Source organism: Amblyomma maculatum, chromosome 11 (assembly GCF_055883805.1).
Source record: "Amblyomma maculatum isolate TAMU_Amacu chromosome 11, ASM5588380v1, whole genome shotgun sequence".
NCBI classification, from domain to species: domain Eukaryota; kingdom Metazoa; phylum Arthropoda; class Arachnida; order Ixodida; family Ixodidae; genus Amblyomma; species Amblyomma maculatum.
In genome coordinates, this window is record NC_139354.1 from 110,276,668 (window position 1) to 110,337,615 (window position 60,948).

Sequence of the window (60,948 nt, forward strand, 5' to 3'; positions counted from 1 at the left end):
CCTGTCCGACAGGCTGTTCGTTTGCCCGATGCACTTCGTGGCCGGGCATCATTCTGCGAGAAACGGCGCCGTGTATTCGTACGTGTTCGTGCAGAGGCCGCCCACGGATCTGCCCTCGTGGATAGGTGCAGGCCACAGCATGGAGCTTCCATACTTCTTTGGGCGTCCCCTCATCGACAGGACGGACTTCGGAGAAAGGGACGTGGAGGTCACCGAGGCAGTCGTGAAAATGCTCTCCACATTCGCAGAAAAAGGGTGAGTCTTTTGACAGTCTATGTAAGCGGAACCAATATTGTCCTTAAGGCAAAGCTGTTATACGTGTTGAAGGCAGTGAAGTGGCGCTCATGGCATTTTACTAGAAATTGTATTTTAGATGCTAGTGCAAACATAGGTGTTTTTATTTGTGCAGCTAAAAGTTATCATGTCGCCCGCCGGATGGTGCAGTGGCTAGGGTGCCTGACTGCTGCGCCCAAAGATGCGGGATTGAATCCTGGCCGTGGCGACAGCTTTTCAACGGAAGCGAAAAGCTAGATGCCCGTGTGCTGTGTGGGATGTCAGTGCACGTTAAGGAAACCCAGATGGTCGAAAAGTTTGGAACCTTCCACTACGATGTCTCTCATAGTCTCAGTTGCTTTGCAACGTTCAACCCATAAACCAAACCACACTTTATCTTCTGAGCTATGACTCTGCTTTGGCAGCAATAATTTTTAAAGTGGTTTCATAAATACATCATTGGTATTCTCTTTCATCCATCAGTCGAGCGTCTTAAAATCTGAATCCTCAATGCCCTCCCTATATAGTAGAAGTTCATCTCAATTCAGAGCATGACCTTACTACTGCTGATTGGAATACACTCCAGTTCCTACCCACAAACTTCACCTCGGTAAGCCAACTCAAGCACACTACCCCCTACCATACTCAATAAGTACACATCCCCCCTTTGCTCAAGAACACGCACCCAGTTCACCACCAACAGGAATATCAAAAATGGTTGGAAGCCCCTTAAAAAGTGCTCTCCAATGCCACGGAAGTGCTCTATGTCGATGCGGCGGAATATTGCTCGGGCCTTTCGTATGCCCTTTCAACCGTTGACTCTAGCGGCCGCTTTAAAACAGGCCGCCTCCTCTTTAGGGGAGGCGGCCCTCACTCTTGTTTTGGCTATTTTCTAGTCTGTGAGGTCATTGTGTGGTCCACTGACTACAGAAAGCGATAGATGACAGAGAACGTGCCCTTTTCGCATGTTTTAAGAGCAGCAAGTAATATAGGCGGCGTCTAGGGCGGCGTCCGACGATGAGTTAACAGAGCCTTCGAGTACCCCTTCACGGTGCAGCAACAGCGTATACTGCGACCCCGTCCAAGGGAGCCTTCGGTACACCGTTTGCGCGGCACGTTTGATGTAGGAAGAGGGACGAAGATGCTTTGATGTTTAATGTAAGACATCAAAACGGGTCCGGCCTGAACCGTCTGATAAAAGTAGAGAAGTTCTTAAAGGGACACTAAAGAGAGAAAGGAAGTGGGTTTGCATCGATAGAATGCCAGTTCCTGATTACAAAAAGACCACTCTTACTGAAAACAGAGCTGTTATAAGGTAGTAAAGAAGAATAACAGAAATACAGGTATCGCCACCACAGCCAAACGGCCGAGGCTCGCAACTACAAATCACGTGACGCGCTAGGGATCCCGGAGGCTGACAAATGCGAATTACGTTGTATGTTTGAATGCGGTAGTACGTTTTTTCTCAAACATGATAACAGGCTTTTATCATACGTAAACGACGGCGAAAAGACAACGTAAACGTTGCAAGGCAAATACAAAAATATACTTGGAGGCGCCACAGGCGCCCACTTCAGTTTTGGTTATGTTTCGGCTCAGGCATTTCGTGCGCACTCTGATAGTTTTTTTGAACCTGCAGCGCCTGAATTACGAGCTCGGAGCAGCAGATGCGCCTTGATGGTTCCCATTTGAGCATTCGGAGGCACGAGCGAGCGAAATCCGCTACCGCCGACACACTCCTTCGTTCACACTTCTGCGCCAACATATCGCCGCCGTTGCCGCTTCGACTGCGACCTGACCGCTTGACTGCAACTACGTACGCCACGAAAAGCATACATATGCTAACTACCGAAGGAAAAGCGCATTATCATTCAATTGTTCACTAAATCATGGCACATCTGACCAACATATACTGCGTCAACAAGACCTTCAACGTGCTATTTGCAGGCGTCGTAAACAAAAGGGGCATACTTGCCGCTCATACCAAGGAGAGCGTCGATATATTGCGCTCGTCGCTCGGCGAAAAAAAGGGCCTCGGGTAAAAAGTAAAAACTAAAAATAACGAAGCACCAGAAATACATTACAAAAGGTAAAAAAAATCGATTTGTAAAAGAAAAAAAAAATACCAGAAGCGGTAAAACTCGAACTCGCTCCTGCTTGCTCTGTAACGTTCGGCGCTAACCGCTCGGCTACGCCGCGCCACAAGGGCCTTGGAAATATTTCTAGTTTTTATGTCATGGCCCCATTTACAATAAGTGTTTCTGCTGCCGGTCTAAAAATTACAACTTCTTGATCATCGGCGCATGCTGCCTGCTCTCACGTCTTGCAACTAATGTTCTGGATGCCTATGCGCACTATATTGTGCACTGGATCCATTTTAAAATGTGGAATTTCACAGCGCTGGCAAATGTAGTGGCGCCGGCACTTCGGTCATGTTCTGCTACCGTGGACGTAATTTTCGCTGAACACGGAGCTGTAGCACAAACCTTGAAGGAAGAAAGTGCGACGAAGCTTCAAAACTGACAAGCGCAGCAGCGAGGACACTATTTTGCTGTTAACTAAATCTTATTTGTATGTAAACATGTCAGGAAGCGTTGCGATGACCGAGGGCTCTGTTTGTTTATACACATTGCAAGAAGGAGCGCAAAAGCTTGAGAAACATGTAAAGTATTGTGCATTACAAGCACTCTATGTTTTTTTTTTCTTCCTTTATGGGCCCATCGCCCGGTAAATTACTCTCTTCATCGTTTTATTTATTTCGGCTGAGGCCGTCATTGCGAGTGCGCTGTTGCCAAGTTGGCCCTTGAGGGATGCGACGCCGCGGGCCGCGCCGGCTCGCTAGCTATCACGGAGTCTCCGCTTACGTCATAGTGTGCGTCACTCAACTCCAACTACGTAGTTGGAGGCCACAGTTTGAATTCGTCCGGCGGGAACAAGAAAAAACCTGAACTTCTTATCGCAATATCTCAGCAATTATTCGATTTTTTGCTGCCGGATATGCGGCGACAGTGTCACCAAATGTAGTTTATTAGATTTTCATACCATCTTTGGCTGTCTTTAGTGTCCCTTTAAATAAAATTTTGCTACACCGGATGCTCTAGCTTGTCGTCACGAGCGCGGCCTGGCCACGCTTCGTTGTCGTCGCTAGGCCTATATTATTTGGCACCGAAGCCACAGCGGACGGTGCTTTGGAATTGACCAGCACTATAGCAAGTCGTCTAATTATTGTAAAAATATTACATCCGATTTGCATAGTTAATCAAATGCGAAGAAAATTCGTGAGCTCGGCTTACCCTTGCTACACCTTTCTTGACAATGTCACATACCGAACAGCGGAAGAAGCTCCCCACGACGAAAACTGGTATTTGAAGAGCCAGGAATTGCGCTTGAAGGCTAGCACCCGTTAAGGCGCAGAAATGAATACGAGCTGCTTCACGATGCGGCGAGTGGCGCAGAGCCTAGTTCTACAGCGTGCACCACGTGTACACGTCTGCTGTCCGTAAATGCTGAGGAGTGGCTTACTCGAGGGGAGAGAGGTCGCAGTGTAGGGCGCGCGAGCGACACATGACGGCCTGAGTAACAAGCGCGTGTACAGCAATAACCGGCGACAGCTGCAACTGTGATATGCGCCACTCTCTCAGGCTGCAGCAGTGCGGCTGCTCTGCCCCTCATTTTCTAAGCCTCGTGACCTTCTCTTACGTGCTTCAAGCTTAGAGAGAGAGAGTGCGAAATACGTGATTGCGGCTAACAGGGGTATACATCCGAAGTCCGCTATCTAGTAATGAGAGGCAGATATCATAACTTTAGCGACGACTCATTGGAGCGGGAGTACAATACAATTAGAGCATAAGAAAAAACAAATGAGCAGGCTCTACGATGTCAGCAGCTGCGATGCGGCTGTGAGAAGGAATTGCATATGTAGCAGTTATCACACCTACCAGCCACTCGGTACGAGTCAGCCATTTTCAAGGAGTCAGTTAAGATACGCATATATACCAAGGCTTATTATTTAGAGAAAAAAAAAAAACTGCTGCGGCTTAGCTCGGTTTTATTATGCTTGGCGGTACTGCGTTGTTAGCCGGTTATGCTCATATAAACAAACAATAAATTGTTTACATTGTTTGGCATCGTTAACTCGTAGATTGGTTTTATGGCTGCGAACTGTTGAACCTGGTGCTCTCATCGCACGGTGCTCGAGTCGGAAGTCACTCCCGGCACGATGCTATGAAAAAGTATGTTTAAACCCAGTTTCCTTTCGCCGATTACACAGGATCAATGGTTGCTAGCTGGGTGAACAGCGATCAATGGTGAACAGCGATTCGCGTTAACGACGGTAATGTTCAGGAACCTCGGTTAAGCGCAACAATGGTTAAGCTGTGTGTAACTATTCATTATCACATTCTTCTAATTGCGCGAATCTGTGCCTGGGAACAAATAAATTAAGTGTAGCGCTGCCAACTTGGGTACGTTGCCAGCGTTGAAAATAATCCAGGTGTGCACATGTATATGTCGACCCTATATTTGTCTAACTAAATGGAGTCACTAATCTCGCCCGATTGCGTGACCATCTGGGCATTGCAAAATGGTGTTCACAAACAAGATTGGAGACAACTCGCTACTAGCGTACCACTCAGCTATGAGACAAATAGTGTATTCCCTGGCCCGGACCTGTTGGACGGTTGCTAGTGCAGCCCCACCTGCGGATTCTGCGTGTGGTCGTCGACACCACGCAACGGGTTAGCGGCCAAGCCCGTGGTCCGTCCTCTGGATACGCCTTTAGGAATTGCGTTGGACAGACTGTCGGGCTAGTTGGTATCGAATCGGTGCTTTCGGCAGCGCGCGGATACACAGGAGTATAACACGGATAAACATGCGTATAAGGATCGTGTTGTACGCAGGGTTCCAGAACTCCAGTCGGGTCGCCCCTGGCCCCGGTACACTGCGAGCAGCCGGACTTCGATGCAGATCACCCAGGGCAACATGACCCCCGTGGACGGGTTCCGCAGGGAGCTGTGCGAGCCGTGGCTGGAACACTTGGAGAGCGCTGTCACCGCACGCCACTGCTGCGTCTGACTAATGGAGACCCTGGTTTTTTATTAGGAATGTAGCACCAATAACCCAACGCTATAAGGTTCTTATTTCGCCGCCCCGAATTAACCGGCCCTTATCAATCCTCTTCCTGAGTTCTCGTTTGCAGACCCCTTCGTGAGTTCTGAGTTGTAACAATAGCGTCACCCCGATCTGTGGAGGTCTTAATAGAGATTGGAGACCGAACTAAAGTTGCCTATAGTGGCGACAGATTGTCGCTTTCAGATGACACAGACGCTGCCTGTGATGAAAAGTCAGCCTTGATAGGCTAGAAGTAAAATAAGTATAGATGCGGTGCTGCACTGACCAATTTTGCAAGTAAATTTACTGCATACATCGACTCTGTAGACATTTTCACAGAGGGCAACTTATGTCGCCATTCAGTTCAAAGCGAGAATCCCAAAACCCTTCTCAGTAATAAAAACACTGCCAGGTTTAATCCTTGGAGTGTATTAAAACAGTTTTCCAAGTGTATGAATTCGCTCCTATGTTGCTGTCAGAAGCAACAAAACGTATTCAGAAGGTGTCCTAAAACAAAAGTTTCACTGAGTGAACATGTAGGCCTGAGGTAAAGCTATATCGAGGTTCATTCAAGTTTTATTACCGAAAACTTGTTCCGTATTTTTTGTTATGCAGATGATGATGGGTGGGACCAAAAGGAGCTAGCTGCTTATGCCTGATATTGCTCTATATAAAAGCGGAACATTTTTTTTTCTTGTCCTAATTGTTTCAAACTCGTGGCGTTATATGACTTATGAGTACAGCGGAGTAGTTTGAAAGTGAGAAGTGGAACGGCCTAGCCTCAGCCTTCACGTCATCAGATTCTCATGGTACAAAGCTCGGTTTAACTAAGCCACCAACGTGGTATTAGGCGTTGGCGGTTGGAGAAAATAATTGGGATTGGGGGAATGGGTCGTGATATCATATAGAATTTGTTTGGTTTGGTTTGGTTTGGTTTGTGGGGTTTAACGTTCCAATGCGGACCAGGCTATGAGGGAAGCCGTAGTGGAGGGCTCTGGAACCCATCGAGGTTCTATGATGTCATTAACATCGCACAGCACACGGCCGCCTTGCTTTTAGCCTCCATCAAAAAGCGGTAGCCGCGGTCGGGATTCGATCCCATATGTTTGAGCAAAGTAGTCCACTTCATCGTCCCGGAGGGGCGTCAAATCGAATGAAAAATATTTGATAAGTTTTATAAACTGCTGGTATATGGTCACAAAATGGCTCAGAATTCATCATGACGTGTGAAAATGTTATTTAAAACACTCGCAGTGAAATGAAAACCGGAATAATTACGACGAGTACTCAAAGTTCGTAGTATCGGTACTCTAATTTTAAAAAAGCAGCACACGAAAGGCCTCAAAATGAACGTACATCTTTTTTTTTCTCTTTTTTTTTTTAGCGGAATATGAAAAGTGTATTCTATACAGCACCACAGAGTACCGCGAGGGCATAAAACTAAATATGGCAGCAATCATCGGGAAATTGGAAGCACTTTCAGCGATTCGCTTTCTGTCTTTGAAGGGCCGCCACTCAAATAAGATTCACGCCAGTTTAATGGCGATATATAGCGAAAATGTTCAAGTTTTTAAGAATGTCGGTAAATGACGCAGATTTTAGGTAAAGTAAACAAGCCTGGAAGACCAAGAACAGAGATGAGGACCGTCTCTGAATGGTGTACCAGAAATTGCGACTGGAGAGGGGGATCTAATGCCCGCTGATCTGTGGATAACTATAAAAAATTTGTGGAACACGGTAATGTGAGTGCACGCTCAGTGCTATTTTCTACAGAAGCCTGAATCTGATAAATGTTGCTGTGCGCTTCCGAAAATCTTGTTGCCTACTCCATGAATGCACCGGTTCACTCAGCACAGGTGGTGGTGAGAAAAGCGCCCGAGTTAGGCTACGAAATATTTCACCATTCTCCCTATTCACCCGACCTCACCCAAAGTAACCAATTCCTCTTCTTTTCCATGAATAATACTCAAATCGAGAATACTTCGAGGACGACAAGGAAGAAATTTTTCAAGTGAATGTTCTTTCAGAACACCAATAATGAAGAAGTCTAGAGGTCTGCGCCAGCTCGTCAATCAGTAGCAGAAGTGCATGGTTTTGGGCAGAGAATATGCATATAACCATGTAACTTCCACTTATGTCCCATTTTTGTATCTGCATTTTCTCATGCCAATAATATGAACTTTATGAACGCTCCTCGTAGATGGGAATTAAACTTCAGCCGGTCGTCATTGCCCCATGACGGTACGCGGCCAGACTTAGGCTCACGGCTCATCTTGGTTATGATGACATGTTTATACACCGCAACGATTTCAATAATCTATTACAATATATGCATTTCTCAAGAGGGCCCAACCGTGACCAAGGCTTAAAGTCTGGTTCTATAGAAGGTGACTCTGCAGTCATCCGAGCACAATTACAGAGGGTACACAGAGAGAGAGAGTATGGTGGCTGGCGGCCTGTTTTAGGCATAGTTTTATAGAGAGGGCAGAAAGCCTTTTCAAAGGTGCTTTTTTTGCTGAGGTTACGACACAGCCCTTAGATAAGACACACCCACGCTCTACATGTTTGCTCCTCCCCCCCTCCCCCCCCCCCCTAAATGGTATCTGAAAAAAAAAAAAAATATTTCACAGTGCAATGAAGTGCATTATGAAACCACTATATTATAGCATTTTTGAAACAGTGGAGAAAGTGGCACTCATGAACTGTCTGGACAGGGTGTCGAGACGCAGATATTGTGAAATTAAAATGGCAATAAACAATTCGCAAACAAAACTGTGCTTTGTTTACACTTCATCCAAAAAGCGCGATTTTTAATTTCAGTATAAACAGTCAGCAAAGCGGCGGACAATAAGAAATAAAATAATGGCTCCTTATGTGAACAAACCAGAATAACAAAATTATTACAGAAGCTACAAGTATGGGCTCCCTGACAAGTGACCAGGACAACTTCCTAACTTTTTCACATTGTTCGAGCGTCGACATTTCACTATGTTGGCCCCTTAACCGACGCGATCCTGTGGAATCGGCTATAATTGATGAGAGTACAATTAAAATAGCTATGAAGGTCGTCTGCTACTAGGAGTTACTTCCTACTCGTCACGCTTTTTGAAAACAGTAATTATTGACCTCGCCGGTTCGACCTTGACAATGCGCTGAGAATGGACGATGCACGAGCGCTCATTTTAAATGTTCGGAAGTTTAACGTGTGCCAAGTTTGAAACGTAAATAAGCTCGGCGACGAGAGAGATCACTTACAAACTAAAACATAAAATGATTTTATAAATAGAGGTAAAATGCTAATTATAAGGGTATAACAATCTTGAATGGGTCTTATAACAATCTTAAAGAACAAGATTAAAATTTCTAATATCACAAATATCTTGACAGCCGTTCACGTGAAGTACCTGAAGAATAAACGTACAAATTAGAAACAGTACAAGCTTACATTTGACACAATTTTAGAACGAGTTCAAACACAGTGCACTAAAAGAGTATGTCGTCGGTTGACAACGGTATCCCGTATTTAGTTCCTAGCGCACGTACCCTGCTTTTCCTACGCGTACGCAAACGGGAGTAGGCAAGACACTGTTGCACTCGATGTACCCGGCGTTCGCCTCCTGGAGTCCAGGAGCGCATCTCGAAACTAATCTTAGCCACTGTCTCTCTGGCCTCGAAGGAGAACCACCCGACGTCTCCCTGCACTGCATAGCTGAGAGGTGAACGATGGGCACTCGGGACCTGTCGTCCTATTGCTCTCAATCTTTATTTCCTGAACTCTTGTCCCGGACGAGGTGCATATCATTGCACTTGCGTTTATCTGTCCAGACATCATCACCGCCTTCCATACAGAGATTAGTAACGACATCCTATTAAATGACCACAGCGCCTTCGCACGGAGACCATTTTCGTAATCGAGCAAGTAGGTATGACGTATTTTAAGATCTGCTCCAAAGTTTTAGTAGGTTGATGCCCACGAAATGTAACGCCCTTGTAGCGAAGTAACTTCGATTTGTTCACGGTGGTGTTGACGTGGGACCAGCACAGTACCGCGCTCTTCCTCGTGCTAAAACGTACGCCAGAGTACTCTGAATGCACGGCACAAACATCGAATCGCTTCTAAGGATCTGCCTCGGAGCCAGCGAGATGCACTGTCATCGGCGTAGTGCAGGCCTGGTAGTACTTGTGGCATTACCCAACCACCGCTCACACGTCAGGTAAAACCTTTTGCCACACCTCTCTAATTCACCGTCCTGATCGCTCAACGGCCGTATGATCAACCCCGGGGAGAGGGAACATCCCTGTCGGAGATCTGACTGCACCTTAACCGGACAAGACCAGAGGCCTTGCCACTCCACGAATAACTTGATCGTTGTGTAGAGAGCGCGGAGCCGGGCGACTACATCTTCAGGGAGACCATTGAGGCACAACCTATTACACAGGTCATCGCGTTCTACGCTGTCACATGGCTTCTCCACAGCAAAAAAAGCAACCCACAGTTATCTGCCCTGTCCCATCGTGAATGTATTCTACTGCGTGACTATGAATGAATTGGTCTCCAATCATTTGGCCTGGAGAAAGCCCTGCACACCACCTACCACCCCGATACGCTTTCGGATTCGGAGTTGCCACCTTCAAGCGCTCGGTCCCGCTCTCCGCGCTCTCCGCTTTCGGACTGGGAGGATGGGGGAAATGATGTAGTAGCAATAACAATAATGGTGGATTTAGTTGATAATCATCATGATGATTCAGTGAACGAAAACAGTCCTGTAAAATGGTTTTCACCGTATTCGCTTTATTCCTGCGCGTGCTAGCTATGGTCTCGCTGACTCCCGGCTTCCTTTATTTCTATGTCGTAGCCAGCCTCCAATTTTCCTCCCATTGCCAGCTCACACAGATCAGTGCTGTAAATGTCTACAAACGTCATCAGATATAATGAACTTTCATACAGATGTCACGGAATTGAATGAATACATGTATCTGTCTGTATGGCACTCTTATGCGAAACCTGAATGAGGTTTTGCATTAAATGCCTTTTACAAAAGCATGAGCACAAATTGAAGCTGGCTTTTGTGGCTGGATGAAGGACATTTTAGCAAAAAAGTATGCTAATCGAACATTGAATTTTGGAATGCAAGAAGAAAAAAGGAAGGTGAAATTACCTTCTGCTTCGGCCATTAGCGGTCAATTTCACAGGTAAACTGCAACAGTAAACACCGGATTTCCCCACAGATCCTGGAGGCTATGCTACAACGCCACTCATTTCTTAGTGGTGGCCTTGCAGTCATACTCTGCCGGGTCATAACACGTTTGAGTCGAGTACAAGGAAATCTTTTAAATTGAAAATGTCTCGGTTATAAAAATGTTTTCCTCAGCTACACAAAACACAGCGCAGAGTTACGTTTGGTGCGAGCAATATATGTGTGGAATTGCCCACTGAAGCAGATTGCCAAATGGCGATCATGAAAGAGCCTAGCGAGTTGCATGTTTCCTCTTTTTGCTACTTCTATCGATTGTGCTTTTTTCGCAGGCAGAGTAGGCGCATTGCGGTTCGCCTAGCGCGTCCCCGTGACAGCATCATACACATTTCATTCGCGACCACGTATGTTTAAAATCGCAAAGCATGAGCACGAATGTCCAAGGGTGTTTTTTGGCCACTTTCATGTCCGAATCAAAAATTAACATTATGATCCCCATTTCTTCAATTTAAAACCGCTAGATTCTCCCAAAACATTGTGAACATGGTTAAAATGTTCTAAATTTAAGTGGATGTGCGGCTATGACAAAGGTAAAAAAAAATTGTGAGTTACGTCGGAGAGTCTTGTAGCGGAAGCTTTCTTCTACGGGCTGCAACTTCGGACTTCGCCAGTTGTCGGGGGTGACATTGCACTCTTCACGAGGTGCCATTTCGTCTCGTCGCCTTGTCCTTCAGCCTTTGAGCGGGGCTAAATATATGTCTTCACGAGTTCACGTAGTGGCCCAGATTTACGTCCCGAAAGCCATGAACTCGAAACCATATAGCATAGTGCCCCATAGGGCTAAATGCGGACTCTCCAATCCAATCTAATTCTTCACGAGGCCCCAACTTGTCGTCTTCTTCATAACTCCGGAGCTTGCCGGGTGTCACGGATCACCTTGAGTTCTTCATCATGCCTCACCTCGCCTTCTCCTAAGGTCTCTGAGTGGGGATAAGGATATATTTATTACAATGGGCCAGCTCGCCTTAGTCTCTAACTCCAGAGTTCAGGGGTGTCGATGAATCACCTTCAATGCCTCGCAAGGTCAAACGAGGACATAGTCGCTTTGGTGGTTATTTAGCTAGTTGGCGAGTACAGCTTTCGCACTAAAACACGTCAGAGCGGAGTGCATTCAAACCGTTCGGGTTCGTGACCGGGTGTTCGAGTTCAGTAGCCGAGCTTCGGCCGCTGAGCCTCCACGGCGGGTGCTTTTCTCGTTACAGGTTTAAGTACGATAAACCTACGCCATTTTTTGGACAGATTGTTTTGTCAACAATTTTAATTGAGTCACTAATCTAACTCCATTATATGAATTTGTGAACAAAGATCTGAGACATTGCGGCGGCTCAGTGGGTTTGGCATTCAGCTGCTCATCACAAGATGGACAGCTAGATACCGAAAGTGGCAGCCAGAGATATCTGGTGGCAATGTGAAATGTTCCTACGCTTTGTACCATGTCAGGGCATGGTAAGAAAGCACTGGTAACTTAATTATACAGCGGCTATTCATGGCGGCGTCCCTAGAACCCCATGCATTGTTTTGGAGTTTAAACAGCCTACTTTGCCGTTTTGTTTCTTTACGAGAAACACTGTTGAAATAGCTTCGTAATCCACCCATGAGAAATAGGGAACACTGAGAATAGGAAATAATTTATCATAATGTTTAAAAAAATAGTTCTATAAGCATCTGCTGAGGCTACACATTTAAGCTTGGGCTATGTGTGACGATTTCTTAGTTTGAGGAGAGTTTTATAAAGCGACAATGAATTCCGGTAATTTGTAATCTCTCCTGCACTTTATGTACACACTCTGTGAATGTCTACCATTTGTTTTCAAGGAGTTTGTTGTGTCAAATGCGAATGTAAAAACATTTGAGAAGTGATATGCTCTTGCTAGCCGTACAAAGTACAAATATTAACTGCTGAAATAGTTTAGTTTAGTTTATTACAAATTTTGACATTATGATACATGCCATGGTGTCAATAAAGGAAAAATAAAAATAAAATACTGCAACACAATCCACTGATATAAAATGCACTTTGTAAGATAAGAAGTTGAAAAACTGTATATACGTAAATGCGAAAATTGCAAAATGGTTGAAAATCGGAGTGTAGAACTAAGTAACAATGCAGCCGTGGTGGCAGGATAAAGGAGAGTAAAATAGATGAAGAGTTCATCATAAGTCACTTCTGACGTAACGCGTCCCTTTCGCCACTCACACGCATTCATATCTGTGAGATGGCCGTCTTCGTATTGTCGAGGAAGAGGGTTGGTAGTCTACGACAGTTCGTAGTGGACATACTGGGCCACAGTGTCGCAGATCTTCTTCTTGAAGTCTGGAATTTCCTGCATGGTGAAGCATGCCAAAGAAATGTTTGTTAAGGTCGCTGCACAGCGCATGCAAAAAAAGTACGCAATGAGTTGTCGGGAACGAATATCACCACACAGAAATTTTATTCGTGTTGTGCTGAAGGAAAGGAGCTTGTGAATACGATGCGATATTGTTGTTCTGGATAGGTAGAATGGCGATAACTAGTTCAAGCTAAAATATGAGCAATGCCATATCCTAACATTGGCAGTCAAAATAATTTAAAGTGGTTGTTCCCACAACCGCCTGAAATGTATTCCTGTCACCATTCCAGATTGCCTTGTTATTACAGTATTCCTTGCTATAACATTAGAGTTTCTGCCATACCGAAATCCTGCTGGACATAGCCCCAGAAACTCTTTGTTAGCACGGGCTTCAGCTGGAATACGTATGCTAAAATTCCCAAAAAATACAGGGTGCTTAAAACAAAGCTATACGAGTTTGCTGAGTAACACGAATAGCAGTACGTCAGAAAAATGTTAAGAAATAATTCCCGTGAACAGATGCATAATCATGAGCTCAGGAAATAAATAACAAAAATTATTGCATTTTTCTTGCGGCAACATTAGAGTTCCTGTTACACCGAAATCCTGCTGTCCTGAGAAAGAATATTCCCTGCTTGGGTGGAGACAGTGATGTCGTCTAGACCTCACGTCACTACGAAGGACCAACCACGCGGCGCCACCCACAGGAAGTCAAATGAAAGAAGAAACCTCTAATATTTGAGGGCAGACAATTAGGAAGTCATAATAAACTAATCGTGAAGGGCCAGTCACAGAGCCGCATTCAGAGGACTCAAATAAAAAAAAAAAATAGTCCCTTTGACCTTCTCGAGAAAATTGAGGGCCTCGGCGTGGTAGGAAACCCCATCAGCGTGGGACACATTCTCCGACTGGTCGAGAAAACCCCATCAGCGTGGGACACATTCTCCGACTGGTCGAGACAGATGATTTCACAGAGCTCACACGGCCACGAGAGACTAATAAAAAACGCCAACGGTAGCAGTAAAGAAAACGGCACTTCGCCCAACCGAAAAATATGAGATCCTAGCTCAATCAAAGATGGGCGTCGGGGGGTGAATAGGAAAAGCATTTTCTCGCAGGTATAGTTTTCGCCTTGTCATGCTGCTGATGTAAAGGTGGTTGGAGCGTCGTCAAGCTGCAGAGAAAGCAGCTTTCACTTCAGCCACCTATTTCTGCTAATTTGTACCTAGTGGCGAAAATTGACTTGATTTTTTTATTTACTATTTTGAATTAATACGCGGTGGCTCAAGGGACAGAGTGCTCGGCTACTTAGTCGGGGGTCCATGGGCTCAACGCCAGAAGCGGCGGCCGCGTTTCTACAGAATCGAAACGTAAGGCGTACGTGCACTATTACACTTGTCACGTGATCAAGTGAAGCAGCGCCATTCTGCTGGTCATAAACAACAAGTTATTCTTATCAGGCGTAGCGTAATATGAGACAACTACGTAAAATCAGGGAGCAGCTTTATGCCGGGTGTCGCGGCGTCACGCGCGTAATTAGACGGCTTCTTAAAATTTACACGCGCATATATCAGAGCGCATGCGCGCTGTTAATATTGCGCGCAATCGAAAAGTGTTTGAATGCTACTGGCACTGAATGATCAATATAAATATGTATGCTAACAAATTTGAATACAATATTACTTATTCAATCTAAATGACTGTTGAATTCGCGATGGAAATTTTTTTTGTCAGTTTCCTTTTACCTGGCTATATATCAAAATATCTCCTGCGCAGTAAAGTTCTTCGTAATATAAAAAATCGTATACTCCAAGTTTGAACATCATCGGTAGCGTCATTGGTAGTGTGACGAAGAATGGTGAGCGTACTTTCACTTCCAACGAAGTTATCCGCACATGGACAGCTTTGCCATCCTTGTAGGCCGGCCATGGCTTTCCACGAACTTTGGGAAGAGTCCTGAGCGGGGCAAAGTGGAAGAGTACAATAGCATACATCGTTAACAGCCTACCATCGTGCGCCAGAAATATCAGCTCTAACAAGCTTCTTGATGTCTGCCCGGTCACAATGAGGACGCGCTACGGCATTCCAGAGAGTATTTATTTGTATTAATTTTTTGTTTTCTAATCAAAAACAGCATTTCTATAGAGGGTCTTTGTCACTCTAAACACTTGTAAAATCAGAGGATATCGTCTTGTTTCACCTGCAATGCAAAGCTGGGAAAGGAAAGATTTCCATCGTGAAAGTATATCTAAAAGAGGAAAATCGAGCGCTAATTTTGAATTTGCTGAAGCTTGCGGATTTCATGATGTCACTGATGCCATGCGAGTGTCCGAAGAAAAGCGTCATGCAATACAAGTGCGGTGATTAGTCCAGAATGCTCACTGGGCCTGTTAAAAAATTGTAGGCACACAAATTACGGCTACGTTTTGTGGGCCTGAAAGGCAATTATCAGCGTCGTCATTCACCCAGAATTGCTACAGAAATGCTTTTTCGAACAAAACAGCCGCAGAGGGTTTTGTCTTATAACAAATGAAACAGATTCCAGTGTCTTTTACGGGGTATGCAAAAAAAAAAAAAATACTGGTGTACGTTATTTGCCGTATTTATTAACTTCTAACGTTTTGATTCTTGAGCCTAAATGCAGTAAGGTATTTGTTAGCTATGTGATGCTAACGACTTTGAATTTTTTGCTTTGACGAATTTTGCTTCTTCAGTTAGGCTTTGCAAGGAATTTCGATTCCCTTTTATCATTAGATATTAAATTACATAGGAATACTGAAAGCCCTTCAAGGGTCCTCACAAAGAGGCACAGTTCAATGTAATACAGATATAAAAGGCACTAAAACAATTGAAAACACAAAGCCGATAAGTTTAATGACTATAATGTAATTTTCAACAAAGTCTATGGCAATTAATCCAGTCATAGGTACGAGGCAAAAAGACGGATTAAAATACATCAGTATCGGCAGTGAATGAGGTTAGTGAACAAGAGTGACGATGTCTCGCTGGCAGTATCGCGGAACGTTTCGTAACATTAGGATTCGGCCAATTTGACAACCCAAAAATCTTAGAAATGAAATAAAACTGTTAATTTTCCATCAAATAAAGATGGGGATTGTAGAAAAAAGCTGTCCTTGGTAAAACTGACTTATCCACAATCCCTTATTTCAGCAGAGGGGCTGCTTCTTATATGCATACATACACTTCATATACAATATACACATGTAATTATTAATAGGCAAATACGGCACACATCGTTTGTTTATAAACCCATATTTCTCTGAGAACAACAAAGAGAACAACAGCTCGGCTAGACAATACCAAACCACATACATCTGCCCGAGGTTTTTGTAAGATGTCGTGAAGAGATCGAAACGTATCGAATTATAATATTTTAAAAGTGTTGGCATAGTTGGTGCAACAGAAGGAAAGTTTAATTTGATAAGTTTGTTGCTTGCTTGTAATGTTTGTATACTATTTCCTCGCGTTACGGTAGTTGGCGACTGTATTGAGCGGCATTTTGAAAATATAGATCTTTAGTTATAGTTATAGGAGTTTTATGACGTACAAGCAACTGGGGCTATGATGCGCCAAACACAAAAATATAAATCGTATTAAACGGAGATCGATTGGCCTAATGCAGCACCGGGTCAAACCAGGAAGCACACATGACTCATAAGCGGCTCGAGCCCTTCCTTGACGTTCTCACGCTGCGGTTATAAGGGGACCGGCATTTGATGCCGGCGAGCCACAGAGCAATTAAGGGAACTTCAGAATCTGGCACAGAAACGCACGGTCCGCTTTTCGTATGCCTTCTTTTTTCCACCCCCTTCCTGGACAAAATACCTGCTAACGCAGCGCTTCACGACCGTTGGGGAGGGGTCAATTGCCCATGCAACGCGAGCGGGTGGCACGGCGAGCGTACGTTGTGTGAAGTACGACTGCCTTTGTGCTCCAACAGCGCTCGGCGTATTTCGGCGGATACTGGCACCGGACCATGCTAGTACATACATAGAGCACGCCACTTAACCTGTCGTTAGTGATCGATACGTGGAACAGGTTCTCAATAAAGTGAGCTAGTCGTTTTCTCTCGTCCTGTGCCTGTATTCCGAGTTTGCGTCGTTATCGAAATGTCGCTACCTCACGTCAAATCATCTGATTGGTCGAAATACCGAAACATAATGTTGTCACCCCTTCCGGTTTCGTAGTGGCAATACCCGGTTCCGGCGGTTCGACCAATCAAATGACTCGAGGTCATGCGAGATGGCGACACTTCGATAACGACGCAAACTCGGAATGCAGGCCCTGGGCTGCTCGTCGTCGTGTAATAGATGGCGTTCCGGACACTCTGCGAAGCCCTTCTCTAATCAGAAGGCCGCAGAACTGTGTCCGTGGTGCCATACATATGAATGCTCTTGTGCCTATAACATATCCGAAATATGCTCTGGAGACGCCTGTGACAATGCACCTAGCGTTCGCCTGACAACGACGAACGACGTGCGGCATGATATTGAAAACAGCACGAAGTTAAAGACCATTCTTTGCGCGTAAACGCCATGGAGCGTCAGTCACTTTAAATACTCGCTAAATCATCGCTATGCCACGTGAATGTTTTAAAGTGGACGTAACAGGAATAGTATCCTCACGTACTCTTCTAGTAAAAGTGCGTATGGCCCGATTCGTTTCTGGCCTTGTCCCCTGCCTCACGGCCTAATGAGATTGCAGGAGGCATCCATTAGAACGGATGAAGTGACCTTTTCTTTGTTGGTAACATTTCGATGAGGATCTAAAAGGTACGCAGTGTCAATCATATGTACCAAGCCATGCAAAGCCGGTTCCGCTGAAAACGGCCTTCGCAACATTCAACGGACGTGTCCAGAAGCTCAAACCTCAACAACCAGATGACTACAAGATGATTGACTTACTGTTACAAGGGAGGAAAACGTGAACTTGCGGTTAACGGACAGAGCTAAGAGCCGGAGCGTGTTTCTGTTTCCAGAATACAATAATCTCAAAGAGCTGCTTTAACTTACTGACAACTATATACTGTGCCACATAGTAGTCTCCGAATAAGTAGAGAAACGAAAACAGTGTGTCAGGCTTCGTTTAATGGATGACCTTCCATGCGTTCTTGCTTGTTAATGCCGCAGACAAAAACACTGAACAGTGCGAATGCTAGTATGGCAGTAAAGTAATCTAGGGATAGCACTTATTGGACTCCAAATTACAGGTTGGCAGCGCGCCAAAGTAAACTGATGAACATCTTTTTCCTATTTGCTCACAAAATGCTGCAGTGAAGAGCAAATTCAATCCTAACCCTCGTTTAGCGAATTGCGCCCAAATGGTGATCAAGGTCCTTGAGAGGCGGAACTCTCCAGCAGTGGCAGCCGAGGTGTCCAGCACGCGGCCGAATATGAAGTCCAGCTCCGAGAATCGCGGTGCGAGGCTGACCCGGCGTACATCGAACAGGAAGCCGAACACTTCGTTTCGGCGCTCGGCTGCCAACTCCAAAGCCAGGTGGACCAGCGGACAGACAAACAGCACGTCCGCGATCAGCTGGCGCACCCACCAGTCCACTTCTTGGCTGCCTGCCGTGCGCAGAAACGGTTGAATTACGTCACATAGTTATAATCTACTGTATAGCTCATAGTATCAGAAATTTATTATCAGCTGCTTGTTTATCGCCATCTGAGCTGTCTCTTTTTGTCTTTCTGCTGCCGTTTTTGCGTCTGGATGTAGCCCTATTATTCTACAAGTCTGTTTTTGAAGTTTGCGTTTTCCGCCATTCTGTAACGTCCAATGTGATCCTTGTACGCTTATTGCGCAAATACGCATTTAGAACCCGCATTTCGATTTAGAAGAAAAAACAGCAAAAATGATGGGACATATGCGTTTCATTTCTTCAAGAAGTGCGAATGATACGACTGCAAGAAAGCTGCCACTGCCAATGTTTAAAATTTTGCACCTGCGATTTGCTTAGACGCATATACTGAAACTAAGGTGACATTTATTTATTTGGAGGATTATATTCAATCGTCGTTATTTGGGCACTTTGTGCGAGCATATATATTTGCTACCGCCATCTGCCTTGGATATTCCGTTTCCTGCTCATAATGAAAGAAAATAATGAGAGAGCACATATATAGGTAAAGACGAAATAGGAGGGTGTGTTCGCCCTCAAGAAGGTTTTTCCGTGCTTCAAGTTGTTTCCTTTAGGACAAAAAATGTAAGTGGATTTTAAGGAAAAAGAATAAAAAACTTTTCTAAACCTCTACTTATTACGGCATGTTACACGAGAAATGTTTTCTTCAACTTCTGGTGTGAATTACATTGAAGAAATACAACACTAAATATACATAAAGCCAGTGGAATAGGACGTAAAGATTTCCCTGTAAAAATAACCTCGGAACATCGCTAAGATTGTCCCCCTCTCCCCATCAAACGCGGAGCGTTCGCACCTCAGCTCTTGCGACTTACGGCTACGCTTTTTAACAACCTACTGGAGTGAGCCGTTATAAGATTTAAGAATTTTGAGACACTTAGGATAGTCTATGGTTATCAAAGTGGAAGCCCTATTTGCACGCTTCCTCCAAATCCGCTAGACAGCGAAAGGTTTTGACACCACCAGATAAGTTGCACCGACGGCTGCGTTAGAATTTTGATACCGAAGACATCAATCCCGGCGCCACATGGAAGTTCATTATTGATGCCTTACGAGCAAATGGCGCCACGGTTTCTGTGATGCAAGTGAGGGACTCGAACGTACGACCTTACCTGGGACGCAAACTCAAGGAGTTATTCGAAGTTCAAACACAAGACCGTGATTTGGGACTACAACCATTGACCACGCTTTGGGACATGAACCATCTATCTTCCCTCTCGCTCTATAAACCCATTGATACTAATATGTTACACTGACGTTCCACAACTTCCGTACCACTTCCGGTGGTCAGCTTTAGTGACAAGTTATGAGGACAAGAATTGGTGTTATGAGCCCTACTATGGCTTTTATCTTGAAAACTTCCTGACTCGCTCACATCCATTAAAAATGTTAAAGACGGCTTATTGTGGGCCCAGAAAGGTTAGGTCTCTTTAGAAGTCTTGGTTTAAGGGCAAAGTTAATTCTTCCGCAACCAGATCACACTAGGAGTTAAACTTTCAAATTTATTCACCTAAATAAGTAAAATATTTTAGCAACTTGCCTCCCCCTGAAGCGTGCCTTTACAGGAAGTAAGCAGTCTAACGTGACTTCATATGTATTGACTATTTGCATTTCCCTTGCTCATCTTGTCATCAAGGCTTCCCATGACTTGCCGCTGAGCGCTACGTTTGACCAGGAATGAATGCTGAAGTGCGGGCGTGGGCATGCTGTTCCCTCGTTTGCGAGTGAGAAGCTGCATCGCCACAACCAAAGTCTCCTGCAGTCATCCTTTCGCCCAGAGAACGCTTCTATAAAATTCACATTGACATCGCCGGCCGTCTTCCTCCACGACAACACAAGTAGCCTAAACCATGATAAAGCGTTTTTATTGACGTCCTAAACTACGCCCTTTGCAGATCCCATGGCAATAATTTCGGCATACGCTCTTATCAGTCCCTGCAAAACACGTTTCTGTCGCCTAACAAAAATTGCCACTAACACAGGGTAGCAGTTGAAAAGCGTACGATTACGTTAGCGTTATACCGCATCATGCCACATCAAAACGACTGCTTTTCACCGCAAGCCAACGAATTTGAGCGGTTTCACTGACATCTTAATGCGGCGCTCATGGTCCGTGTCGACTAGGCACTTTGGGTCGATTTCCTCCCCCTCGTAGTTTTTGTCTTCGTGCTGCTTTGTATTGTTTTCAAGGAAGACTTGCTGTGCGTACAAGTCCAACTAGCGTATGACACTCCTATACGTGCCTTCCAGCGGAGCCCGTTCACCCTCCTTCCCCTTTCACAACCTCAGATGCGACCACATTTCTCCAATGGCGGCAATATTCGATAATCGTCATTCTACCTGTTAAGCAACGTCACACGTTCGGAGAAGCAACCTTCATTTCTACGGACACGCAGAGGATAAGTAATTTTTTTCTGTAGGCGTACGCTACTGGGAGGTCTTTGCTGCCGCCATATACGTGTGCATATCTGGTTATTGACCGGCTGTCCAAGCATAGCCCAAGCATATGACACAACTTTTCGGTAACAAAGCGAAATTTGATAACCGTCGATGAACTAAAGCGTGTCTTTATTTAAAACTCCTCAACAGGCCCACTTGTTCCCCATTTTCACCGTCCTTGACTCCTTCGTAACCGCTACATGCAGTTCCTCGGACACCTAAGCATATAGACATTATCGGACTCCCTCTTCGCGGGTCTGAGCACCTGTGGCGCCGAGTCACAGTGGTCACTCTCCAGGAAGGAATAGAGGCGTGAGCCCAGCTCAACGTTTCTAGATGAAACCAGTTCGAACACTTGGATCCGCCGATAGAAATGCCGAAAGTGTTTGAGGTTTCCGTTAGGAACGGTTTATTTCCTTGCTTGTTTGTATTGCGATGTGGTTAGTTGGAACAGCTATATAATATATGCAATAGCTTTTCGGGTGAAGCATTTTTGCTCTTTTGAACACATGCAGCGCTTTTGTCTCTTTGTGCCCCTGTTTTTCGTGCAGCATAAATCTACAGTGTGATAATCCTGCTAACAGCACCACTTCACTCACCAGAAGCAGTCGTTGGGTCTTCAGCGGCGTCAACCTGAATCTGCTTCCGATAAGCCGTCGCCAGCGCTTTGCCGTCTTGTACGTGGTAGAACCTCTGGAGCCAGTCAGAAGCTTGCGCAAATGCATCTTGCCTCCCGAAAGGGGCGTACTGTAGGACACGGGACATTTTGTGGACATATGGAACTTTTGAAATTTTGGAGTTAAATACACGACGAATCTAGCTGCTAATACTATATGTGTCAGTATTCAAAATCACAAGTCTGAGATATCATAACATTATCACGTAGCTTCGCAGTGTTTCCTTTTCACACCCAGGTTTCACCGACGTGTTACTGTTATCGTTTTATTTCTTACACGACAGGATACGCCACCGAGTTTTTCTTTAATGGCCACAGGGCAATGCAAAGTCTACATTATTTGAGATTGCGGCAGTTGCTTCTAACATCTAAACTTGAGCGTTTCTTTATGAGCTTTAAGTTAGGTGCCGCCTAGAGCGGCGTGAATGTTTCTAATGACCGTTAAAGGAGCTTGATACCGACGCCGCCATATAAGTGAGCTCTGCGGCGGCGAATGAATATACTTCCACGGTGTTCTGAGCCCCTAATCAGACGGCATTGTCGTTACCACCACGTGACATCTTCTAGAGATACTAGCACCACTGTGCGACGCCACTGTAGATGGAACTTACCGAACAGACACCGCCTCTGGTTTTCGCACAGCTCTAAAAGCCACTCATTATCCAAGGAGCGCTTCATGAATTTGCGGAATAGTGGCTTGACTTCTTCATCCACTTCGCTACATTAAATGCGTGGAGCACCCCAACAGAAATTGTGGAACTGCTACTTCGCACTTCAAAAAAGCTACTCTGATTAGTAATCAAAATAATTAAACATTTTTTAGGACTTGGGATACTTTAAAAAGGAAGCCGCTAGTGGTGTTTACAAGCTTCGTTAGAAAAGAATGACCTCAGGCCCTCTTCTTGTCAAGACGTAAATGAGCCAAGAGGTCGTTCCTTATCTGCACTGAGGACGTGGAGCATCTTTTCTACCCTTTCCCCAACGCTGCCAAGGAAAATATTATGTACTCTTCAACGTATGGCGCGAAGCTGGACCATTTCCCCGGTATTCCAAGTAAGGTACCACCAAGAAGGCTGTTGATGTACGGATCAGCCAGTACCATCGGCCTTTTCAAATACTCTCCGCAAGCTGTTATGGCGCTGCAATTACCAGTGGGACAAACCTTTGGGATCTTATTTGTGAGATGGTTAGCAAGTTGCTGTGCGGATTGCTGCCGCCCAAACAGCCTCAGTTAAGGACGCTCACGGATGTCGCAAACGAAGAAATCCTGGATGATCTTGACTTCTCGTCATTGTCTTCTGGAGCGGCAGGCAGGATACACGCCACCGTACGTGCAATTCATGGTCCAAACGCGGCATCCGAGACACTCATAAACGGAATCCAGTACTTCTACACGTAGTCAGCTGCTACTTAGACACCGCAGGCCCAGCCTGCGAGCGACGATCCGGGTAATAGACTCTCGGAGGCCGTTGCACAACCATCTGCTAGACGAACCACGACCACAGCTATGCCTATGACATTAAGTATTAAAGGCCTACCTGCGTGACACCGATGAAATAAACCACTCATCAACGTTTCTGACGCCGTCATCTGCGCATTTTGTTTTCCCATGCCGCATCCACTCTGAGGCTGTGCGAGGAAGGACCCTCAGCTCTTGCAGACAAACCAAACATAGAAGCATTTAGAGAAGATTGCTTTGCAGTGAGACACCAAAGATTCGTATATAGCGATGGTCCTTAACAACGAGTACACACGAACATGCTGCACTGATTACGATCAATTCATGAAACTCTCTCTCAACGAAGAAGTGACACAACTCCAAGATCTCCCTCAGCGATATGACACCGACAGCCCCACCCTCAGTTACAGATTCAACCGAAGCCATGACCCCACTCAAAGACCGTTCTGTAATTCATGGGCACGAATCGCCATTTTTGAAGTGTCTACTGATGGCGGAAGGATAAGTGTTTGGTGGAGAAAGGTGCAGTATAATATGCCACCAGAAGATAGCTTATTAAGCACAAAGAATGGACAATCTATGCTGTAAGCCGCCTTATTTTGTCATCAGGGGGATCCTCCTCAAGGTTTTAGGTCAACGAACATACGTTTCCCGCGAGCTTCGCAATTTCACGGTGCTAATGTGACGCAATCTTGGGCTGGACAATCTGCCTGGGGACTAGCGCAGCCCTCAACTCGTTGAAATGCTATCCAGCTTTCACTAAACGAAGACGTACGTGCGACAAGAATCCTGGAGCATCATCAATTCCTGACTGTCGCCGATTAAGAAGGGAGCACCTTCCCTGGGTCAAGCGTCATAGTGTGAACACCGACACATTTCAAGACAATTATCAAGAGGTACACGCAGTTACTCTTGAACTGAGTACTTGGCATTGCAAGAGGCGTAAAAGTGCTGTTTGTTTCCAGAAAGCTTGTGCTGTTGCGATTGTGAAACATTTTTGAGAAGAGTACGGACGCCTCAAAAGGAAACCCTGCTTCTGAGGATGGTCTTGACAGCACTGCAGACGCTTCCCCATTTTGCGAGCAATTCCTAAACTCTACAAGCCAGGACCATGCACCTACCTTAGTCATTAATCAAGCACTGACCGAGGATAAACAAGACAAGATCAACAATCGTTTTCTCAGTTAGAAAGTGCTTTACGACATACAACGTCCGACAAAAGCCATTTGGCAAGCGCCACCAATGGATCCGATAAACACACCCGACCTCTTGACAAAACACATATCGTTCATCGTCCCAGAAGGTCATGCAGCCATAAAATTCCTGGGTAGCAGCAGTAATCATGGTGAGAAAGACGATCCACTGCGGTTAAGTGTTGATTATGTCCATCGGGAGAAATTACTCAAAATAATTTGTTCCAATGCCCCGCATCATCACCACGGTGCACCAGCTCTGGAATGGCAAGTTCTTTTTATCAGTGGACACAAAGAGTGTGTGGGTGAACTTGGCGTATTCGCAAAACTGAATTAAGGAAACGAGTACAACACTAAAAGTTTTCACATCTTGAAGCCAGTGAATCAATACAAGACCACATTCAGCAGACCCAATGACCTCTACGACTACGATGTCTGTAAGAGGATGTCATTTCGGCACTGTTGATCCTTAGCTAAGTTACGCATGCATTTAACGCTGTACTCGGTGGCCTCAAGTGGCATATTCGTGTTCCATACTTAGATGACGTCGTTTTGTTTGGACTTAACTTAGGTGATCACAGGAGAAGTCTTGGAAGCATGCTGGAAGCTATCAAGTCCTCAGAATTAACCTTGAAGCCAAAAAAGTGGCATTTCGGAAACGAGGAGCTGCTATAAAATATTTCTCAATGTCAGCAGACGAGAAGCTGCGAACAAACGTGCACAGACGTCTACTACCGACAAATCCTTAAGGCGCTTTCGCGTCGCCGGGGTAGCATGTGACGGTAGCAGACGTGATATTTTACTTGAAAGCTTCACAACTTGACGTAACGAAACAGTTCTAGTACCTATAACATTCAACTCCTGTCCTCAGGTATGTTGATAAGGACGCAGAAAGCGAAATCCAAACTGATGCAAGCAGCTCGTGCCTGGTATTCTAGAGAAGGATGGAATTGAGGGAGATGATGTCTGAGCTACCTGTCGAAAGTGAAGGCAAACAAAATATTCTATAAGCGAGAGGGGGTGCTTCACCGTATTTTGCGTCCGATTAAACGTCTACCCAGAGTAAGCAGTGTAGTTGGTAAGCAACTACCACGCGCTAGCTGGCTTGCCAACTGGCAAAACTGCTCGGGCCGTCTTGTTCGCAGTAGCTCGCGCCTCCTGGTATACTTTACTGTAGTTCACAACTTAAAGCGTAGGCAACCGATGAAGACTACCTTCGATAGCACCCGTTGCCGCACCACTGGAAGAAAATGGCGAGGAAGGCTTTATGGGACCAAAGAACACTAGCGATATTCACAGCACGAGCGGTGGGACCCTGAGTCGCATAGTCTCATCGAGTACTTCAGTTAAAAGCTATGGAGGTATCAAACCCTGACTCATTTTGACGTCGGAACACCATTCCTCTGAACAACGTGGCACGTAACAGGACCACCTGACTCCCTGTAGACCCTGCGAAGCACCGTAGGGACAGCTTCACACGATAATTCAACAGTTGTTTACTTCAGATTTACTCGTATGCTCTGCCAAATTAAGACAAGCATTACTGGCCTTGTCTTTCAGCTGATGTCGCATTCTACATCAAATCTTTTCGAATGTCAGATCCGAGAGAAGCTGCCAAAACCAGCTAGAGTTCCTCAGCCAATCAAACTATCATGGAGACCTTTTAAGAGCGTTAGCTCTGACTGCTTACACTTGCCGAGTTCTCGCCCGTTTCTTTGTCGCTCTCATAATAAAAATGGCCAAGTCAGGTGATCGTAACCACAGCACTGCAAATTATTTTGTACCTCCTCTTTGACCACCCATACAATAGAGTCCACCCCCTGGTTAACTTTGTGTGACTTGATGACTTCCAAAAGCCACAAGCACAAGCCACAGTAATTGGCCAGAGCGTTGTCAAATGTAAAGCCTCTCTTAATGTACTTGAGTCGTAAACAGGCTATTCTAATGAAGCCAATTTTTGTGGCACTTCGAATTCATTTGTCTCGCACCCATGTGCCGTTTCAAAAAAGTTCGCTGAGGATCCTTACATGTGTAGCGCACCTGAACAGGTCCATCTATGCAATCGGGTAGTAATAAGAAACTTCTGTGAAAGGCGAAAGAAAACCTCAAGTGATAAGGTGACCGCCGTTTTGAATCTTGGTTCGCAAGCTCACACCGCAAATAGAGTGGTTTCAGGGACATCTTAGATAAGCCGTTGCCACCATTTTCCATAGAACGCCGCATTCCAGCTTCGTTTTGAGCAGGGCAGGGAATGCGATAATCAATAAAGGTGGAAGCAGATATAAACTACGGTTCTGACGGCAGCGCCATCAATGCTGCCCAAAATGGCGCTTTGCCGACCAAGTTTTTTTATTTAGCTTTATTTATTTCGCTTTTTTACAGCAGACAAATACAATGCCTGATGCCCGTACGGCTGCCATTCGTGAAGGTAATCTGACGCTGGGATTTGACCAGAGGTGTCGCGCGAGGAGCCGACACCGTTCGCTTCTACTTCGTTTGCTTTGCTTCGTTTTGTACATCGCCCCCCTGCTGCTACTGCTGCTTCTTGACACACCTAGCGAACTTTATTCGTACTGGTACGTATCTGTACAAATATACAACATTGCCTGACAATGCCACACAGTCTACGAGTCCCCCAACAACCCTTTCAGCCCATCGCCACCGATGCCCATCTCACCTGCCTCCTAGCCCTAGACTCGGCTCCGGTGTCCTTGAGGTTCGCAGACAGCCATGGAAAAGTCGCGCGTTGGGATTAATACTTCTGCCGCGTTTCCTTGACGTTCGCAGGCAGCCATGGAGGACACGAGCGACAGCAAACCGCGTTGACTGTGTTTAATAAATCTTCCGCGCTGTACATTAGGTTCAGGAGAGTAGAACGCGAGCCATTTTGCTGCGAAGGCAACACTACGACAGCCAAAGCGAGACCGCGGGTGGCCGCAGCTACGTCGTGAAGAGGCGTAGCTACGAGAAGAAGAAGACGAAGACGAAGAAAAAGAGAGTACAAAGAAGAAAATAGGACGACAAAGAAGAAGACGAAGAAGACGACGAAGAAGCAGATAAAGAAGAACAAGAAGGCGAAGAAGTAGACAAAGAAAACGAAGAGGAAGAAGTACGCTCGGTCACCCGCAGCTTAAGTTTTCGCTCCACATTCGGCTCAGCAGCGTTGAACCCGTCTCAGTTTTCAGAAAAATACTACGAAGAAAAAAATCAACGGGGAACAGCGAAAGCTACGCACAGACAAAAAGGGGGAGGACGATGCACACACAGCGCTGACTTACAACTGAAGGTTTATTTCAGAAACGTCGGTATATATACAGTAGCATCAAGGGATACAACAGCAACCTAGTTAGAAACAGCCATCGCCACCAGAAAACATACAGGATACAAGTAACATACAGGTAAAGATCACTGAGGATGGGTAATGGGTGCAATGCATGATCCAATACACATGCCATTCTTCTGAATGAAACGTGAGCCGTTCCATTCCGCGAAGGTGGAGCGTTACTCAGGTCCATTCAGGGAAGCAATGTGAAACAAATCTTTAGATTTGTGGATGAATATCTTGTGTTGTTACAGTGTGAACAGGACGTCCTCCCTTCCGAAACTTCCAAAGTTCTTAGCAATTTTGCAAGCACTCTGAGCCCATTGATTGTCACTCATGAACTTCCTACTAATGGCTTCATACGGCTTTTAGAATTGGGAATTCATTTTAACCCCAGTTACGTGTGCTGGGCCTTTGAGCCTCGAGCCAACAAATCACTTCTTCCTTTTGACTCAGCACACTCAAAGTTAGTTAAGCGCAGTATCATCAATTTATGTTTTAACAATTCATTCAAACAATCCTGCAACCACAAACTGGAAAACAGCTTTTTAACCCAGACGCGCCGATTACGACAGGCTGGATACCCACTAGCCCTCATATCATCAGTGGCTGAGGCCTTATTGAAAGTAAAAGAAAAAAGAATCAGAGATAAGGGCAAGATCGCAGTCATCCCCTACGTACACGGGATTTCCCCCTACTTAAGAAAAATAAGAAAAAGAGTAGGAATAGACGTTTTATTTTCTGCTCCGGATCGCTTGTCAAGCCTCTGCAAGCGCGTTAACCAGATGGGTCGTAAAGCACACAGGATGCACCGTTAATCATCGCGACCAGTTCATTTCCTGTGCTCAGGGCGTTATATATTCCATCCCCTTATCTTGCGGCCATGCGCACGTAGGCCAAACCGGCAGATGCCTCAACAAGAGATTGTTTGAGCACAATTACAATGTTACACAACGTATCTCGGGTAACCTGGGCATTCATTGCCGAGATTACAAATGCACCCCTGAGTTGGGCAACACGAGCATGATAAGCAGGTGCGGTGACAAAACCACGCGAGAGATTATTGAAGCCTTAAACATTGCGCATGTTAAAGAGCATTGTGTCAGCACCCCCTCCATAGCCCTAATAGATAAATAATTGCAGTTCTTATCGAGAGCTGGATGATCTGTGTTATCCTGTATGTTTTCTGGTGGCGATGACTGTTTCTAACTAGGTTGCTGTTGTATCCCTTGATGCTATTGTATATTTACCGACGTGTCTGAAATAAACCTTCAGTTGTAAGTCAGCGCTGTGTGTGTCTTGTCCTCCCCCTTTTTGTCCGTGTGTAGCTTGCGCTGTTCCCCCTTGCGATGAACCAACTAGCCCGCAACATTTTGTTCAATAAATGCTAATCAAGACAGGGAAAGCCACTGGCACTGTCTTACCGACTGGCCTTTTATTTAAAAGCAACTTCGTATTTGTGTATAGGACGTTCCATGGAGTACATGAATTCTCATGACGTCTGCGCTTTGGAATTCAAAGAGCAGGTGCAGGGGACTTGCGCTACAGCTTTCTCCGCGCTTGCGGACTATACACACAGTAGAATAGATAGCTATAAGGCGATAGACAGGCAGCGGCTTGAGCAAAGTTGCTTAGGCCCAGATATCCGGCACCTGCCCATGGTTCTTCCGATACTCACAAGCTTGCTTTTGTGGCTAAGCAAAAGAAGAAATCCCGGCTTCACGACTGATCTCATCATTTGGGAATGCAAAATGTTTCATGAAGCACATGTTCCATACAATAACGGCTTTGTTTCTCGGTTTTTCTTTAGCTTAGTTTTTTCTTGATTAGCACTTGGTTAACGTGCAAAATAAGACGACTGCATGTTTTTCCAAATCAATATGAGACACCTAACAAATAGACGCATTTGTAAAATGCCGGTTTTCTCAGAAGTTAGCAGGATGTATGCGGACCTTGCAAAAAAGGAGCGACTTGGAAGCTGCTTCAGGAAGTGTAAAGCCACTGGCACTCCGCAGCTATAATCGTATCAGCTATGCTTGTCAAATTGTCCGCAGCTTCCCTCTCCTGAAAAGTTGTGAGATAAACTGGTCTTATTTTCCGCCATGTTGTCGATCACTTAAAAGGTCCCTATTCTCTCTTCCTTTGTCAATGATTCATCTGTACCTTTAAGAACATCTGAACCACCGTGGGCGCTGTACGCTTTCAACTTTACTTGTAAGAATGGGACCTTGAGTGCTGACGTTACGGCGTTCGTAAACAGAGACATTTTCGGATTAACATCTCAAGTATGTGTTGCTTTCTGCGCCCTTCATCTTCCAGGCCATAGAAGTTATATTGGAAGAAAGCCGCTTGCTGCATTCAAACTACAGTCTAACTGTCAAAGCTGTCCTGGAGCTGGTCATGTCCTGTCAGCAAGATCTTCCGAAAGGAGAACAAAGAAAGCAAAATAAGACAACGTACGATTGTTTCCGCGCACCTTTATTTACTTGGTGTTCTGTATGGTGCGTTTTATACTCCGACTGATGATTGCAAAACAGCTTGTCCAATGACACTTCGCTTTTATAAGATACATTACAAGCTCTAGGAAATCATTCCATTGATTACTGGAGATATTCAGAAATAGGCAGGGTAGGTCCTGTCGGGCTGGGTTTAAGAGCAAGTGGATAAAAAATGAAAGAGCGAGAAAGCAGAGAGGTATGTTTCACTAAAATATAAATAAAATCTCTATGAGAGAAACCAGAGTAATTTTTATAATTTTAGGAGTAAAAGGAATGAACTTGTGCAATAGGTTGAAGATGAAAGAAACGTGACGACAGGACAGAGCGCAATATTGCTTGCAGGAGAGTAGCCTAATTTTGTACGGCTGCGAACTTACCGCAACATATTTTCAGCTTTAATTAATAACTAACAAAGCTAGAAACACTTGACAAAAATATGCTTTGTTTTACCCGCTGCGTGGCGTAGTATTTACGGCGCTAGACTTTTGTGACCAGGAATCCGGGATAAAATCCTGATCACGGCGGCAGCTTTTCGATAAAGGCGTGAAGCCAAGAGCCCGTGTGCTATGCGATGTCAGTTCACTTTAAAGAACCCCAGATGATCGAAACTTCCGGAGCCCTCCACTATGGCGTCTCTCATAACCTTAGTCGTATTGCGACGTTAAACCTTATTAAACTAAGCGAAACGAAACCATACTTTGTTTTCTCTTTTCAATATCGCAGCTACTAGTTCAGTGCCCGTAAAATGGCGGGAAATCGGTATGAAAGTTTTTTCTACAAGTAGAACAGTACCTTCGGAAACTTCGGATGTGGGTTGAAGATAGCTGCTCCCCTTTTAGGACCCAGTTTCTGTGGTCTTAATGCCCTTGATTGTGCTGATGTGGAAGGGCAGGTCGCGCCTAGTAGCTGCACGCAGCTCAAATTTCTTGCGCTCATGTTTTATTAAAACTGTATTGCTTTCGATATGCAGATGGTGTTCGCATTTTTTCTCCTACGCCCATTATTGAGATGTACTTTCGATGACCATATTAACTGCCGAAGTAGTCAGAAATACCACTTTTATTACCGAATGCAGAAGTGTAATTGAAAGTGGTTTGGCCCACATGGCCTGGTTTTGTAAGCATATGGTCTCACAAGGCATGTCAGAGGGTTCGCATTCGGCAGTTGTTACGGGTGCCCTGCACGTTCCCTTACATCCCTGGAAACTAAGTGGCTTGAAAAATTTTGCTACGACGTGCACATGCATACCTGTCCGGAAAGAATGTTGGAGGCCTGCGCCGATCCCTCGTCCGATGTGACGCCCACAAAAAATCGGAGGCCCGTGAGACGAGACGCGGAGCGTTTCGAGCGCACCAGGGACGGTCCCACGGTGCGACCGGCGCCGCTCGTTGCCAGTAGCACGCTTTCGGCAGGAGCTGCACGGAGGCAGGCGAGCCGCTCCGGGCTTGGCTCCGTGGGACACTGAAGCAGGAGGCTCACGTCGTGTGCGCTGGCGCTCAGATACCTGCACGGGCCAATTCTTACCCTCGGATCATCATTGTCACCAGCTTTGCCACATAGAGTATAGGAACGACGCCACCTCCACTGACCGTTAATTACTTCCTGTACTGTATCAATCACAGATGTATGTTATTAGCGCTGGCGGGTACATCACGACTTTGCTGCCTGCTGCTGGTATGCCTAGTGCTAACTTCAGGAATCATCGCTTACCTTCTTGCCTTCCCATTTCGTGCATGTGCCTGAGCTAATCTTTTTTCTGGTTACACTTAGGACACCAATGAGTCCATTTTGTTTTGTAACGAACTCTGCTCGTTCCGTCTTCATACGCTAATGATTTTCTTCTTTCCGATGCAGTATCGGATTCATTATTATACCTTATTGCAGGGGGTAAGAACAGCAATAGTTGCGACTTTATGCCAAGCCAGACTGAGGTAGGTTTTAGAAGGGCCGTTTAATTCCCGAGCCATGCTCGTAACTATGCACCCTCAGACGTCTACTCAACTGTCGTTGGCGGGGATGCCCTCTTCCGAGCGCTCTTCATAGGAACTGAAAGTGTTTGCCCGATTTCGACTTTTATTTCCACAAATGCGTGCTGGATACGGTACTTGAGCAGGTGTTTAATGTTCATTGCACCTGCGTTGTACACGAGTGACTTCACAATGCCCCTCCCCCCATTCCCCTTCCCCCCCCCCCCCCCCGCTACACACAAAAGAAAATTAATAGGCGTTTGATCAGGTAACCTCGGTGGCGAGGGAGGGCCTGCTGGTTGGTCCAAGACCCATTGAGTTTAGCAGAAATTGTACGTTGTTGATGCGTCGAAGCTTTGGGCCAATTATGCTGAGGCACAATCGTGTTGAAAGAAGCAGATCTTCTGCTGCATTCGCCTGTCACTGAAATCACGCAGAACGTCATTGCCGGGAACACTTATAAGGATGCAGTATTCTCTCCCTAAAGTGCAGGCTCATCATCGGCACAGTGGTACGACAAGCAGGCCTGCGCAGCGGCAGAAAAAACATCAGGTGGTATTAAAGGATCCCTCTATCGCTTCAGCAATGCGGCCTCAGTGCCTCCCGGCATCACATCAATTCAGTCTTGTCGTTGCTACAGTAGTTCAAAGCGTGGTGAGTCATTTTAGAACAAAAACGCAATTCCAGAGTTTCAGAGGTCAACGAAATCATCTAGTATTTTTATGAGGCAGCTACTCTGCATTTCTTTCTCTCAAAACAAGCGAACTAAAACTCTTAGTTTAAGTCACAAGGTTTAATGTTTTAGAGTTACTCATGGTATCATAGAAGCTGTAATGGAGCGCCCCAAGAAATTTCGACTGCCTGCGGTTTTTAAATGCGCACTGATCTCACATAGTCTACGAGGGCCTTGCGAAATCTGTGAAGATTGCAAATTATTATATAGAAAGGAAAACACATATAATCAAATTTGTGTATGTCACTGGACACCTGAGACGCACCGTATGGGAAGGGAAGAAGGTGGCAGTGAACGAGGTACGGTTGCGGAGGGCTACGAATAAATTTCCACCACCTAGGAACTCTCACGTTCACTGACACTGCTGTGCCTGTTTCTCAGTGCTATGCCGCAAAGTAAAACCGTGCCAAATTATGCTTGTGGGAAGATGGATTAAGAGCCAATGTTGCAGTGCTCTTGGATGCCCAGTCAGGCGCACTACTCCTATAGTCCACGCAGGCTCGCTAATACGTCATTGTTAACACAGCGGAACAGACGCCGACAAAGAGTGTGAGTGAGTGAGTGAGTGAGTGAGTGAGTGAGTGAGTGAGTGAGTGAGTGAGTGAGTGAGTGAGTGAAAAACTTTATTTAGCTCTAGATTGGCTTGTCTTCTGCGGTTTCAGATGGCTTCGTCCATCTTCTAAGACAAAGGTCGGTTGCCCTTGGTCCAGGGCTTCGCTGGATGCTGCTGCCAGTTGTGCTCGCCGAATCAGACCTTCTTGGTCGACTCTGCGATCGCTGGACAGCACTCCCCCCATTGCTCCGCACTCGGGTTATAACGGGTACCACGCTTATCCTCTGACATGCCCACGTTATGTGGTACAGCGTGGGTGGTTCTTGGCACCAAGGGCATTTGTCAGTGTACTGTGTGGGATACATTTTGTTGAGTACGTATAGGTTCGGGTACGAGCCCGTTTGTATCTGCCTCCACGCGATTGAGTCCTCTCTGCTAAGGGAGTTGTGTGGTGGTGGGTACCGCTTTCGGCAGCCCTTGTAATGGTTTAGTATCGCCGAATAATCTTGGGGTACAGGTTCGTTCCCCTCGAGGTCGCCTACGTTGGATGCTCGGTATTAAGTGTACCCTCGAGCTATCCTGTCCGCCTCTTGGTTCCCTGTTACTGCGTGCCGGCGTCCATACTATCGTATGCTTGATTGGTTTTTCGTTTGGTTGTCGTGTTATGTGGCCCCCAGACAAAGAAAAAATTACAAACAGGGGCGCTGCCTGTGTGTGTGTATGTAATGATGAACCACCAATTTCCCCAAGCTTCCACTTTAGTACTTTCTTGCAGCTTTGTTAAAGTCGGAATTATATGTCGGGTTGTAGCAAATGCGCTATCGCGTCATATCATTGAAGGAGGAGCTTAAGTGTCCCCCCTAATTTTTTGTTCAGTGTAGGGTTTCTTTTCTGGGTGAGAATTTTGTATATAAAAAAATTGCGAGACTGAAAGCATAACGAGAGCTGGAGTCGGTTTCAGACAGACGAAACCAGACTATACCCAAGGCTCGAAAGTGTTCACGGCGATAGAGAAACAAAGGTACTCTAATGTAATGCTGTTGTGGCTCAAATGAAACATTGTAATCATTAATAAAGTGTGAAAAAGAGTCTTCAAACATTCCTAACAACAACACCGCTTCCCCGGCCCCTTAATGTTTTGTATATTCATGGCCCAATTGCAACAAATGAAACGCGATTGAGCCGCCGGTGTAAATGTTGGGACTACGGTTTGCTTTACTTCTCCGTTATAGCGCACCACGAGGGGAAACTCGACATTTGGAATATAAGACAGCACTTCCGACTAAACGCCATTTATGTAAAAGTGTTTGCCTCGAGCAATTACTAAGCTATAGAGAAGCATTTTACGTCGCGCGTAAGGATGAGCTATCGCTGCGTGACTGATGCGTAAGCGCAACACACCCGACGCACGCCAAGGTACACTAAAAGTCATCGCTCAGCTTCACGACGGACGAAACGAGTGCAAAACATTAACGAAGTTGATTATTTGCCTTGAAACGTAAACAATATGTTGTTAGGGAAATGCAGCCCAAACGGAGGTACCTCCGAAGCGGTGCCTCGCCGTGCAGGATGACCTTGGAGAACCGTGATTGCCGCCAGAAGCGATCACGCCCCGTCAAGTGTGCGCCGATGGACCATGACCCGGAGGCGCTCCCCATGAGCACCACGTCGCTGGAGTTACCGCCGAAGCTGGCGATATGCATTAGCACCCACTCAAGGGCCAGTCGCTGGTCGTCCAGCCCCACGTTCCCAGGGGCATCGTCCGTGCCTGCGCAGTAACGGTGACCATTTAAGAGGCTGCACAATTCTTACCTTCGTCCAAAAATTTCCTTGGCTGAGCGCAAAGATCAATATTCGCACTGAAACTGGCGAGAAAAAGCGCCTTGTAGGAGAGCAGCAGAACGCTGCCTAGACTGTTCGTGGAGTACAAGGTCTCCACACCGGAGTAAGACAAAAGCACAGTTGTGTGACTAGGGTCAGCAGCACTCACTGCCACTGCTAGCGTATCAGTTTCTGTCCCACCTGCTTAGTGAATGTATCTCCATTTTCATATTACAAGAAGGAGAAAAAAACACGAATTAGAAAAGCTTTTTGAATGACTGATGAAAGATAGACGATCAAATACTTTGTGAGGTGCATGAAGACTGAGATTGACAGTGTGATAAAAAGTATTGAAAACATTCTTTCAGCCGGTAAAATAATTCAGATGGATTAAGTGGGTTAATGAGAGAACAGTGTCTTGTACTAGTATCAAGTTGCTGCTAAACTATTTTCACGCGGCCTCTGTCGTCTTGCGCACTGTTGTTCCTGTCGTCGCATGTGACATCAACATAATCTTCGTTAGAAAACCTGGACAACCCCGGTTACACCGTCGTGCTAACTCGAAACGGAGAACGTAGAAAGGACGTAACGTGCCTAACTGTGAATGTGAAGCGAGGCGAGAGTTTCCTGTATTCTTACTGCGACACTAGCGGTGGAGTATATATACCTTCTGACTATGTCGCCTCGCCCTCCCCCCCCTCCCTTCCCCCCCAAGCGACAGGTAGCGTGTGCCCGCTGCACTTTTTCTGCCTATCAGACTTTCTCAACTTTCTCTTACCCTCTGATTGTACCCTCTCCACTTCTCTGATAACGCCCGCTGCACCTGTTCACGGGAGGTAGGCGGGTGATTACGGCATATTATGGGAAGCACATGATAATCGCCATCAGCCCGGTTATACTCCCTGCAAGCCGAAGGCCTCTTCCATTTTCCTAAATTATTCCGATCCCGCCATAGCTGCTGAGACTTTGCCCCTGCAAATTTCTAACCTCATCCTCTCACCTAATTTTCGGTCACCCTCTGCTACGCTTCCCTTCCCCTGGAAACCAATTTGTTACCATTTGTCACCATCGGTTATCCTCCCTTCTCACTGCATGTCTTGTCTGTGCCAATTTCTTCTTCTTGATTCAAACAGAATGTCATCAACTCGAGTTATATCTCGGATCTACTCTGAACGCATCTTATCTCTTAACGCTAAATTTACTGCTTTCGAATCCATAGCTCTCTGCGGTGATCTCAACTTACCGTAAGTAGAACCCTCTTCGTTAGGCTTAACGGTTCAGCCCCACATGTGAGTAGAGGCAAGATGCAACCGTTATATACTTTCCTCTTGTGGAGATATCGGTAAGCTGTTGTCATAATTTGCGAATACTTGCCACACGCGCTCCACCCGTCTTATTTTCCTACTTATTGCTCTTTCGAGTTTCGGAATTGCGGTTTCTATCTGTCCCAAGTAGACAGATTCACCCACAACTTTCAGGGCTTCGCTACCTATTGTAACTGCTGTTTCTTTCCAAGGTTGTAGCATATGTTCCGAGGCGGAAGTAAATATCTCGTTTGAAATTCCTATGGCAGACTAGAATAGCAGATGAATGCCAATTTGGCATCGAAATGGTATGACACGAAGGACGGTGCACAGGAATAGGTTACATCACAAAATTGATAAGAGAGGAAATCTGACGTCACATGGAGGTCGGTTAGTGATTCCTTAAAAGCAGACGGTGCAGGTGCAGAGAAAAAGGGGGAAACGACCAACAGCAATGATGTCTATTGCGCATGCCGCTGCCCCATTTGCCGCTCCGACGGCTCGACGACATGTGGTTACGCAAGAGAGGCATGGCGAATGTGCAGCAAGAATGGAGGCACAATGGGATTTTTTAGCTGCTTCCTGCGGTCACTTGCGAATGTCTTCGCTACTCAAGAGCCAAGTAAGGCTTTCGCGTTAGAAGATGTCCCTTGAGGTGGCCGTAAGAAGACGCGCGCTCCCTCTGGTCTGTTCGCGCATCACCGCAGCTGAAGACAGTGGTCGACGCTATCTTGCCGCTGACGCTTGCTCCAAACTGCAGGGAGTGTTGCGGGTCTCGTCGCGGATTGGTTTCAAATTGCGATCATGTGTCAGAGCGGCGACACGTTGTTTACCTCAGTGCGTCGACTAGATTGAACAGAATGGTCTCCATGTCGCCGGCGGTATGCGACATCCTGGTAATCGAAAGTGCCACTGCAGGGATCTACTCGGTGACAGTTTTCTCGGCAATGAAAGATAGAATACAAAGGCGGTTTATTTATTTATTTTATTAGTCGTACCTCAAAGACCCAACAGTATGAAGGAGCACTGAAAAAGGGTAAAGGAGGGGGGGGGGGCACCTCATTTCGCAGGTCGAGCAAACGTTTCGACAAGTGGACTTGCCTTCGTCTGGGCAAAGTGATCATCACTGGCAGGAGTTTAAATACGCATTTGCTTACGAAGAAGAAAAGCTGTGGAGGGAGAAAGAGGGTCAGAAAAAAGTAGGTCAAGGAGTGTGGAGGGGGAGGATAGGGGAGAAGAAAGTAGGTCATGGAGTGAAAAAAAAAACAACCATCCGACAGAACAGTTCAGTGAAGTCATCCTGAATAAAATAGGATATCTATTCGCCAGGCAAATATTTACCGAGATTGACAATAAATTTCTTAAGCCATCAAACATACAAGCAGGTCAATTTTACTATACTGCCCAAGATCCACAAGGTTTACGCAAAAGCACTGTTTACGGCAGACATAGCAGGAATGCACGTAAAACACATTTTCCGTAATAATTAGCTCTTTTTTAAACTGCTCTACCTGGGCATCTACCACCGCCAGCATCGCTTCTATGTAGACCTGGATATCTGAATTTGTCTATCGGTCTGTACCAGTCCAGTGTCGAACCTGCATTCGTGAAATACCCTGCCGGCATCTTTCTGAGAAGTTCGTAGGCAGAACCATATACTTGCTTGCATTGAGAAAGCCGAACGCCCCCAGTCGGAAGTTGGGCGCTACGACGACCAGTTGTCCGAGACCGGCCAGCCAGCGACCGTCGTACGCGTTGTTGCTTCCACTCTGGAATTCGCGAGAAGCGAAGAACACGAGCACCGTCAGGCGGCAGCCCGGATCCGATTGGTCGGTGCACGGCGTCCAGATGTTCAGGTGCAGACAGTTCTCACTGGTGGCTTCCTTCTGATCAGTCCCCTAAAAGCACAAATACGTCCTCTAAAAGCACAAATACATTCGGGCCTGATCCGTCCCCTAAAAGCACACACGACGCGATGACAATCGCTGAAGCTAAGGTGTGCTCCGAATACATTCGGGTCTGAAGGGGAAATACCCGCACAGATGATTACGATACTGCTGTCGACATTTTATGGTGAACCGAATTAGCAGATCGAATTAGATAGCATAATTTCTTTTCTTACCAAGACTCAAATACGAATAATTTGCAGAACCTCTCAACGACTAACAATAGTACGTGATGGCATTACATTTGGCCGTCTTTCGATGGAGGCAAAAAACAAACGCCCGTGTGCTGTAAATTTCAGTGCACGTTGAAACTCGCAAGTGGCCGGTTCACGGAGCCCTCCACTACCACGTCTCTCATAGTCTGAGTCGTTTGGGGACGTTAAACTCGATAAACCAAAGCGAGCATTCCGATTACTTGTCAAAAAGTAAAGGAATTGTTTTTAGTGTATTTTGTATTTCGCATCGGCCCATGTACAGAAATACACATTGGCTAGCTTTAAGCCTTAAGTTGTAAGCGTAGACCCCCCATTTTATGCGTGCCATATCAGGAAGTGATATATGCGAAAGAGTAAGCGCGAGCGAGCGATCATCACTCCTTTGCTTGAGGTCTGACCTCATCGCTATTTCACGGCGGTGTCCATTTCCCCGGTGTTAATTTTCCTGTTCGTGTTGTATGCACTGTTGCGTCAGCCTTGGACAGCTGCCAGCCCCTTCATAAAATTTCCCTTGCCATCATGAACATATATTAAAAAAAATATTTTATTTGATTTAATTTTGGGGTTGAACGTCCCAAAGCGACTCGCTATGAGAGATGCTGTAGTGGAGGATTCAGGAAATTTCGAGCAGCTGAGTTTCTTTAACGTGCACTTACAGCGTTTCGCCAGCAGCGAAAAGCGGTTCCAAGGCCGAGATTCGATCCCGAGTCCATGGGCAGAGTAGTTGAGTGCCCGCCTTGACCACTGCACCAATACGGTGGGGTCATATATCATCATCATCATCATTATAATCATCATCGTCGTCGTCATCATCATCAGCCTGACTATACACACTGCAGGGCGAAGACCTCTCCCATATTTCTCCAATTAACCCGGTTCTGTGCTAGCGGCATCCCCTTGACCCCTGTGAACGTTTAACCTCATCCGCCCACCTAACTTTCTGCCGCCCGCTGCTATGCTTTCCTTCCCTTGGGATCCAGTTTGTTACATTAAGCGACCATCGGTTCTCTTCTCTTCGCACTACATGTCCTGCCCATGTCCATTTCTTCTTCTTAATTTCCGCTAGAATGTCGGTAACTTGAGTTATTTCTCTGACCCACTCTGCCCGCTTCCTATCTCTTAATGTTACCCGTACCATTTTTCGTTCCATAGCCCTCTGGGTTGTCCTCAACTTAAGCAGAATCCTCCGAATAACGCGTCCGAGGTCGTGGGTTCGGATCCCACCATCGGCACGTTGTTTTTTCTTCTACTTTGTGTCTAATTATCTTTCCCCTAAACAGATTACATTACTAATTTCCGTGATTATCCAAGTAAACATTATAAAAAAAAAGACATAAAGTACCAACCCCAACGCTTTCCTTGGCCTCGCCGACTGTTGGCTTCTTTCCTTCATATATATATATATATATATATATATATATATATATATATATATATATATATATATATATATATATATATATATATATATATATATATATATATATTTATATATATATATATATATATTGTCGGGTCTCTCACGGGGCTCCGGCTCCACTCTGAGAGCCGAGGCCACACCGCTAGCTTTGACCACAGCCGTGGCCGTGAAGAACGACACACCGAGGCAAACATAGCCAGCGGGCCAAGCTGTTTATTGGGAACGCCCAATGTTCTTCCTCGGTGTCATAGCAGCATCCGCGCGCTACGGCGTCGCGGCGTCGTCTCTCCGGGTGCTCTCCGCCCAGATGAGAGGGGAGAGGAAGGAGGGGCCGTTCTCTCACCTCCGCCCTCTCCGCCACAGCAACGGAGGAAGGAGGCCAGAGGGGAAAGATGAGGGCTCCCGAGAGAGAGAGAGAGAGAGGGTGTTTGACGCGTCGTGCGGGCGAGGGAAATGTTGAATTCCCACACCCTTCCTCCCTTAATCATGACCTCCACCTGGGCGCCGTTTTCCCCTTTGAAGCTGCACGGCTGATCCCTCAGCAGGTCCATGCAGCAGGAAGGCGGCCAAAGCAGGAACGGCCGCCCCCGCGTCGGGCTGGCTCCGCGTGCAGGCCGCACAGACCCCCGCCGCTGCCGTCATGGGGATGAAAAGGGGGCGAAGTCCGCTGGCCCGCCATCCGGTTGCGGGCCGCCGGCACGCCCGCAGTGCGCTGATCGCCTACGACCGACCCGACTCCCCGCAGGTCGGCAATCAGGGCAGCAGGCTACGTCCCTCCGCGTACAGGAACCACTCCGGCCTGCATATCTACACGGGCCGGGTTCTTCTCCAATTCGAGCTCGGATGCGAGCTGCTCCATGAACGAGCTCGAATTCGAGCTTTTTTCGGGGACCCCTGTATGCCTGCGCAGCCATTGGGCTGGTAGAGTAGACATCACCTTCGCCGCTCCCCGCCGCCTGAATGCAGACAGCGTGGCCCATGCGCCAGGAGTGCCGGTGTCATAAGGCCAGTTGGCGGGCTAGGTCCCTCTGAACGTGCTCAGCACAGGCTTCGCGTACAGGAACATTGCCGGCTTGTGTATCGACACGTGCCGGATAACTTCACACGAGACCGCTCGTGCCCTTGCGGTTGATATTAGGCGATTGCGCCTACCTTCCGCACTGTATCAATGCGGAAAGGACTGCCCTCCCTTATATCTGCTCGCGCGCACTCGCGCTTCTGGCGTTTGTCCGTCGTCAGCTCAAGCTGCACAGGCAGCCGACGCTGCTCTGCGTGCGTGACCTCCACGCTCGGAGCACTCCCCCTTCTTTCAGCGATCGCGCTGACGGAGGGTGATGTAGCGATGACCATGGAGTAGCTTTGCGCGTGATCTCACATGCGCAGCATTTGACAATCCTTCAGCGATTTCGCTGGCTGTGGGTACTACAGGGCCGCTGCTTGAGTGATTGCACTTGCGCGGCATTTTTCCCGTTGTCGCAGCGACTGCGCTGGATTCGGGTTTTGCAGCGGTGCCCGTAGAGGCTGCTCTCGGGATCGCTTGCCTACGCGCTGTTATGCGCATGCAGGGTCCGCTTCTACAGATACCCTCAAAGGAAGTACTGTTGGCATGGGTCCGTCGATTCCGCCCGACTTCGGGCCTTTCAGCTTGCAGCCGCCAATCTCAGCAACCTCTAACGGTCCCACCCATCTGAGCGCTCGAATCGTCGCGATCTCGCGTTCACGTCGCTGAGTGCGTAAGCATAGCTAGCCATCGGACTTGCAATGTTCTTACCGCGGCTGCGGTTCGCCTTCCCATTGGCATTGGCCACAATCTCGCGCAATCACATTGCGTAGTCATCGACATTGGTCTCGACCTTTGCGTTCATGGCAGAGCTAAGGAAATGGCCTGTCAGTGCACATTCCGGTAGTTATGCGATTGCGCATATTCACCCTAGAGCGGCTCTATATTCCGATATCGGCGCTCGCTCCTTTGCGAATAACGGCTTTTCTGCCCTCATCTGAGGCGTCACTGCCTAGCACCTATGTAGCAAAGCTTAATCATAGATCAGCAGGAAGTCTCCAACTCACTCGTAGCAATACCAGCTACACTAGAGTTAACTAACGCCAACCACAGTACAAGTGGCTTCACAGCGCAATTTGGCCTGCATCGTCGCGGGGTTCTGTCTCTTCAATAAGACTAGCGACCCTCTTATGAGAAAATAAAAAAATATGAGCCTTCCTACTGACCCCTGACAGCTCTTAACTGCTGAACGCAAGCTGAAGTGGGTGTCCCCACTCTTACGAGATGCACGTGGAGGTTTCCGCACTAGGGCGGTCCCCGCTGCGATCTCCTTCCGCAAATTTGGTGTACTACGGCTCCTAGTGACATCGCACAGGCGACTATAATTCACGCTCCCTTTCGAACGGCATTTGGTTCCTCGTGAACTGACCTGCCGAATGCGAGTGACCTCACCGCATATCCATGCGATGCCGCTCCAGTAAACTTGGCTCTCGACTCTCCTAAGCCGGTGAACTTTGAACCTGTGCTCGGCGCGTTTCGGCAGCGCTCTAACCCGTATTCTCCGCCGTACAGACAGCGCGGGTTTGAGCCAACGGGCAAAACGCTCTTACCGCATCGGCGGTTCTTGGTGGAGGTAGGCAAATGGGCCCTTATCGTGAGCTGCACCAACGGGCCGGCTTTCCCAGGCGGGTGTAAGGGGGTAGTGTAGGCCACTCGCAGTAGCTTGACGAGTAGCTCAGGATTTCCTCGAAAATTTCTCGTTCGGCGGACCACACCTGCGGTTTCACTGGAGGCGTATCGCAATAGCGGTTGGAAACCCCTACCATCGGGCTAGGCTTCGCATACCGGCCGGGATCGCCCAGCTGACTTTGGACGACTTACTGCGTGGAATTCCACCATTCTTCGTGAGCTAGCCTCCCCAACTGAACTGCCAGTGGGGCCCCACGTTGGTGCGCCATTTTGTGGGGATTCTCTACGGCGCTGCGGCTCCGTTCTGAGAACCGAGGCCACACCGCTAGCTCTGACCACAGCCGTGGCCGTGAAGAACGACACACCGAAGCAAACATAGCCAGCGGGCCAAGTTGTTTATTGGGAACACCCAATGTTCTTCCTCGGTGTCACAGCAGCATCCGCGCGCTACGGCGTCGCGGCGTCGTCTCTCCGGGTGCTCTCCGCCCAGATGAGAGGGGAGAGGAAGGAGGGGCCGTTCTCTCACCTCCGCCCTCTCCGCCACAGCAACGGAGGAAGGAGGCCAGAGGGGGACAGATGAGGGCTCCCCGAGAGAGAGGGTGTTCGACGCGTCGTGCGGGCGAGGGAAATGTTGAATTCCCACAATATATATATATTTGCGGGTATGTACTTAATGTAACGGCACTGCGACGGGCTGAACTCGACGCTAAGACTTCAGTAGCCGTGCAGTATCCACTCTGTTAGCGTCGTCCTCTTTCTCAACGCTTCGTCGTGCCCGCGTTCCTCGGTCGTCGTCTTTGGCAGTGAGCACATCACTTTGGTCCCGCGTTTCCCGGTAACACTACCCCTCTCGGCAAAAGGCAACGTCCTGGTGCGTATTAGGCGTGCGGTGTGGAGGGGGAGTAATATGGCTTGAGGCGGGTGACATGTACGATTTCGGAAGTGGGTGTAGCAGTCGGTGACTTTGGGTGGAGCGGCGCAATCTCATAGGTCACGTCGGTCACTGGGCGTAGTACACGGTAAGGACCTGTGTAGTGGGGCTGAAGTTTTTGACACAACCCCCCACGACGGCACGGAAGCCAGAGCAACACCAGAAATCCGGGAGGATAGTGCACATCGCGGTGGTGAGCGTCGTAGCGGCATTTTTGACCTTCTTGAGAGATGGTGAGATTGTGACGAGCAATCTGGCGAGCAGCGTCGGCTCGGGCGATGGTATCGCGGGCATAGGTTATGATGGGCCAGGGGCGGGAAGCAAAGTGCCGAAGGGCAGTAAGGGGTCTCTTCCAAAGAGAAGACATAATGGAGAGTACCCAGAAGTGTCATGACGCGAAGAGTTATATGCTAAGGTGACAAATGGCAGATTAATATCCCAGTCGCGATGACTGTCGGATACGTACATTGTGAGCATGTCGGTGAGTGTGCGGATAATACGCTCCGTAAGGCCGTTTGTCTGAGGGTGATACGCAGCGGTGAACTTGTGCCGAATGGAGCAAGAACGAAGTATTTCCTCAACAACTCGGGCAAGGAAACAGCGGCCACGGTCGGTAAATAGTTGACGGGGAGCACCAGGGTGAAGTATGACGTCGTACGAAAGGAAGTCAGCAACGTTTGTGGCGCAGCTGGTTGGAGTGGCGCGAGTGATCACGTACCGCGTGGCATAGGCCACCGATCCATTTGTTTCCTGACAAGGACTCGGGGAAGGGCCCTAGAAGGTCAAGGCCAACATGAGAAAATGGCTCAGTCGGGATAGCAATCGGCTGCAGGTGTCCAGGTGGTAGCACAGGGGGTTTCTTCCGGCGTTGACAGAGGTCGCAAGCGGCTACATAACGTTGGACAGAGCAGTAGACTCCAGACCAGAAGAAAAGCCGGCGCACGCGGTCGTATGTGCGTGAGAGGCCAAGATGACCAGCTGTAGGGGCGTCGTGCATTTGTTCGAGAACGGCAGAGAGTAGGTGTTGGGGAACGACCAGCAAGAGCTCAGCGCCATCAGGTCGCATGTTGCGGCGGTATAGTGTATTCCCATGAAGGAAGAACAGGGCGAGCGAAGAGTCACGGCTGTGTGTGCGGAGGCGGTCGATAAGAGAACTGAGGGTTGGGTCCAAGCGCTGCTTGTCGGCTATGTGGCAAAATTTCGATATAGAGAAGACACAGGGGTCCGACTCATGGTCAGTAGAGGAAGGGGGATCAACGGGAAAACGGGACAGTCTGCATCCTGGTAGAGCCGACCGGATTTGTATACAACGGAAAAGGTATACTACTGCAAGCGCAGTGCCCAGCGGCCGAGGCGGCCAGCAGGATCCTTGAAGGAAGAGAGCCAACATAAGGCATGGTGATCGGTAATTACAGTAGAGGGTCGGCCAAACAAGTAGGGTCTGAATTTTTCAACGGCCCAAACGAGTGCCAGGCACTCCCGTTTCGTAATAGAATAGTTCTGTTCCGCTGATGACAGAAGACGACTGGCGTAGGCAATCACGCAGTGTTGGCCGCGTTGTCGCTGTGCAAGAATGGCACCAATCCCGTGGCCACTGGCGTTGGTGCGAAGTTCCGTCGGGGCAGAAGGGTTGAAATGGGCCAACACAGGAGGATTGGTGAGAACAGCGATGAGGGTGGAGAATGGCTTAGCCTGCTCTGGTCCCCATGAGAAAGGGGCGCCTTTCTTCAGCAGATTGGTGAGAGGACGAGCAACACCGGCAAAGTTTGGGACGAACCAGCGAAGATGAGAGCACAGTCCTATAAAGCTGCGGACATCACGGGGTGAACGGGGAGATGGAAAAGCACTGACAGCGCGAAATTTGTCGGGATCGGGTTGCACGCCGGTGGCATTCACCAAATGGCCAATCACTTTAAGTTCGCGGCGACCAAAACTGCACTTCTTTGAGTTCAGTTGAAGTCCGGCACGGCGGAAAAGTGCCAAGATGGAAGAAAGGCGACGAAGATGGCTTTCGAACGAGGGCGAGATGACAATCACGTCATCCAAGTAACATAGACAAGTCGTCCATTTGAAGCCGCGGAGTAAGAAGTCCATCATTCGTTCAAACGTAGCAGGGGCGTTGCAAAGTTCAAAAGGCATAACCTTAAATTGGTAAAGTCCATCGGGTGTGACAAAAGCTGTCTTCTCGCGGTCTTGTTCGTCAACAGAGATCTGACAGTAGCTGCTACGAACGTCGATGGAGGAAAAGTAGCGGGCTCCATGTAAACAGTACAAAGCATCGTCTATTCGCGACAGCGGGTAAACACCTTTCCTTGTAATCTTGTTCAGATGTCGATAGTCGACGCAAAAGCGCCAACTGCTGCCTTTCTTTCTAACGAGCACGACAGGAGATGTCCAGGGGCTGTTCGAAGGTTCGATTATATCGTTGCCCAACATCTTGTCGACCTCCTGCTGGATGACTTGGCGCTCAGAAAGGGACACACGATAAGGCCTCCGATGTACAGGTTTTGCATCGCCGGTGTCAATGCGGTGAGTCACAGCTGATGTTTGGCCGATAGAACCGACAGCAAAGTAAAAAATGTCGGAGAAGTATAACAAAAGGTTGTAGAGGTCCTGAGCGTGTTCGGGGCTGAGGTCAGAGGCAATCATTGCGGAAATAGGGTCAGTAATTGTGGTGGGGAGTACGGGTGTTGGAAGGACGCTTGGTTGTGGGCCAGGAGTGAGTGCACAAATGGTACAGTCTGTGAGAGGGGACAAGGTAGCAAGGGATATTTCTTCGGGGAGAACTTGGGGTGACAGAATGAAGTTCAGGATAGGAAGGTAGGTGCTGTTCTGTGTAACGCGTACAATGAGATGAGGAAGAACGACGTTGCGGTCAAGAAAGACCTCGGTGATAGGGGAAGCCACATAGTCACCGTGAGGTACAGGCGGGAAAGGTGACAGAGGTAGGTAAGCAGCAGAGTCAGGGGGCAGGCGAGCGAACTCGGTGGAGCGATGTTCTGAGCAGATAGGTAGGTCCAAATGAAGAAGGCCGCTGGAGCAGTCGATAAGGGCAGAATGGGCCGTTAAAAAGTCAAGGCTGAGGATCACATTGTGAGGGCACTGGTTGAGGACGGTGAACAAAACAGGGATGTGATGACCGGCAAGGGTGACTCGGGCAATGCACATCCCAGTGACGGCAGCAGTACTGCCATCGGCAACACGAACGGTGGGCGAAGCGGCGGGGGTCTGTACGTTCTTGAGGCAGCGGCGAAACGATGAGCTCATGATCGAGACTTGGGCACCAGTGTCAATGAGGGCAGAGACGGGAACACCATCCACGAACAGGGAGAGGAGGTTACAGGGCGAACAAATGGGCAGTCGAGCATTTCCAGGTCGGGGTACCAATGCAGCGTCACCTCCGGGAGCTGCATTGGCTAGTTTCCCGTGAAGCGGCCGGCAGAGGACGGCGAGGAACGGCGGCTAGGAAGAGGTGAACGGGAACGGCGGGCTGGCGGGGAAGGAGAGCGATTGGACGCAGGAGGAGGCGGAGTGGTATCGGTGCGGGGCGGCTCATAACGAGGCGTGAAACGGCGGTGACCGTAATCCGAGTAGCGGTCAACGTAAGGAAAACGTCGAGGTGGTGATGTCCAGTGGCTGCGGCAGTGGCGAGAGATGTGGCCAATACTCGAGCACGTGAAACAGATCGGCCTGTCGTCAGAGGTGCGCCACTCATCAGGATTGCGGTATCGGTAGCGTGGCGTGTAGGTGTTGCGGGGTGTAGCGGTGGCGACCATGGGAGGGACGGGACTCGAACTGTGGTGTTCCACGGTGTGGCTGTAGGGGACGCCCAAGTTGGCAACCTCTTGACGAACGACGGCTTGAATAAGGGATATCGTCGCTAGGTTGCTGTCCGAGGAGGGCGGGTTGGATGCAGCAGGAGCTAGCGCTTCCAGTTCACGACGCACGATGCGGGTCACATTTTCAGTGTTGTTAGGTTGCCTTAGGGTCGGCAGATCCTCGCACGCGGAGCTAGGGGCAGTGTTGGGGAGCCGGTCGAAGCGATGTGCAATGCGTCTGTGTTTGGCCTGCTCGAAATGTCGACAAACCTGCAGAACGGAGTCCGTAGATCCCCGACAGAGTAGAAGATTGAAGGCATCGTCGGCTATGCCTTTGAGGATGTGCCCCACCTTATCAGGTTCTGTCATGTCTTTATCAAATTTTCGGCAGAGGGCCAGAACATCTTGTATATACATAATATAAGGCTCGGTAGATGTCTGGGCACGTGTGGCGAGGTCCCTCTTGGCGGCGAGTTGACGGCCAACCGGTTTTCCGAACAGGTCACGGAGTTTTTGTTTGCAAACATCCCAGGAGGGTATATCTGCTTCATGTGTTTCGAACCACACGCGTGCCGTGCCAGTAAGGTAGAAGATGACATTGGCCAGCATCAGCGTGGCGTCCCACATGTTGTGCTGGCTAACACGCTCATAAAGCGAAAGCCAGTCCTCGACATCGACCTCATCTGTACCGCAGAATGGGCCAGGCTCACGTGGGTGGGCTACGACGACAGTTGGAGTTGCGGAGGTAGATGGAGCCGCATCGGTTGTCATCGTGACGGTTCCGAGGTGACGGCCACAGCGGAGATCCAGCGTCAGATTTTGTCGAACCCGCGACCTCCACCAAGATGTTACGGTGATGTACGTAATGGGCACTGCGATGGGCTGAACTCGACGCTAAGACTTCAGTAGCCGTGCAGTATCCACTCTGTTAGCGTCGTCCTCTTAGCGCTTCGTCGTGCCCGCGTTCCTCGGTCGTCGTCTTTGTCAGTGAGCATATCACTTTGGTCCCACGTCTCTCGGTAACACTATATATATATATATATATATATATATATATATATATATATATATATATATATATATATATATATATATATAATGTCGGTTGCGAGAACATAAGGTACTAGACTGCTGAAAGAGTATATAGCGAAGTATACGCTTCATTAAAGGAAACATTTTTTATTTTTCATTTCACTCGACGTTTCGATCGGAGATCGATCTTTCTCAAGATCTATATATATATACACCCCCACCGGGGTGGCGCAGTGGATAGAGTTCTCGACTACTGAGCCCAAGGATGCGGGATCGAGCCGCTTTTCGATGGAGGCGAAAAGAAAGGCACCCGTGTGCTGTGCGATGTAAGTACACGTTAATAAACCCCAGCCGGTCGAAATTTCTGGAGCCCTACACTACGGCGTCTTTCTTATCCTGTGTTGCTCTGGGACGTTAAGCCCTATATAAACCAAACCAGATTCATTAAAGTTTCTAAAATCGCAGAAGCCTCGACAGCCACATATGTACATTACTATCTCTCCCCATCTCAGTACTTTTTGTACCTAAGGTGTAGTTGGGCATGAAAAAGCGTTTACCCTCATTCGCATTTTACTTAAGCTCCAGACTGGGTGGTCACTATGCTGTGATGTCAGGCCTGCCGCACTCAGTGCGGCATGACTGCCAGCGCAGGAACTACACGCGCGCCCCTCTAGAAATGGAGGCTAATAATAAAAAGCAAGCATACTATTACAATAAAACGCGTGGTAACTCCCGTGAGGCTACAAAGGTAAGCACCGTTCTTGATTGTTTCTTCCACAGTACAGCCTTAACGAGACTTATTCTGGCTTCCAGGAACTCAGACAGCAGCGGCATTATGATGTTTCCAGGAGCTAGTGCATCACTGACCGGTTTCACGTCGCAACCAGCTGGTAATGACTAAGAGCGAAATATAATATGATCACATGGCTCCGGATAAAACACAACACAGTAGTTAGTGCCGACACCGAAATTGTGGAAGCATGTTACAAGCCATCCTCATGACAAACCTCATAACTGGTCATCATCTGCACACACGCGGGCTTCGGTTCTCGGACGTCGAAGATGAATTCACTGTCTGCCGCCAGGGGCGCAGGAGGGCTGCGAAGAAACGCTCCCATGTATACATTTGTAGCCCATGGCGGAGGTCTACAGCACTTGAATTCTGGGAGGTTAAAAGACTTAATGTGAGCTTACATTTTTCGTGTAATACGCGCACCGACTAAAGCGGCATGTCTTTCAATAGCTCTTTTAATTTCAAGAACCGTTACTCAGGAAGAAGCTTCCAGTGAACGGGGGTTATTGGATGCATTTGAGCATCATACTGAAGTACTTTATACTCACTTACTTTTTGATTCTTTTTAGTTTTTAACTATACCGATTTCTCCAGGAGATATCGGAGAGATTACCGGTTTTTCCAATGTAGACTGCTTCGTAATCGGAGCAGGGAGTTTTCCAACCATCGATCGGGAATTTGACGTGTGGAAATCATACGCGGCATTGCGCAGCTTCATATGTAACTTTTTGGCAGCTACTTATGGAATTTGCACATCATATTTTTCTAACAAGCTTCAAATAATAGTTAATTCAAGGGAAGTACTAAATCATGGAGGGCGTCAGATTCGCTGAACGAATTTTTCTGTAATCCATTTCTGTCTGCGTCTGTATTGCTTTCTTAATGACCTTTGCACAAACTGTTTTGTTGCCATTTCGATCAAAACCTCTTCCGACCGTCTGTATTTATTCAAAGTGGGAAACTATAGCACGCGAATTAATCTCGGTTCTCTAAAGATGATACCACAAACCGCGTGCGTACAATGTGATGCTCGAATCTGATGCATAGGAGTATTTTAGAAGAAAACTGGTCATGGAGCAGGTCAGAAAGAGGCCCAGGAATGCGATGGCTCCATCTGTCACTTCCTTAACAACTGACTTGATAAGAGAACTTTTCATTTGTCCAGGACGTAATAGCACTACTCAGCATATCTTATAGATTTTTCTCAGAAAGAAGGTTTTCAAGGTTTGATCATATGCCATCAAATACAATCAAGGTGGTTGGGCCTAAAGCCCGGTTCCTGAAGAGCGTTTATCATCCTTTCGAGTTGTCTCGAAATGTAATTCTCATCAACGGGGTCACTGCACGTGCAATCAGTAATGATGTTTTCAGCAACAGGGATATGCCGCACGTAACCACTAGTATACAGGCGGTAGGTATTAGCCAGCAGGATTCAATCTGTTACCTGGGAATTAGCCCGATGAATACTTTTGCGCTTGAGTAATTCATTAACATGCACCAGTTGCAAGAATACTCTGATGTCATTATTTGCACGGACATGCTTAATGTGCTTATCTATTTATTTATTAGGTACCTACAGCGCTCGTTGAGGGCAATTTTGTAGGGGGGATACAGTTGCAAAGCTTATATCGTCATGCAGATGCAAATGGTAACTTGCAAAAATAACAATAAACATACAATGCATTGCAATATTAAGCATGGCAACAAAGGACTCATGAAAGCAAGAAAGACGTAAAAAACATGGCATATTGTAATATGAAGCAGTCGTATACAAAAAACTTAGAAAACGCACAGCAACACAGCAGATTAAAAAGAAAAAAAAAACAGTATATTTCAACAAAAGGGCGCAACACAGCATTTTGAAAGAATAGTGTTCAGTCCTTCTATGCATGATAGCAGATTGGAATGATTATTTATTGGCTTTCTTCATACACTGACGTTCTATTCATTTCGTTTATATTATTTTTGTTTAGCATGTTAAGCATCTTACGTTAACCTGTTATTTTCTAGAGAGTAAGTATAGATAGATAAATCATGCTATCGTGGAAAAATTTTGCTTGGTCCTCAGGACGCCAAGTTGGTGGGCTCCTATGGGCTCCGAGGGGACTTTATTCGAAAGGTGCCATTCCTGGTGACGTAACACAAGACAGGTTGCTCAAGAAGTAGAAGGGGCTGCGTTTACAGCTACTGATGCTCTGGTTCGAGGCTCTCATTGAAGCCAAAAACTTGTGTGGTAATTTTTAAGCTTCTTTGTAGCAAGGATGACAGCGTTTTTGAGGCTTAAGTTCCAGTGAGCAGTTGGAGCTTCATGGCTGACGCTTATTCTTCATTTGGGTTAACGTAAAACACAATGAAATGATTGTGTAACGCAAGTCGCTAAATATGGTTTCTAAGAATCAACCGCAATCGCTTCGACTGGTAGCAGTACTATCTACTTTCTTATTCATCTGGCAGACCGAATACCACTTTTCCGAAAGTTCGTCTTCTATTTCTGGTCACATACCGGTTCAAACTATACGGAATAAGCCGCAATCAAATACCGGCAACGAAACGTGACTACGCTTCTGAACATTTAACACGACGGTCAACCTTATGTGGCATGAACAAATTTTTTAACGCTTGTAAATCTGTTGGTCCTAACTGGCGTTATTTCAGATATGTCGCCGACAGGTCATCACGTGTGCGGTCATGCTCTTAATTTTAAGTGAACTTTATAGCAGAGCAATTGGCGTTGTGCTACATATTTTAGACTGCATGTCATTCTTTTATTTTTCTGCGCCTAAACACGAGTTGTGAAACGCAGTGTACATAATAGTGCTCAACATTCGTTTGACAGAGGATAAAATGCCGTACGAGCTCTGTTTTTTTTTCTAACGTGGTAAGGCATAAACAAACCTCTTCAAACAGCATGAAAATAAAGCTGCTCAATTAACACACAGTGAGAAAAATTGATGAAGGAGCCATTGTTTTGGAGGGGCAAAGCTGCCTAGATTTTGGGAGAAGCGTATATTGTTAGCTTGCGCACGGTTATTGCAGAAAGTGGTGTTCGAGACCGAAGTGAAATAAAGCAAATGAGCATAGGGAACACGAATAACATCATTTTGACATCTGAGAAAAGCCAATGGGCATAAAGAGAAAAAAACTTGTCAGGATTGATGTGACAGGTATGCGTTAAGTCAAAGAAATTCGCAAGAGTTAATGAAGGCGAGTAGCCAGATAATCTTTGTATGTAGCGTTTAACCTAGAGTAAGAGTCAGCGGTTCGCACATCCAAGATGGTGCATCCGAAAATACTTTAACTCTGCGTAGTCAACCTTCAACATATAATATAAGAGAAATGCGCAACAACTTCAACAGGACACAGGAAGAAACATACACAAAAGTTCACGAGCGCTCGTGAACTGTTGTGTATGTTTCTTCCTGTGTCCTGTTGAAGTTGTTGCGCATTTCTCTTATATACTATGCAGAACCAACTAGCCCGACAACACGCTCTTCTGAACCTTCTACATCAATAGCTAGATGAGCAGATTAATGTCTGCGCTCTGAAGAGGCTATATTTTGAGGTTTAAATCTGGATGAAGCCAACTGAGTGTTCAGCTGCGTTCGCTGTCATCGTATGCTCTCATGGCAGTAATGGAACGGATGCTCGAAACATCAATGCCCAGGCGACCGAAGAGGACGGGGCGGGAGCACTCGTTGCTTAATGTTATTCTTAGAAACATTAAGAGCGCTAAATTATCTCGTCTCAGTATTTTACAAGCTTCCTGTTTCAAGATAACTTCGTTGTACAGCCCGCGTTCACTCACCCGAATCGCCTTTTTCCAGCCGTGTCCTGACCGAAGGGAATGCCCCGGAACACGTGCACCACCTGGTCGTCCACTTTCACCTGAGCGCCCCGAAAGCCGCCCAGACCTGGAACTCGCAGCACATCATCACCGTCGCCTTCTTTGAAAAGCGCCAGCAGCAGGGCGGCGCTTGCCAGCGTGAAGCCAGTGATGCAGACGGTAGAGAAGAGGCTCACAAAGAGGTTGCTGTCGCTACATGATATCAGGAATAATTTATTGCAGAGAAATCGGCACAACGCTTGTCAGCGGCGTATTATGGGTACGCGTCGCTAGTCACTACTGTGCATGCATCGTGACCATAGCAACTAGAAGAGGAGAAATTTGGGCGAGTTGGTACATAGTGTTTTACGAGGAAAACAGTTAAAGAGTTGTGATGACATATCGTATTGACGCAATGACACTCTAGCTGACCAAATTACGGAGTGTTATGAGAGCCGTGCTTCTACCAAAGCGCAGAGAACGGCAGCGCGAAGCCGCCTCTGCTGACGCAGATTGCTTTAGCCTGGACATTGCCTAGTTTAACCCCATTTTTCTACCCCTCCTCCCTCCTTCGTCTATTCGTTCATCCTTTTAACGCATATTCACCAAAAAGAAACTTTAAACACGTTCTCAAGCAAAACGCCCCAAGGCGCCCAACATTCTATTCTTCTCAATTACCCGCTCGATTTTACGCCGAATAGACAGACAATCTTGAATGTTTGGGCCGAGGTACCTTTTAGGGAGGTCCACCGCTGGATGTTTGTCAGAGGACGGATTCTGCGCAAGGGCCGCCGCTTGCGCCTCCACGGTTGGGCTGGAGTTCCCAGGTGGCAGCACTGGGTCCTGAGGAAACAAGCAGAGAGAACAAAGGACGTATTCAGGATAGCTGCGAACGGCGCTTTGGCTATCGAGAAAGGTAAGCATAATTTATCGGGAACGAACCAGGGCGTCCTCTGAATTAGGATGGACAGCTGGGCGAGTTGGTATATATGCATAGTGGGTGGTACAGCGCGAAGACACGAAGCACACAAGAAGGGAAGCACAACAGACGAGCGCTCGTTTGTTGTGCTTCCTTTCTGGTGTGCTATGCGTCCTCTGAATACTGCGGGGACTAAGAAAAAGCGTTAGATTAGTTCCAATTTAACGGATTTCATATGCAGCCCGTTTACGCAGCCCAAATTCTACAGAGGTCGCCATTCCTTGATATGTTAATCAGGCAAATCCTTAGTAAACAAACCAAGCAATTGAACTGAAAATAGCCTCTGTTTATAAAACCGGAAATATACCGTACATTTTTAACACCAGGGCTTATTTTGTAGTTACCGTCTTCTCTACGTATTGAGCACGAAAGCTGTGAGCCCAGTCATAAAGAATCATACAGGGTCGTGAAACAAGGGTGTGGAAGACCCGGATGCAAAGGTGCTAGAAAATGTTTTTGCAACTACACAGCGAGTATTGCCACTGAGAATTGAATTGATAAAATTTACAAGCACGTGAACGGTGACATGTAGCGAGAGCCAATTTTACTAGTCAATTTCATCGCTCCCCTAGGCTGGTGTTTAATGAATAGAGTGTGGGAAATTGGTGGATGTAGCGAAAATAAAGTACCTTAGCAAAATCCAATTTCCCACTGACATTGCCTTTGTATGTATCTGAAGGTATGAATAATTGGACATAATTAAGGACCTAGTCCTTGAAAGTGGTACATTTGACTAAAAATGAATAAAAAGCCCACAGTTAGGCAGACATAGCTTGGAAGTACCTGCACATCCAGAAAACCTTCTGTGGATGTGCATGGCTGAAGAGAGTCCGAATTGATCTACGTCAAGCGAGGCAGCATAAGAAAGGGATCCAAGAGAGCGAAAGCTGACTCTAAGTTCAAATCTCATTCGGAGAGAGTTTTGCCGGAGAAAACGATGAAGGGGGGGGGGGGGGGGGGGTACGTGAGATGCGGAAGGAACGCTGGCCTTCGCAGCAACGATGTGTCAGAAAATATATTTTCGGGAAAATGTCCTAATCCGCCTCATTACACTATTATGGTTTAGCAGACAGACGAGTGCTACATGCGGGAATAATGGGGAATAAGGGTATAGCTTTCAAAATAGAGGAAATTAATACTTTAACGAGGGGACGGAAACTATATTTAAGCTTAATAAGATATGAATAAGGTGTTTTCGGCCTACGTTCCTACGAGTAGCCGTGAGCAGCCCATAGGTAAAAGTTTACAAGCAGACGGAAAATCTGAAATTAATCAAGAGACAGCGGGATTAGTCAAAGAATGGAAGTTACCTGGAAGCGGTGAAGAGGAAATAGGCATACACAAAACTGAGACACATGCGTTAAAGTATAAGGAGGATAATGCGATTACCAATACAGACTTCGCATTTAATGTAGCCCAATGGTTCTAGACAGATATATGCAGTACTTGAACCAATGGGAACGATGATAGGAGTGGGTATCTAAAAGGAATTGGACATTTGCCAATGGAAAGAACGCCTCAGAAGCAATTCAAAAGAAAAGACAATGGCGTGTATCAGGTGCCCGAAGAGCCATATAGGTAGAAGGCAGAGAGAGTTTACTAGGAAAATGGTGACATTGTTTCAGTAATGTCCGCTGAATTCGAGATTACCCAAATTTTGAAGGAATGGTAACATGAACTTAATCGATAAGGAAGTGGGCGTGAATGAGTTGAAGAATGAGATACTTATTAGATTACTTCTCGTTCATTATAACGCATTTATTAAAGCATTCTCTCCTAAACTTAGGCCTACCTAAGTTTAGAAACCAACATGAAAAGTGGGTATGCTATCGGATGTCCTACTTAACTTTAAAACACACTCACAAATTCGCATATAAGCGACCTCTAGATATAGCCTCCATAGATTGCGCGAAAGCTGTCGACTCAGTAGAAACCTCATCAGTTATCACGCAGGTAGCGTGTAACCAATGAACCATAGGGAATAGCATTGGAAGATACTTATAACAGGTGGAGCCGCAGTGGACTATTTATTAAAACCAAAAAAATAAAAAGGACTGACAGACACAATCTCTATTGAGACATTCATTTCTAACACAGATTCGCTGATTTGGATGGCAGAAATTAAGGAATAAAATATATTGGAATGTCAGAAAATTTTGATTGACTGAGGAAATTTGTTTCCTGTGGAACTTAGGGGATGAACATCAAATTATGATAAATGACAAGGACGTGCGAACCAGAGCACTCTGTCTAAAATAGTTATGCACAAAACTTAAGCAATATTCGACACCCTGGTAGTGATTAGCAGTTTAGGCTGGAAATAGAAAAGGAATAGGTTTACTTAGTATAAGTTGTGAAGGCAGATCTGGGTTACCAGAGTCAAATAACTGGAATACTGGTAGTGCGATGGAACGCATTTGAAAAGTGCTCTGAGATAATTGATAACAGTTTACGACTATCCCTCAGAAGGGATATATAGAAGAGTTCTATATTACCGGTACTTGTTGATTAGAAAGAAAGTCAGAAGCTAGCGAATGAGGAAACCGAAACGAGCAGTGGTCAGGAAACTGAAGTGCGCAACTTTAGGGGAGAGGAAGACAGAAGAATCTTTCAGGGAACATAGAGAACTTCCTCATATTGTTTTTTTTTTTAGTTTTCGCCATACATTACTTTGACATATTAAAGAAATGTTCTAATCGAAAAACTGGTTCATCATGATGGTTGCATGAAATTGAATTGAGTTGAAAGTCCTGTATTAAATAGGAAGGCTCATGACCATGGAGGGGGTAACGAGGAGTAAGCATAAAATTCAGTGTTTGCACAGGTCGTCACTTAACTTACATTGCTCTGACCAGGCCACTTAGGGAGCCGTACTTGGCAAACATCTTTCGTGTGTTAGCGTCAGTTCCTAAAAGGGAACGGTAGTTCAGGCGGTAGGGTTCAATCTTGGGGCCAGTAGAAAAAGCAGGGCAGTCCCAGAGTAGATGAGATATGCCGCCGCACGTTAGTAAATGTAGTAATTACTTAAAACGTTAAGAAGGTATTATGGACAGGTGATGGGACCTATATATTGACAAAAGTCTTTCTACTTATTTGCAGTGTGAAGAAAAAAGGAATCGGGGAAAGGTATGTTGAGAGCGCGTTGATAAAACATTCAGAGCGTGTAGCCGGTTTCATGAGATACCCGGTTTCTTGAGATAGTTTGGGGTGGTTGTTAAAGTGAACTAAAAAAAAATTATAGACACTGACGCGATAAAGTAGGCTACCACACAACATATAAAGCCCCACTTTAACTATGCTCTATAGGTGTGCCTGCGTGGCTAGGGGTGACGTGAATGCAAGGACCCTAGCAGGCGGATTGTGATATCAATACTCCCATGTAAAATGTGAGGACAGAAACGTTCCCCAGAACTACTACATTTTCTTTCTCTTGTGTCTTTTTTCTTGGTCCTAAACACAATAACAACTGGTCCAGGATCAATTTCCACCGGCATTCTGTGCATTCTGTGACTTGTGCAGCTTGCCGCCTGAGAGAAGTGAGGACAGAGTTGTCAGCTCCTGCGAAACGTAATGTCAATGTAATGCCACGTCAGCTGCCAGCTACCGCTTGCCAGAGCCATGTTCGTGATAGTTGTGTCTTTAGCGAGCAGAGTGAAGCTGTCGCTTCAAAACTGATAGAAGACACAAGGTGTTGTGCACGTAACGACAAGACAAGATAACCGCTGGTCTATAAGAGAAAGAGAGCGGATTCCAAGAGCAGGAAAGCGCCGCAGGAAGCGGAAGAAGGTAAAGCTCTTGGATGAGACTGGAGAGTTTTCAGGGATAGGCGGGCAAGAACACTAGTTTGCGACAGGAGTAGAAATACTGGAATAGCGAGAGAAATTAGTCAAGTTAAAGTAGGTAGATTTGGATAACGAGAAAGATATAACTAGGATGAGAAGAGTGTGGCGGAGTCCATTTTGGAGGCTTTTCCTAGTGGTGATTACTAGTATACCATTATGCCCCAAACCCCTTAACAGTTATTCGTTGCTAGCGCTCACCAACGGTGATGAAAGGGTTAGAAGACAAAAGCGTAAATTTCAGTTCAGGACAGGGCATCAAGCTATACAAATAAAGACTATCATTGCAGCTCTAAGAAATTGCATCCAAGGCAAGGTAACAGTAACATGATATATAGGTGAAGTAAAGAGTTAGCAGCCATAGTAGCAATGCTCCCGTCGTCACCATAAAGTGGTGGTGGAGGTAGCAGCATTTACTGCCACAAATGAAAGGAATTAGTTCGCGCTGGGGCGAGTCCAGGGTAACCTCCAGCCGGGGGCTTTGCGTTGTTTTTCTTGGGTTGGCAACAGCTTGTTTCATTCCTCCGCTGAGGGAGCTTGCAAGAGTGTCGTTGGAGGGGGTTGCTGGCGCATTCCCATAGTATATGGTCTGGAGTGACTTGCGACCTGTCACAGCAGTTCCGGCATGCAGGGTTGTGTTCACCGTTTGTAATTAAATATAGTTGGTTGGAGCTAAGAATGGCCTTTGTAGGTGTCTGAGCGTCCTGGCTTGCTTCCGGTCCATATCGGGGTGAGGGGAGGGGTACGTGCATCTTAGCTCGCGATAAAAGTTCGTTAGCTCCGCGTATGTGCCTGGAGCCTCTGCGGGTGTGGTCGTTCCCGATAGATCTCCCTTCTCCAGGTTGGTTACGCCTCGGGCTGGATGGTCGACCCCTTCGTTTCCAGAGTTACCCGCGTGAGCTGGAACCCATACGAGTTTGATGTTGGGATTGAGAGGTCGATTGTGCAGACTTCGAGTAACGAGCGCGCTTACAGAGTTTTTCGCGAATTTTTGAACGGCGGTCTTTTAGTCGCTTAAAATAGTTTTGGTGCAGGAATCCGCGATAAATAGTGTGATAGCTACTTCCTCTGCCCCGCGAATGGAGCTAGCATGAAAGGCTATGGAATTAATGAAGGCTGACTTTGGAGTGGCCATACATGCCACGTATGCTTCGTTCTGATGTGTTGAGCTGCATCCACGTACACTGCTTGTGGTTCGTTCTAAGAGTCCGTGCCCTTGTCTTCATGTGGGCGTCATGTCTGCTTGGTAGCAATTTTTTCGCTATTGGCTTAACAAATAATCTACTAGTAATGTCAGCTGATAAAGGGGATGTTGCGCACTCCTCCTCAGCAGGGAGTACGTGGAGCTTGTCGAGAATTACGCGTCCTGCAACGCTGCGTGACTATCGGGTCACTTGGGCTGTTTGATGGGCTTCAAGCAGCTCAGGTAGCATGTTGAAAATTCCCAACTGCAGTAGTTGATCCGAGTTGGCGTGTACCGCAATGCCAAGGGCCGCTTTGTATGCTATTCTACTTATGTTATTAAGTGCATCTTCGCCCCTACGACGCAGATGATAGTACGGGCAGGCGTAAACGATTCTGCTTATCATTAAGGCTTGCATAATCCGGCACAGGTCGGCTTCTCTCATACCCCTACGACTTATGACAATGCGCCTTACCAGCCCAGCTGTCTGGGTCGCCATGACGCGCAGCTGGCGTATAGATCTGTGTTCTGCGTATTATTCTGAATCAACATTTCGAGAACTCTGATCGTGGCTACCGCGGGTATCGGATGATTGCCAATGTGTAAAATGATGGGTTCTTGAGAATCGGGTTCTGCCTGTGAGGCTTGTTTGTTCCTTATAACTAAGAGTTCCGATTTATCCGGCGAATACGTGAGGTCGGTTTTCTGTACGTAAGACTGTACCGTGTCGATAGCTCGTTGTAATGACTAATATCTCCATCGAAGCCAGAATTGATCCATATGGTGATGTCGTCAGCGCATATGGAATGATGTATGTGTGAGATAGCATCTAACAGACGCGTGAGGCCGCTCATAGTAGTTTTGAAGAGAAAAGGTGAAAGTACGGCGCCTTTGCGGTGTTCCCCTCGTCCCTAGTATAATTTTGCCACGAGTTTGTGTCCCCGAAATGGAGCGTACGTAGCCGTACGCGCGTTCAAAAGGGTAGCGATGTAGTCCTATGTCCATTTGTCTACGTTCATCAGTGAGAGGTGAGTGAGGATAGAAGCGCGTGACACATTGTCGAAGGCCTTACTCACATCGAGTCCCAGGATGGTTCGCGTGACTCTTATGCGATTTGGATCTAGAATGCCATGTTGTATTTGCCACAGGAACCGGCTGAGTCCAATGCTTATGTTTCCAAGGGGGCATTTTTGTAACCGATAATAATTGTTACAGGATAGCAAGAAAAAGAGAGATCGCAAAGCAAATTAGCTAGCTTAGTGTTTATTTTAATTACAACTGCGTGAATTTTTTTCTTTCGGAATTCACGCTCCACACAACTTGTAACTATGACGCCGAGGAGTATGCTTCAAATCAGCAGTTAATCACGTATAACATTAAGGAGAAACTACTTTTCTTTTTTTTTGTTTTCCTTTCTATTTGAGGAGGATTTTTTTTATCACTTGATTTATTGTTTTAGGCAAACCAAAATCAAAAGTGCAAACCAAAATTAGCGCTTGCCCAGCGTTGCGTTAGCCTACCCGTACCCGACTCATCGCTCGGTGACCGCAGAAGGCAGCCAAAACACCCAGGAATGCGAAATGGCTACAGGGACAATTCATGGTTGTTCGTACCCTTCTCCTGTCCGTAGCCATTCATCATATTCAGTGGCGACGGGAAGCAAATCGAGAGCAAATGTGGCAATGG

At 46.7% G+C, this 60,948-nt stretch overlaps 2 protein-coding genes across 2 annotated transcripts in view; one reads left to right on the forward strand and one right to left on the reverse strand.

The window, feature by feature from the left end:
• LOC146174664 (acetylcholinesterase-like) overlaps window positions 1-5,346 on the forward strand; it is a 6,491-nt gene extending 1,145 nt beyond the window's left edge. The window contains exons 1-2 of the mRNA XM_084585427.1: window positions 1-255; window positions 5,172-5,346. The exon at window positions 1-255 is cut by the window's left edge and continues 1,145 nt beyond it. Of these exons, the coding sequence (XP_084441553.1) occupies window positions 1-255; window positions 5,172-5,346 (430 nt within the window). The remainder of the gene's footprint in view (window positions 256-5,171) is intronic.
• Window positions 5,347-12,892: 7,546 nt separating this feature from the next.
• LOC146174665 (acetylcholinesterase-like) lies at window positions 12,893-59,761 on the reverse strand. Its single transcript, XM_084585428.1, has 11 exons — window positions 59,738-59,761; window positions 53,995-54,104; window positions 53,244-53,474; window positions 49,653-49,743; window positions 38,258-38,492; window positions 35,012-35,237; window positions 31,465-31,720; window positions 21,668-21,761; window positions 18,285-18,555; window positions 14,836-14,923; window positions 12,893-12,961 (listed from the first exon to the last, which is right to left on the reverse strand). The coding sequence occupies exons 1-11, from the start codon at window positions 59,759-59,761 to the stop codon at window positions 12,893-12,895; spliced, it is 1,695 nt and encodes a 564-aa protein (XP_084441554.1).
• Between the last annotated feature and the right edge of the window lie 1,187 nt (window positions 59,762-60,948).

What these genes read in the sequence shown, in the direction of transcription:
- LOC146174665 (XM_084585428.1), bottom strand. Translation starts at nt 59,761, where the DNA reads ATGGCGACCCAGACAGCTGGGCTG. An exon ending in CGACCCAGACAGCTGGGCTG is followed by an intron (nt 54,105 to 59,737) that starts GTAAGGCGCATT and finishes TTGTTTCCTCAG; the next exon opens with GACCCAGTGCTGCCACCTGG. An exon ending in GCTGGAAAAAGGCGATTCGG is followed by an intron (nt 49,744 to 53,243) that starts GTGAGTGAACGC and finishes GTTTCTTCGCAG; the next exon opens with CCCTCCTGCGCCCCTGGCGG.